Source organism: Dermacentor silvarum, unplaced genomic scaffold (genome assembly GCF_013339745.2).
Source record: "Dermacentor silvarum isolate Dsil-2018 unplaced genomic scaffold, BIME_Dsil_1.4 Seq312, whole genome shotgun sequence".
Taxonomy (NCBI): Eukaryota; Metazoa; Arthropoda; class Arachnida; order Ixodida; family Ixodidae; genus Dermacentor; species Dermacentor silvarum.
This window is the reverse complement of record NW_023606031.1, coordinates 1-72,089: the sequence shown is the minus strand read 5'-3', so window position 1 is coordinate 72,089 and position 72,089 is coordinate 1. Positions and strand designations below refer to the sequence as shown.

The following is a 72,089-nucleotide window of genomic DNA, read 5'->3' as shown; positions in this document are numbered from 1 at the left end:
CTGTGTCACCATGCCTCTTCCCTCTCCATCTCTCATAACACCCGCACGCTCCCGAGATCGGTGACGAAAAAACACATCACAATTGGCGAGCCTGCCAGGATCCATCCCGGATTCTATCTTAGCCCAGTCACCGATACTCGGGAGCAGCCAAGATGGAGGGGAACGTTTGGCGGCGATAGCAAAGGATTTAAACCTGTCAAAGGACGAGACCATGACATTTTTGAGTACACTCGACAAGAGAAAGAGAAGGAGCATTAACGAGCACGCGTAGAGCGTGAACAACAGCACAAAATCGAGAAAGAAATTCTAGAACTAAAGATAAGACTAGCGGAGATGGGCGCGGGTTCTCGCGAAGGAACGAGTTTACCCGGATCGGCGTCATCCGACTCAGCTTCTTCCAGACCAAAACGGATTTGCCCTAGAAAATTAATGGCTCCTTTTGACGAGCGAAGAGACGACTTGGATGCATATTTGCATCGGTTCGAGAGAATAGCGGTAGGGCAAGGCGGGGAGAAGAGCGAGTGGGCTAACGCCTTAAGCCTATGTTTGGTGGGTGAAGCTTTGAGTGTATATGGGCGCATGACAGCAGAAGAATCGTTAGACTACGACAAGGTGAAAAATACGTTATTACAGAGATTTAGGTTGACGGCAGAAGGGTTTCGGGAGAAGTTTCGGTCGTGTAAGCCCGAAGACTCTGAGACAGGCAAACAGTTCGCGTGCCGACTAACTAACTATTTTGAAAGGTGGATAGAGCTTTCGGAAACGGAAAGACATATGAAGCAATCCGCGATAGATTGTGGGTGAGCAGTTTCTTGCCATGTAGCAAAGAGTTAGCAATATTTCTGAAAGAAAGAAAATTGCAGACGGTGAAGAAATGGCAGAACAAACGGACCAGTTTGTAGAGGCGCAGGGATTGGTAAACCTAGGGAATAGTGTTAGAGATGCTCCCACTGCAGAGGACGATGAGCCGAGAGAGAGATCCCAAATGGGTGGGCGCAGGGCCCAGCAGAGATGTTTCCTAAGTGACCGTCTCGGTCATCAAGCAATACATTGTCGTGTAGGACGCGATGACCAACACCAGCGGAAATATTGCGAATGGTGCAACAGGAGTGGGCATAACACTGAAGAATGTAGACAAAGAACGGAAAAGTTCTAGCCATCACAGCACCTAATGATACTGACGAGGCGGACAGGTTCTTAGAAAAGGACAAATTAGAAGTGGTAAGCGTAGCCATTGTCGATAAGAAAGAGCAAGACACGCCAGTAGTAGAAGGAAAAGTAGAGGGGAAGAGGGCTACCATATTAAGGGACACGGGCGCTAACACCGTACTAGTAAGGAAAAGTTTAGTACATCCAAAGAATATGACTGGAAAGGTGAAGCCTGTTATGTTAGTCAACAGATCCGTGAGATGCCTCCCAGAAGCTCAGATTCATATATGCACGCCCTATTATACAGGAATGGTGACAGCCAGGTGCGTAGAAGATCCTCTATATGACCTAATTTTAGGTAATGTATCCGGAGTGAGGCGAGTAGAGGACCCAAAGAGGCAAAGTGAACCTCCTCAACCCAGCGGACCTAGGAACTGCGCTGGCAGTAAGGAGAGTAAAGCGCAAGAGGCCAACACGCCTACAGTAGTGAAGCAACTTGGCTTATCAATTGAAGAGCTGGGGAGACAGCAGAGAGAGGATCAAACACTTAGGTACGCGAGGCGAAGAATCGGGGGAAGACCTATGAGAGAAGGAAACAGGTCAGGAGTTTTATGAACTAAAAGATGGCCTGATATATAGGACGTTTTGGAGCGAGGGCGAATGCAGGAGGCAATTGATGCTGCCCATGCAACATAGACGAAGCCTTTTGGAAAAGGGACATGTGAATGGTCATAGAAATAAAAAACAGCTGGCAACAACACTAACGAAAATGGTATTTTGGCCAGGAATACACCGGGATATACAAAGTTTTGTGAGACGGTGCTATAAACCCAATGAAAGACCAGGTAGTGGTTTAGTACTGTGAACAATGTATAGTCTCTTTGGTGAGTGGCTTCACAACTTCATAACATTGCGAACAATTGAGGGCAGTGTATTCTGTGGTGCGAACAATGAACTCATGAGTGTTGTGAACAGTGCAATTAGTGAAACGTGCGCTGCAGTGCAGTGAAGTGTGGTGCTAAATGGTAAGCGGCGACGAAGCACAGAGAAGCAACAAGTCACAAGAGTCAAGTTCACCACCAAGAAAGAAGGCGGACAGTAGGCAGTTTTTTGAGAAAAAACTCTTAAAAGGGGACCCATGTCATATGTAAGAGGCCGCCTGCGGCGCGAAAAAGAAGAAGAGCACGTGAAGCACAGTGTTCGGAACGGCACGAGCTCTCAAGGCGCGTGAGCCGAGACGTGATCGGGGGATGAACGGCGCTGTCGGGGGATTATCGACGTGGCTCCGGGCCAGGAAGGTCGCATCGCCAGCTCCGCTCTGGCGACGGGAGACTTGGGGGTCTGGCCGAGTCCGTGACGTTGGCTGTCCATGGTGTGGCCGTCGACCTCGGCAAGTTCGAGTGAGGCTCCTGGACTGGCTGCAGCCTCTCACGGCAGGACCGGGCACCCCAGAGAGGACCCCTCTTCCACTGCAGACCGGCACGTTTGATGATCCCCGGAACGCCACGTCGGCACTCGGAAAGAAGCTTGACGGAAGCGGCGGCCGAGCACGTCGCTAGCCTAACCTTCACCTCTCCCGGCCCTTCACAACAGCGACCGGGTTAAACAGGCTTCGAAGATGAGCGGGTGACGGACCGACAATGCAGCAAGGTTTATGCGACTGTCGGGCGAAAAGACAACGACATTGAGAAAGGATCAACGAGATTGCCGCCGGGAAAATACTAGCTACAAGACGAACTGAGTGAGAGATATTTGTTCTTATAGGGAGATACCATAGGCCAGAGTTGCCAGACTCTCGTGCGAGAAACGCCCATAATTAGTGTAGCGTAGTTAAGGACATGTTTAGTGTGTATTAGTTCATTAGGTTGTATTTTTGTTAGCATTTATTTATTCATTGTCTTTTAGTTCAGTGTGTATTTCAGTTTTTGGTTTGAGGTTTTTGGTTAGAGTGTGATTAAATATCTGCTTGCTGTGTCGCCATGCCTCTTCCCTCTCCATCTCTCATAACACACCCACGCTCCCGAGATCGGTGACGAAAAAACATCACAGTCAACATCACACTCTAACCAAAAAAAAACCTTAAACCAAAAACTCAAATACACTGGCAGGCTCGCCAATTGTGATGTGTTTTGTCACCAATCTCGGGGGCGTGCGGGTGTTATGAGAGATGGAGAGGGAAGACGCATGGCAACACAGCAAGCAGATTTTAATCCCACACAAACTCAAAACTCTCAACTAAAGACTCATTCAAACTAGAATGCACTGAACTAAAACACAATGAACAAATAATGCTAACAAAATACAACCTAATGAGCTAATACACACTAAACATGTCCTTAACTACACCTACACTAATCCTGGGCGTTTCCCACGAGAACGTCTGGCAACTCTGGCCTACTACAAGAATGGATCGTTCTTGCGGAGTTCGTGCTCGTTGCCGTCTTCTCCCGGCGGGGATCTCGTTGGATCTTTCTTAATGTCGTAGCCTAACTTTTTTAACAAAAATGTACTTTCATGCATTGAAGCACAAAATTAACTGGTACGCAAATGTATTTCTCCGCAAACTGGTGACATTCTGAGAATTTCTTCCAGGTGGATCCGCCTTGCTAACTTCATAGCTAGAATGTGTAAATTGGAATATGGACCATATGGTAATTAGTTAAAAACTTAATTAGTAGTTTTTGTTAATTTGTCAATGACGCATTTCGATTTTTTGGGCCAAGTAATATCCGCCTCTTCGAGTGGGTCAGCTATGAAGTAGAATTGTGCTATCGGCACAGGCACTTCTAAAATTTTTTAATGTGTTCGCTCACCCGGTATACCATACGCTTTTACATGGCCATGACCTGCCCACCTCCATTTCTTTCTCTTAATCAACTAGAATACCCCTATGGCTTTTACTCTCCGATACACACCGCTCTCTTCCTGTCTCTTAACGTTATGCCTGACATTTCTCATTCCCTCGCTCTTTGTGCGGTCCTTCACCTGTTCTCGAGCTTCTTTGATAACCTCCAAGTTTCTGCCCCATATGTTAGCACCGGTTTAATGCAATGATGGCAATGCAATAACTGAAATACCGTATATAAAATCGAAGTATTAAACGTGATATCCTCGTGCACCTGCTCGAGGACGTCCATCACTTTGCTAGTGCAAACTTAATGCGACATTGGAAAGTTTGTTGGCGGAGAAGTTGATGACTACACTAAGCGGCATTTGTTGGAAACGCACGGGTGCCCTCCGGATAACTGCAGTTTTCCATACTCTGTTCACAGGAAAACGGAAACGATGAGAAGCGATACGTAAGTCAGCCGAACTTAATGAGTGGCTTGTCCTCTCCGATTCTCGCAGGGGCCTGTAGTGCAAGTACTGCGCTTTGTTCATAACAGTAGAATGGGAGGCAACCAGAAAAATGTCCCCCTTCCAAAACTGGTCACCAAGCCACTCATGTCCTTTGCAAAACTGGAGGGTGGTGTGCTTCCTGTACATGAAGCAAACAAGTACTACAAAGAAGCAATGCAGGCCGGGAAGAATTCCTCGCATGTGTCTGCACACCTGGAAAAGTTCTGGTCAACCAAATCTGCATTAAGCATCTACGTAAAGTGAACGACAGCCGAAACCACCTGTTCCAAATCATAAAGTCGATAATCTTTCTAGGGCACCAAAATATGCCATTCTGTGGACACCGAGACGATGAAACACTTCTTGAGCGGTCAAATGAGGCCTCATTAACTTTGAATGATGGCAATTTCCGCGAGATTCTGCGCTTTCGAGAATGAAGCGGGACATTGAACTTCAGAAGCACCTTGTCAGTACATCATCCCGAGCCACGTATATCAGCAAGACGAGCCAGAACGAATGATCAAGTGCTGTGGAGACGAGCTTCTTGCTACACTTATTCAGTAGGTGCACGAGTCAGGCGTCTACAGCATCATATTCGATGAAACAACCGATGTATCTCACACGTCGCTGCAAAGTCTTGTCCTCGTACACAAGATCATGGTACGAGAACACTTCATCCAAGTCGTCGACCCCGGTAAGGACAGCAATGCTGTCGATTCCAACGTAACTGGGCCAATCGTGACAGGGAAAGTACTCGGTCAACGGGTTCTAAAATGCTGTCATAAGGCTGGTTCTTTATTAAGGCGAAAGCCTTATATGTGTCATGGTGTGGTCTCCGTTTCAAGGCCGTTTCACAACCGCGTCGTCGACACGACATGGTCCTCTCAGGACAAGAGGCGATAATGTACACAAAACCACGATTAAGGGTGGAATAATGATTAAGAAAGTGAACTGAAGTGATAACGGTTTTACAGAGAGGTGAATGAGGTAAATTGAGTGAACTGATGGTGAATTAAGGTGTTTAGTTGGGTGATAGGAGTCAATGAAAGGTAATAATCAGATAAAGTTAGCTAAGACAATGAAGAGTAAATGAGAGTGAATTAAGAGTAAATGAAGATGAAGAAGTGGTGATAGAGTGAGTCAAGAGTGATGAAAATTGGAAATTCGGAGTAACGAAGCAAATCAACTGTGATGGAAGCAAAACCGAGATGACAGAGTTAATGAAGGTAAACCAAGCAGTGATAGGGTGCATCAAGTGTGAATTAAGAGTGAATCAAGGGGTTATGGAGTGTGGAGTGACTTGCAAAACATATAGAGATTTGAGGGTCCAAGAGAGAGTGACTCAGCAAAAAGCGCTGAGTCATGGTTCGAGTTTGGTGAACCATAAGAAGTGACTTGCAAACAACGTGACTTGCAAAGGTGACTAAATTGTGGTTTCAGAGTCGTGATGACTCAGCAAGAAAAGTGGTTGTCGTGTCATTGAGTTAGCGGAGTTCGGGCTTTCGCCTTCAAGTCGTCTTAGTGTAGCATAAGGGACCCATAGTAATTTTTCTATGACGTCATTTCACAAAGGCGATAAGAGACTTACACCGGATTCCGCATTTATGAGCTACATTTTGATCAGCGCTTCATCGTTAGGGACTATGTGCACCGCATCAATGACACAGAGGTACGGATTCCACGCGGGACGCCAGTGATCATTCTGGACGCTGTTCTTACCATCTTGCCCAACGTTGCCCCACATTTAAGCAGACGCTTGCCTCCAAAAAGAAACGTGAAAAAGAGGTCCGAAGAAGATGCCGTGCCGCGGAAAAGACGACGGCTGCCAACTACAGACGCGCCAGGTGTCCGAGCGAGTCTTCTACAGGCGGGTCTGGTTTCCTCAACGAGCCCGGGACGAACGACGCCCTTGCAGCGATTGCCACTTTGAGAGAGGTGACAGTGTCCAACAAGCACTGGACATTTCAAGAACCTCGCAAGGTGCGCATTTTAGTCTTGCTTACGGAATGCTGCCACGGGCGAGGTGAAAGTAGAAAACACTGATTTTTACTGCAAACTCCGACATCATTCTTGACTCAAGAACTTCTTTTTCAAGAGAAACGGTAGCACAGGCGGCTGTTTTTGCGAAGCGGGATGCAAACCTGCAGAAACAAGTATTGAATTTGTATTATTTTCATGAAATAAAGGATGTTATTATTATTATTATTATTATATTATTATTATTATTGAACCAAGTATGTGTACTGCATTTGTGCAAGGGTGCAGCAACTCGGGCTGGTTCTTTGACAGACAGCATTACTTTAAACTTGCAATGCTAGGTTGAGTTGAAGTTCGGGATAGTTTTAGCGGCAAGTGCCCGGGAAGCAAAAAAAAAGGCATCGCCTTGCTTCATCTGTAAGTATATAAGAAATGCCTTCATCAACGGCAGTCGCGCTAAAGAAATGACAGAAGGACCTGCAGCAGCGCTGGGCAACAGATGATGGTATGCACCGGAGGAGCAAGATGCTCATGGTGAGGCTAGGGAGCCTAGAAAAAGATGTTTGTACTTTGAAAGATGAACCTGCATGCTGCGAAGCTGAAGTATTGGCAGCAAAGATAAACTTGCTGCCACCAAAACGACAACTTGTTGTCAGGCAGTGCTTTCAAGCAGCAAAAAGGAAGAGCCACTGCGTGATGCAATTGATAAAGAATAGATGCTAGAGTGCATTCTACTCAAGAAGCCCGAAGCTGTATCAATATACGGGAAAGCAATACATCCGAGCACTTCTTAGTGGACAACTTTAAAATACACTGCCCAGCACAGAATCGGCTACGGTTTTAATGAAGTGATTGAGCGCACTAAAAAGCATGGTCGCTCAATTTGATAACTTGCATCGATGTGGAGGTATTGTCGTAGACGAAATCAAACTACCATAACAGCTGTCAGTAAGTACCGAGGGCACAATAGAAGGCTTTGCTGATTCAGCGCAGTACATGCCTAAGGAGCAACAATCCTTTCTCTGCAAAGGGTTTGTCGTCATGTTTGTGTCACTTGTAGGTTGCTGGACACAGCTACTTGGAACACTTGCAAGCCACGAGAACATCAAGGACGACTTATTAGCCAAGCTTGTGCTCGAGGCCACAAATCTGGTGGAGAACGCAGGTTTGTTTGTAGACTTCTTGACCTGTGATGCGGCATCATGGACCAGGACGATGTGGATAAAGTTCTGCATAAAATGCAACACAACAAAAGCAACACGCATTGTATTTTCTGATCAGAAGCAGAGACGACAGACTAAAAACGCAGTGCTTATGGGCAATATTCTGAATAAATTTCCTGCGCGCCAAGTATATTGGCAACTCCAGAATCAGTTACTTGTGCTGGCAACACTGTCCAAAAAACAAACATGGCTACATGGAGGAAGGAAACAAAACAGGAGAGGCCCTGACGTCACTTTTTTGAAGCCGGAAGTGCAGCCATGTTGGTGTGCCACCTCTCCTTGCGCCTCCAATCAGGGGTTCTGCAGCTCGCCGGAGCAGATGGGTGCGAACTTTGAACTTGCATTGTTACGAGCCGCGGAAGTGTGTGCTGCTAACTCGCGTCAAAACAAAGCCTACAAAACTTCTGTAGCAGTTTGAGTGAAGCAGACGCGCTCCTGTGTTTTCCGTGGCACGTTGAAGAAGACGACGAAGACCCGCGCCGTGATTGCTTGAGTGTATCTGTTGCTGGCCGACACTCCGACTCACAGACCCAAAACACAACTTTCAAGCTTACACACCACACTCCAAAGTGAGCTTTTCTCGCGAACAAAAGGTGCTGCGGAAAGTCACCGACGGAAAAATCTCTTCTCACTTTTCAGAGACCGAGAGCAGCAGCGAAAGCTTCAGGAGCGCGGTTGCCATGGCAACGTTGACATTTGGGGTACCCGTCCCAGTGCTCCTTTGCGAAAAACAGCACGTGACTTCCGCCACACCTTCTCCAATACGTTCGTGCTGGCCAGGGCCTCTCCTGTGGTTTTCCTCCATGCATGGCTACAACATCCAGGTGCACAGCGCTTCTGTCGCTTGATGCTGCGCTCCCGTTTCTCGTTTGTGGCATCGAATCGATGTTTTCGTTGAAGGCGAAAGGGTCCTTGCTGCCGATCACCTTGTTTAGATCGTTCTCAAGGATTTCAGCGACGAAATCGTGAAAATAGTTGCGAATGCGTACAAACATCCAACCTGCCCAGCGACCCGCCATCAGATTTTTTTTAAAGATAAAGAGCCTTCAAGCGAGCCGGAGGTTAAAAAAGGGAATGTTTGTGCGTAGCGAGCCTCTCCGAAAGGTGCAAACACTTGTTCGCGGCGTTCCTCCACTGCTACAGGTACGACATTCGACTGTTTTCGGTCTTCATAGGCAACTCCGTACTGCCGACTTGTGTTGTACGTAGTATATCACATACAGCATCTCACAATGTATAGGCAGTAACGTCTGTCGTGCTTTCAGTAGTGAAATACAGATATTCTGCACTGATAGAATGAGGCTAAAAACTGTAAAGTTACCTGGTCATTGTGTCTTGGGATAAAAACAAATGAGAGTTCCGTTTGTGAGTCGAGGTGCAGCTTTCTTTTTATAGTTAGCTGATACGTGTGATAAGAGCGTCTGCATCCGATGACTGGTGCTTGTTCGTGCTCGCAGGGCGCAGTGATCGAGATTGGGCCCGGGCTTAGGAAGACAGCAGACACCTGCCACCCGTAAAAATTCTAAAGCCTGGTAAAACGCGAGAAGTGAATAACAACCAGTCGGACCAAGTTGAGTTTCTTCCTATACGCCATGCGCAGCGCACCGATAACGCCGCCTGTCACCACGGCTGCACAGCGTAGGCGGGCTCGGGCGAGCACTGTTCCCGTCAGCGTCTATGCGCATGCTATCATGTTTCTGCTCTTGATCATGACTTAACGATTCTGTCAGCGATGTCTCGAAACAACTGCTGCGTAGTTAGCTGCTCTAACACGTACAAAAACTCGCCAGGAAAACACTTCTGTAAGTTTCCGGTGCTGCTTCGCGATCAAGAGCGACGGCGGCGGCGGTGGATCGCGGCTGTTCGACTCAGAAGTGCGCTTTGTTTACTGCAGTATTGGAGCTATTAGCGGTAGCCACCGTGAATAGGAGAGACAACTCCTTAATCCTCGCGGCCTCCATCAGGGCAGAGACCCCAGCTGCGGCTCAGACCATAGCCGCGGCGCTAGTAATAAAGCAACATGATAGGGTGGGCAGGGAAGTTCATGTCGTTTCCGACTCGCAACAGGCCTGCCGCAACTTTACCAACGGACGAACACCGGTTCTGGCGGCTCAAATTCTAGGCCCGAGGCTGCAAGAATCCCATCAAATCACGTGGACGCGGGTCACGAGGGACTGGAGGGGAACGAAAGGGCGAACGCCTTAGCTCGAGCGCTAATTAACCGAGCGGGGCAAAACCAATCGTGTCATCAATCCCCACCCTTTACCTTTGTGCCCCTGCCATCAAATTACTGCGACCGACTCGAGATCCAGCGACTTAACCGCAGGATTTATCCCCCTCACAAAAATCTCAGCACTGAAGAGGCAATAGCCCTCAGACTTATCCAAACAAACACATTTCCAAACCTACACAGATACAGCAAAATATACCCATAAACATATCGCGGCATCTGCCCCTGGTGCGGCGACACACGCCCTACACCCTTTCACATCTCGTGGGGGTGCGGAGGCAAACCTGAACACTTAAAGATGCCTAACACGTCCTTTGAGCAGTGGGATGTAAAGCTGACCGGCGATACCCTGCCGGGACAAGAAGCTCTCGTCGAGCAAGTACGTCGAGCAGCCATGGCCAGTGGAGTCCTGGAATGAGGACACCATCCACTCGTCCTCAAGATCAATGATCTCGATGGTCTAAATAAATGTTTCTCTCTCTCTCTCTCTCTGGAGCTATTACTGTGTTTTATTTTAGGCGAAGCTTTATAGGCTCACAAGTTTCGGCAGGGATAGTGGTGGTGGTGTGACGCTGAAAAGTGGGCCGATCCTGGCGATAGTGCAGAAAGGGTCCAAGCTCAATGGCACATAGCCTTGTCATGTAGGCCGTTCCTGGTAATAGTGCAGACAGGGGCCAAGCTCAATGGCACATAACCCTGTGGGCTCGAGGACCTGTATCGCGCCCTTGAACTACCCTTGACACCCGTGGGACCCAAAGAGACAAAATCACCAGCCCTTCTCCTGTCGAGAATATGGCGGTAAGCGAATCTTGTCAGATTCTAGCGTGAGGGCTTCCAAAGCCAAGGCAAAACGTCAGCGAAGAGCCGCAGACCCCGAGTTGCAGGAGCGCGATGTTGAGACCGCCGCCGACCCTGAGTTTAGGGAAAACGAAGCGGAACGCTTGCGACAGTGTCGTCTTGCCACAAGCTTCGCTCACCCCCATTTTCACGACAGGGGAAGGGCTCTGAATTTTTTGCTTTATGTCAGTGAATGCATCCATGCTTAAACTTGGTTGCCTCGTTTACAGTCCGGAAAGATACAATACACATTAGGTTGTTACTGATAAGACACGATGCCCCCCTTTGAAGAACAAATGATGCGAAACGCTAAGCCAGAGAATGCGGAGCAAAGCTGTGAGGAGCTCACTGCATTTAGACGCTTTGAACAAACGGCTCCGTGTTAAAAATCTGGTGACGGTGCCTTCAGTAAAGCGTCACGCAATCACGCATGCCTCGCACGGAATCGGCCGTTGCTCTACCTATCGATGGCACTAAAATGCGACCTGCGGCAAAGAAAGTTCGGTGTAAGCTCGCCTCCGCTATCTGCATGTTGACTATACAACCTGGCGTCTGTGAGCTTTAAAGGCTTTTGACAGGGCAGTCAACCTTCTTTTGAATGCCTTTTAACATGACTTAGCGCTAATGGGAACTGCCTGAACTTCGAAGCCTTGATGTCTGCAACTAACCCAGCTGTGTCATGCGTTGGAAGTCGATTCTGTACCTCTTTTTTATTCTTGCTAGTGGTGCTAACGAGTGCTTCTTTTCTTTTCCTTCTTTTGCATGCAATGGGTGAATATATGTTGATGTTGCTTCATTGTAGTTTTGTCTGCTTTGAAAAGGAATTCAATGTAGCACATGGTTTACAAGCAAAATTAATACCATGCTTTACATTTGATTTCAAGCTGTCAATATTGCGTCAATGTACTTGTTTAACTAATTGCTTGGTTCTTGCACCTTTCTGTAATATAATGGGTCTTTTAGAGAGGATGGTAGCCCTAGGGAGCCTACGAAAAACAGCAGGATCTGCAGCCAACATTTTCTAAATGGCGAGAGATCACATGATCCGAGAAGTGCTGCTTACATTCAAAGTAGTATATTTCCAAGTGTGTGCAGACGTATCAAGCCTAGTACTTGCAAAAGGTATTCAGACTCGGGGCACTGCAATAGGTGATACAACATGCGCTTATTTCTGCATTTGGCGGCGATACCACTGACCTGTACTATGTTTTGCTGCATGCCGCTTCGCCGCTCGCCGAGCCGGCTGCAGGTGAAGCCATCGTGCAGCGGCATTGTGCAGTGGCTTGTCCCGGAAGTATGGCGCATGCTTCACTAACTAGTGCGCTTGGTCAGATAATATGCGGCCGTAACAATTTTTCCTCGTGGTTTACCATGTTTTAGAGGGTGTTGTTGTCGCTTTATGTCTGGGAAGGGCTATAATGATAATCTGAACCCCTATGTGACATTTTTTTTTTCTTCATAATGCGTTTTCTCAATCGCCAGTGTTTCCAGTGCACGCCGCTCATGTCAGCTACGGTGTCGGCACGGTAATGACCAATTTTTGATGTCTACCCAAAAGACATCTCCCCTTCTTGGATAGTTTACGCCACAATGGGGGCAAGATGATAGGGCAAGAAAAAAATGCCGAGCTATCATGGAGGCGAAGGTCGCTAGAAAGTATCAAATTACCAACTTCCGAGACAAAGGCGATAACTTCCGGAGCTTCAGTGATGGTGCTCGATGCGTTATCCGACCACCTAATGTAGAGATCAGTGAGTGATACTAAAAATAACATAAAATAAAAAGCAATATGCTCTTGGCTAACCAGGGAGACAAATTTTCAGCCATGGCCTCTTCCGATTTATCTCACTTGCGTGCTCCTGCGAAATCATTGAAACGTTCTGCTTGTTTCGACGGAACACGTGAAATCCATGCTTTGCAGACAGTGGTAGCATAGAAACGATAAAACCTGAATTACTGCCAGAGCCATAATTTTTCTCAAGCTCATCATGCCGGTTTGGAAGCTTTACCATCGCTGGCTTTTCACGTGGCTTCACCTGTACGAACTATTCGCAGGCACAACGGCGCTGCCGCCTAAGCTACTATAAAACACACAGCATGTAAACGAAGCAACTGTCTGCATAAAAATGTTGGTTGACGGGTCAATAAATGAAGCCATTAGTGACCTGGGCGTTATAATGAAAGCGGCATACTTAGGATGAACTCCACTTCGTAGGCAAGATTGTTGAGGCTCGTCTGCATCAAACACTTGGCGCGTATGGAGACAATATAGAATTTTAGATTAGGGGGACGCAAGCGTAGGGGCCCCCTAATCTAAAACTCTCAAATGTCGTCCCAGACAGCCGTGGCGTCGAACACATGTCCACTATTGTACAGTGCGATTCCCTTGCGTACACTGTGAACGCAGAAGTAACTATTCGGGACGCACACAAGTGCGTCCGGATAGTTACGCACACAAGTGCAGCATCTTCACCGCCTACGGAGTGTGCTAGAAGCCATCCGATCGGCAGACCTCACACTTAAGCGCAAAAAGTGCCACTTTGGTTATGAAGAGCTCAAGTTCCTTGGGCATGTCGTAAGCGCCAAAGGGTCCGGCCCGATCCAGACAAGCTTGCTCCTGTGGCCGCGTTTCCAGCTCCTGCCGATAAGAAGGCCGTCCGGCGCTTCCTGGGTTTGCGCCTACTATCGCCAGTTTATTAAAGGCTTCTCGAAGATAGCGGAACCCCTGACTCGCCTTACAAGGGACGATACGCCATTTGTGTGGCATAATGAGCAACAGGTGGCTTTTGCTGAATTACGACAGTGCCTGCAGTCAGCACCGTTCTTGCACATTTTGACGATGATGCTGATACTGAGGTGCATACCGACGCCAGTAGCGTTGGCCTTGGTGCAGTGCTCGTCCAGCTCCAAGATGGAGTGGAAAGAGTTGTAGCGTATGCCAGCCGCTCCCTATCCTGTGCCGAGGCGAATTATTCGACTACAGAGAAAGAGTGCCTCGCGGTCGTGTGGACGATCATCAAGTTTCGCCCTATCTCTATGGTCATCCTTCAAAGTAGTGACGGACCACCATGCCCTCTGTTGGTTAGCAAGCATGCGCGACCCTTCAGGACGACTGGCACGGTGGAGCATGCGGCTACAGGAATTGACATCGCCGTTGTTTATAAGTCTGGCCGTAAGCATGAAGACGCTGACACGCTGTCCCGCACACCCATTCATCCTGCCAGTCAGGAAACAGAGGATGATGACGGCTTTCTGGGCGCCATTAGTTGAGATTCGACGATCATCGATCATTTAGAGGGCCGCGACACTACCATATCACGCCATCTGTCCTGCTCGCTGACGTCCTTCTGTCTGCGAGACAACGTGCTGTGTAAGAATAATGCTCGTTCGACCAGCTGTGCTTACCTCCTGGTGGTTCCAAGGGACATGTGTGACGACGTCCTCTTCGCTTGCCATGACAAACCGACATCTGGTCATTTAGGCTTTTCACGAACACTCGCTAGAGTAAGCGAAATGTACGATTGGCCCGGGCTTTCGGCAAGCGTCAAACAGTACGTTAAAGGCTGTCGTGAATGCCAGCGCCGCAAGACACCATCCGTTAAACGGCTGGCCTACTCCAGCCAATTGAAGCACCTCACGCACCTTTCGACCAAGTCAGCATGGACATTATCGGACCGCTTCCTCTGTCTGCCGACGGCAACAAATGGGTGATCGTCGCGACTGATTATTTAACACACTCTGCTGAAACGCAGGCAATCCACGAGCCACGGCCTCAGAGGTAGCGCAATTCTTCATGCGCCACATCGTCTTGCATCACGGTGCTCCCTCCACTGTAATAACAGACAGAGGGACAGCATTCACAGCGCAGCTTATGGACGAAGTTTTTAAATTAAGCAACACCAGACATCGCAAGACGACCGCGTACCATCCGCAGACCAACGGACTTACCAAGCGACTGAATAAGACGGTCACAGACATTCTCGCAATGTACATCGTCATTCAACACAAAACATGGTATTGGATCTTGCCTTACGTGACCTTCGCGTACAACACCACCGTGCAAGAGACGACGGGCTTCACGCCCTTTCGACTTCTGTCGCGAAGTCCAAACGATGCTGGACGCTATGCTGCCGTGTCAAGACGCTGATCTATTGACAACTGACACCGAGGAATTTGCAGAGCGTGCTGAGGAAGCTCGGCAGCGCGCGTGGCTGCATATCGGCCAGCAGCAGGAGGCAGATGCACGACGCTACAACATCTGCCACAGGGACGTGTCCTACAACCCCGGGGACCAAGTTTGGGTGTGGACCCACGTTCGCCGTCGTGGCCTCTGTGAAAAGCTGTGAGCCGGTATTCCGGTCCGTATAAAGTGCTCCGCCGCGTCAGTGACATAAACTACGAAGTTGTTCCGGAACAACATAGCAGACACGGAGTAGGACACAAAGACAACCGAGCTCAGACATAGTTCATGTTGTGCGCATGAAGCCGTACATTGCCGTGTCTGTAACTATTTTTTGTTTTCGTTTTTTCTCTCATTCCCTTCTTTGTCTTTCATTCACATTTCATTTATCTTCGGGAGCTTGTTTCTTCGTTCATTGACTGTGTCAACATGACGTTTACTTTTTTATGTACTTTTGCTTTGCCTGCCTTCTTCTTCTTTGTTTTCTACTGCTATTTTTTTTAGCATCGAGGCGATGCTTTTGTTGGAAGGGCGGATATTGTCACCTGTAGGTAGTGGGTCGAGGGCAAGAGTGGGTCGAGCTCAAGAGAACAAAGAAGACCGCGCGCTCCTTCCCTGTTCGAGCCAGCCCTGACGGTCGCGTCTTCCAAGAGCCAGCTGCTCAACGGGTTAATAAACTTTCAAGACTACTTCTCGAGGCTCGTGACAATATTGACATAGCAGGTTTGGTAACGCTGCTTTCTCAACAGCTGTCCAAAATAGAGATGAGTTTCTGACAGCTGAATTATCTTGATCCATGAATTTCTTATTCAATTGTAAATAATGCACTGAAGGATTAGTTGGTTCAGTTTTAATTATTCCCTGTCTTCCTCGTTCTACCGAATGCCTAAGACATGAAGACTAGCTTCTCAAATTTATAAGCCACTGGTCAACTGTCTCAGCATTTCCTACTCTAGAAAAATTTGTGTTGCAAAGGGGGAAGAAGACTTTGCGGGAACACCGGAGCACGTGGTTCAAGAAACGCCGACGTAAACACCTTCGTACGGTATGAGTGGCAGCGTGACTTGCCTTGAAGGTAAATTCGCTCGTTCTGAGCAAAATCTGCTCGGCTGCTCAGTTGTCAGTTAACAACCGTGAACATCGCACGTAGCAGATGAACATCTGATAAAGAAGAACAGACAAGCAGCCTGTGTCCTCTAACCTAACAACCTCGTTCGGGCTGCACGTATTCAAACATCTCCAGTAAAGTGAAATTATCACTATTTTATTTCTCCATAAAACGAACTGCAGTCGCCGAGATATACCGAAGCAAAATTTCCATCAGGGTTAGCACTCACTCGACTCAGGAGCTGCTGTCTATCATCATCATCATCAGTCTATATTTGTCCACTGCAGGACGAAGGCCTCTCCCTGTGATTTCCAATTACCCCTGTCTTGCGCTAGCTGATTCCAACTTGCGCCTGCAAATTTCCTAACTTCATCACCCCACCTAGTTTTCTGCCATCCTCGACTGCGCTTTTTCTCTTGGTATCCATTCTGTAACTCTAATGGTCCACCGGTTATCCATTCTACGCATTACATGGCCTGCCCAGCTTCATTTTTCTGCTTAATGTCAACTGTCGATAGGTAGCTTCAATGCATTTACACACGGTGACACCACAAATAAATGTACCGTGTATGGAAGACGCTTCTATTCGTCTTAGAGCTGTTTCAATAAGGTCAGCGGCTCATTGCATAAAAAGCGGGCTTACCTTTCATTTTCTTGGAAGCGGAAAAAAGTGGCCCTGCTATCCGTCACCGAGTTGGCTCAACATAGAGACGTGCAGAACGCCGCGTTGCCTTTCTTCTGTTTCCTTACTTTGTTGATGCACTGGACAATACAGAAACAAAATCTCGCTGCGCACAATAGACGACAAAAGCGTGCACGTGTGCAGAGAACGACACGAGCAGACGAACAGAATTGCAGCCAAAGCGATAACCGTGACAGCGTCGCCCGTAGGCATAACGAATAAAGCGACCAAATATAAAAAAGTACGCCAAGAAGAGGAAACACATAATGCAGTGATTTTCTTTAATTATTCATACGTTCTGAAGCTAGAGCCAAATACGCAAATATTTAATTTTCCGTTGGCGACCAGAATGGTGATGCTATTTGCCAGATACCAAAACTACCGAAACCCATATCTAGTACACTCTACCGAAACTACAGCCCAGCTGTCCACCAAGTGGTGGTACCTCCACTGGTCTGAGCAGAACCCATAGCAAACGTCAAGCTATAAAATCAAGGTACTTGAATACATTCTTCTTTTCTCATAAACAAAAAAATGTCGCCTAAGTTTCATTGGGGACGAGTCTTTTACATAATCAAGAAAGAAATCACACGGTGCCGCGGTATAGCTTACTTGTAAGCCATTTAATGGCTAATGTGTTCAGAAATTTTCTTCTGTTGCAAATGATTACGAGGTATCGTCCACTTTCCATGCGTATGAAATGATTCGTGGTGACAATTTAAATATGAAAACCAAGTGTCGAAGCTAAAGAAGACAAGTTCGACGTACGGTCGCATGCAATAGGAGCTGCAACACGGTGCATGTCTCGGTTGAAAGGACCCAAGACTGCACGCCGGTGCCGACATACCAAAAATGGGAGAACTAAACACCAATCCTATTGCTGGTATCTATAAAAGCAACTTTCGTAAGCCGGCACTGCGCCACCGCCGTCTGGTTCGGGGCGCCTTTGACCACGGGCACCGTGTTACAGCTCATATTGCACGTGACTGTAAATGGCGATTCAAATGAATCGATGATTAAATGTTGATTATATCTATCTAATCTGTCTCGTTTTCATGTTCATTATTCACTCATTTGTATCCTAGTCGTATCATATTTTTCGCGTAATTACGTCGACCTTGTCTTTTTTAGTGTCGACACTTGGTTGACCCTTTCTTTTTTGACCAAGAGGACAGATAGGCCGATCCCTGAGATAGCACTGTGTGGTGCTGTGTGGTGAATTTTCTAATAATTAGCGCTAATTACGCCCCTACCGTTAATTTTACCTACTCTGCGACTGATTCTCGCTTCTTATGGGCACCACTGAAGCCACTTCGAGAGACCGTAGCCTCGCACGAGCCCTGTTTAGCCCAAGCGAACTCGCTCAATTTCCCAAAAGTGTACTGCATGGCAGCTTTGCCTCAGCATGTCTGTATCTACGGCGGTGTACCCTTTACAGGGGTAAAGTGCAATGTGGCTATTGTTCGACTATATTGGTGCTAATTACACCCATACCATCAATTTAAATTCACTGCTGTGTGACAAATTATCATTTCTTGTCTCTTTAAGATCTAAATTTTTATACTTCTTGTAACTCGCTACGCCACTCTGGAGGCGCGAAAGAGCCATTTTTTTTTTTCTTTTAGAAGTGGTTGCAACTACCGAGATCCCAGATACGCCAAACCCATGTGAAGTGAGCTCAGTCCTAATCTTCAACATGCTGGTCGAGTGTGAAGTTACACGTGATTTTGATTGGAACTCTCCCAGAGTACGTCACACAGCGCCGGCAATGTCACTAGTGTGAAGTCTCCGGCGCACGCACAGTGGCCTGATGGGCACAAAAGCTGCCGCAGGCTCTCGGCGTGCTGCAGTCGCGCAGTGCTTGGTGCGGGTGTGTGCGCCACGTGGACGCATGTACTTTTTTTTTCATGAACCTCCACAATCATTTTGTCAGCCTGATTAGTAGTATTATGGGCCGGAGAGCATCAGCGTATTGTAATGGTAAACTTCGTAATGAAAAAGTGGCGACGTGGGCTTTCTTACTTGCGAAATTGAACCACGTAATGGCGCGTGGTGGCTCATGCACTGAAGGACAGTGACATTGACTTTTCTTCAAAAATGTGCCACGTTGTTGTGACATCGTGAAGTGTGCGGTGAAAAACAGCGATGATATCGGCTCACCTTGGCCAAGGGAAACGGTCCACATTGTGTGTTTTGTGTACTGCGTGATTAGCAATACATCTCGACTGCGAAAATGTGGATGCGCGAACCGTTTAATAGGGCCAGTCGCTGTGATTGGTCATCGACAGAACTTGAGGGCCTGTCTTTTTGTAAAAGTGAAAATGTATTTAGATCGATGATCAGTGAGCGCGTATATCTCGGTGTCATCTGCGCTGTGTGCAGAAAACAAATCGATCGTTTAAATCAAGAGCATCATCTATATGGTGTAAGATATGACGTACTTGAGCGCCTAGCATGTTTTATCATTGCCGAAGCTGCGGTTATGCTTGGCTATGGGTAATGACCGAAACGCGATCCACTGAATTTGTGACATCTTATCACAGGTCTCGGAGGTCCAGTAAAACTGTGAACTGTCTTGTTTTCTTTACATTTGTTGTACTCACCTTTACGGCACGAACTTCATGCTGTTAAATGAAATTCAGGGGCTTTACATACCACAACCACGATGTGATTATGAGGCACACCATAGCTAGTGATAGACTAATTTTCACCACCTGTGTTTATGTAACGCTCACCTAGATCTAGTGCACAAGCATTTTCGCATTTGCCCACATCAAAATGCGGCAGCCGGGATTGTAGCCCTGACAGGGAGCTCGGTAGCGCAACTTTATGCTGGCATACCCAAGATTAACATTCAAAATTTGGCATTATCAAGTTGAAAGCCGTAAAGGAAGACACGTCGGCCACATTAGGCACAGCGAAGTTGGCGCGCAACTAATTATGTATTAATGTATACATTTTGTGCATTCGAATGACGGATAATAACAATTAAATTATGCCGTTTAACAGCCCAAAACTGGACAATGGGTCATGAGCGGGGATTAATTTCGACAACCTGCAGAGTTCTTTACGTCTACCGAGAGCACGGTAAAATCCGCAGCTGGGAATCATACCAACGACCTCGTGCTCAGCAGCCGCTGTGGTGGATATGGCTGATATAGATGAAATTGATATTGCACACCTCTTAAGACTGCAGTGTAAATGGGACACAATTGGTTAAGCAGCTCCACGTACATATGCTACGCAATTTGTTTGTCCGAAGACCACCCATTTAAAGCGATCTGTCGTTTCGGCACCGCGAAAATGTGCATCTTCTGTCGTAGAACGTTAGCTTTTGAATAGTAATAAAACATTTATGGCTGTAATATACGAACACGAGATATTCTTACTAACTCACCATATGCCGACTTGTCGTGCAGTTCACTGTTGTAAATTTGGACATGTACCATATCCCCAATGTCTTGTTATAATCTTTATCGCTCAAATCCACCCGTAATTATATTTATTATTTGCCTTCTTATTTTTTTTCCGCTTGCAAATCGCATCTTCTCGTTGCTTCACATCCACCGTTTCCTGCGCACTTGATAGACTGTTTCATGCCTCGCTTTACATTTAGTGTATTGTATCATGCGATTTTTGTTTTTTCACTGTATTACCCGTTCCTGCGTATGGCCCCATCGGGGCTAGCAGCACTTATCAAATAAATAAAAGAGGAACCGTGCACTTGGTAACAACACGGCGATGTTGTGCCGGTAAAACGAGGAAAGTAACTTTAAGCAAACGTCGTGGATGCTGGCACTTCAGAAAAAACAGCGATATTCCGATCGTAACAATATACATACAAACAGTGCCGGGACGCAGAGAAATCTGTCCGGCTGAACATTTTTCACCAAGCAGCGACCACATGTCTTGACTTGTTTATGATTAACCACGGATCATCATCATCATCAGCCTATTTTTATGTCCACTGCCGAACGAAGGCCTCTCCCTGCGATCTCCAATTACACCCGTCTTGTGCAAGCCGATTCCAACTTGAGCCTGCAACTTTCCTAATTCATCACCCACCTATGTTTCTGCCATCCTCGACTGCGCTTCCTTTCTCTTGGTACCCATTCTGTAACTTTAATGATCCACCGGTTATCCATCTTACGCATTACGTGGCCTGCCCAGCTCCATTTTTGTCTTAATGACAACTAGAATACCTGCTATGCCCGTTTGCTACCTGATCCCACCCCTCTCTTCCTGTCTCTTAACGTTACGCCTAACATTTGTCATTCCATTGCTCTTTGTGCTGTCCTTAACTTACTCTCGAGCTTCTTCGTTAACTTCCAAGTTTCTGCCCCATATGTTAGCACCGGTAGGATGCAATGATTGTACACTTTGCTTTTCAACGACAGTCGTGAGCTCCCAGTCAGGATTTGGCAATGCCTATGGTAGCACTCCAACCCAATTTTATCCTGTACATTTCATTCTCAAGATTAGGGTCCCCTGTGATTATTTGCCCTAGTTAAACATACTCCTTTACAGACTCTAGAGGCTGTCTGGTAATCCTGAATTCTTGTTCCCTTGCCAGGTAATTGAGCATTACCTTTGTCTTCTGCATACTAATCGTACTAATCTTCAGTCCCAATCTTACACTTTTTCGGTTAAAGTCCTCATTCATTTGTTGTAATTCGTCCCAGTGTTGCTGAACAGGACAATGGCATCTGCAAACCGAAGGTTGCCGAGGTGTTCGCCATTGCTCCTCACTCCTAAGCCTTCCAAGTCTAATGGCTTGAATACTTCAAAGCATGCAGTGAGTATCATTGCAGAGATTGTGTTTTCTATGAGGACTCATCAGGAATCGCCACCTCATGAGCGCCGCTACAGCGCTGGCGCCTTTGCTGAGGACCACCACCTGTCGCACACAGTGGAATCTATTACCCTTCATCCTCCGTCTTTCTCTATCCACTTCACTTCCCATTCCCTCTCCCTGAAGACGCTTCGCCGTGCTCCCTCAGGGCCGGGTTGCAGAATTAAGTCATTCCCTTCTTTTGATCAACAAAAAAGAAGAAAAAAAAGCTCAGGTTCACACGTGCACCTCCAAAGCAGGCCACATACGGACCGCTTCTTCACGGTCACCACGACTTTCGCCGGCAAACGACAAAGGCCGTGGCGTTTTTGACGACGCGTTATATCGGGAGCGAAGCCGAGACAACGGGAAACCACTGCCCAAGCACATCAAGCCTACCTCTCCGGTGGTGTCGGTCAGCGATGCCAGCACCACGTTCCGCAAGCACAGCGACTGCATGGTTGGTCGACGACGGCCGCTATCACCTAGAGGGTCCCCGTCAGCGCCACGTGGGAACACTTCGTCACGCACGGCCACAACCTTCTGCACAACGGAAGCGTCGCCAATCGCCACGTGGACCACATGTAATCGGGCCCGTGGACGAGAGTCCGCCTCTGCCATACGATCGTTTCGTGCTGGCGTCCAAACCGCTCCACAGTGCCTTGAGACTTGCTCGTCGACCACATCTCGGCGTACGACCGCGCAAGCGTCAACGACTGGAACCTCGAGCATGGAAGGCTGCGGTCTGCCTCGTTCATCGCGCTCCAAGCACTGGTCGCCGGGCAGATGGTCGACGATGTCGGTTGCTGGCGGGCTGCTCCTCTCGCCCCGTTCGGCCTCCTCAGCTGCGGCCGGGACACCTGCAGTGATGCTACTGCGGACTGCTGATTTGGAGCACTTTTTGGAGCATCAGAAATTTCATTTTGGACCACTTTGGAGCAGGCAATTTTGCATTTGGGAGCAGCTGATTTTTCACATCCTGAAGTATTTCGAAAAAGCGAGTTGCAATTTACATTCAAAGACCTGAGTTATTCGTACGTTCCTACGAGTAGTTGGTAAACATTTCCATCCATTGCAGATCTCTAGGAGAAAATAAATGCTCTTCTGTGCATGCGACACAGACACAAAATTGATATCATTTCGTATATTGCTAGCTTTCCCAGATGTCATTCGGTATATCCAGAAACAGAAATGATGGATACATTGGTGGCATGCAGTTATTATAATCACATGTCATGCTACAGTAGAACCCCGCTGTTACGTTCCGGGTGCTGCATTTTCCCGGCTGTTACGTCGTTTTCGGCCAGTCCCGGCATAGCTCCCATAGGACCCAATGCATTGGTAACCCCGCTGTTGCGTCGCAAATGTGGGACCGTTCCCGCATTATGCGTTGGGAACTGCCACCCTGCGCCAGCCCGAGCGGCCATTTTGACTTATTATGTTGCTTGGCTTGGTGGCTTGACGATGGGATTGGCTGCCAAAGCGCCGGGGGCAACAACTATGACGTGTTTTCAGTTTATACCAGCAAAAGCATGGCCTTTCAGATCCGTATATGCTATCTAAAGATGGTGTCTATGACGCGTTGGGGCCCTAAATTTGGTTTTGGCGCATAGATGTTCCGTATAAAGTCCAAGGGCGATAACGCCGTCGCCCCGCACCGTATGCGCGAGTGAAAGCATGCAAGGGGAGCCGACGACCACGGCGAAATGTCGCGTGTGCAAGAAAGAAAAGCAGGGAGGAAGCGCACCTTCTTCCCTTCCGCTCAAGGCACCGGCGTGGGGTGGGGAGGGAGAGCGAGCGGCGTTGTACTCTGGCATCAACTGCGCACTGCGCGGCGGTGCGCGGGCTGTATCTTGAAGGCGATTTGCGTTGGGGGCAGAGTCAGGCAGTGTAGGTGCGTCGGCGGCTCATAGCTTTGCGCGTGCTGTGTGTTCTTGGCGCTCAGTTTGAGTGGTAGCGATAGACACCACTGGGCCGGTATTTTGTAGCGATGCCTTATTCTATACTAGTCTTATCATCCACCGCTCACAGCCGGCTGATCCCGTTGATGACGTGAGCGGACCGTCGCTCTGACCACTGACCAAGCGCGAAAAGGCATTAGCATCGGAAGGGCATCGCTACAAAATACCGGCCCAGTAGGAAGGTCCCTTCGTCCGCTGCTGCTGCGGCGCATCCTCGCGCCAGCGTTTGACAGCGTGTGTCCGCGCTCATTGAATGTGATGTCTTTATGTTTGCCTGTGCGCGCTGATACCAGACTTGTTAATATAGTTAATAAGCGAATGTTTACAAGTTTACACAGACGATAAAACTACTATACTACTTACTTTGTATAGCTGCCTACTAATTTGCAATCGCAATCGATGGTTTGGCTTTCGGGCAAAACTATGACTTTTTTTCACACATAAGAATTAAAATAATATTGTGTGCAGTTCAACACTACTCTCATTTCTAAATTGTTTCTTGGCTCTTGTGTTTCCCGGCTCTTACGGTTTTTTTAACGGTCCCATGAAAAACGTATCAGCGGGGTTTTAGTGTACTAGCTGCGTTTCCTGAGTAGATAATGTCCGCCGATGAATCGCCAATTGACCCTGAAGCCACGAGCCTCGGCAGAAACTGCACTTTCCGTCGAGCCACCTTGCAAGGCAGACGCCGCGTCGGAGCCGTGCGTGGAGCTGTTAAAGTAAGCTAGAAGAGGGTAGTGGGTTCACTCGCTGGCCGGCGCCATGCATTGCGGTGACGCCGGCTATGTCACAGCACGGCCGCCTGGATGGGCGCGCCGTGCGCGCCGATCCAGGAGGCAGTGGACGGCCATAGCAACGTGCCCACCCTTTTGCACATTCACTACAGTGGTGCCACGGGCGGGAGAGTAGGTAGTAGGATAGGGCACCAAGCTACGGCTTTTTTAGGGGGACCCAGAGCCCGGAGGCCACCAGTGTAGACAAAGACGGACCCAGAGAGGCCCCAAGATTCAAGAAACGTAGAGTCGGTAGGAGAAGAAATAGACGTAAGCACCAGGGGCAAGGTTATTCTGACATAGGGTATATAACATGCAAGGTGGCAGGAATAGGCTGAAGTGGGAGGAGATAGACGAGCAACTAAGGCAGGAAAAGCTGATGGTATACGGGTTTGTGGCGACACATCTTAGGGACATGGAGCAACCACCCTGTAATCCTGACTATGCATGGGAATATTGCAATAGAACAGAGGGCAGCAGAAAAGGGGGTGGAATTGGGGCATTCATTCATAAAAGTATGAACTGGCAAAGGGTCAAACAGGAATGCAAGGAGCATTTATGGCTAAAACTTCTTCCCAACTATAGATTGGAGTAATGTTGCGTCATGTCTAACACACAAAACATGGCTAGCGAATTTATAAACATGTGCTTGCTCTTTGGTCTCTCGCAGCTGGTTAATAAACCTACGCGAATAAAGCCCAGCCCACATGGAGCGAACTTTCACGGCGAACTTCGCGCGGCCCGCACCAGCGCGGCTGATCGCCAGCGTGCCGCCGCCGTGCTGCACCCACATGCGGCGAAAAACAGGCGGCCGTCGTCGCCACGATTTCAGTGTTGCTAGAACAGCGTGATTTCGTTCCCAGTAAAATGCAGTGAAAAAATAGTTTTGTATCTGCAATTAAACCATTTTTTATGTAATCGCGGTAAATAAAACGACTTATTATCTAGGTTTAATGTCCATTTGACAATTTCTGTCACTTTTTATCAAAACATGGACTGCAGGACGTGGAATAATCGCTGGGGCTGGCCACGCTGTGCAGTGGCAATCGTGTTCAGCCGCCGCGGTACCGTAGCCACAGATGCCGTAGCTACAGTGTACTGTACCGTAGCCGCGATATCCGTGGTTTTACGAGAGGTGCTGCGGTAATTGTGCGTTCTGCAAACATCCGTTCCCAGTTTGCACTCGAAGTAATTGCTCAAGAAGGTCGCGGACACATCCTTTCAGTAGTCGCAGAAAACGCCCAGCTGCGCTGTGAACCGGTCCGGACAACGCCACACGACGATCTTTTTCCGTGAGTTCTTGTACTCTGGGTGGCAGCAATCCCATAATATTGGTCGCGCCTGGACGGCTATGATCAGCCGATCGTTGTACGCGATTCGCGCAGCTTTCATCGCCATGTTCTTTGGCTGGCTAGCCAAGTCAAATGTGGCGGCCGGAAGTCGGACGCGACCGCGCCCTGATTGGTCCACGCCACTCGCCGCTTCCGGCGAGCGGCGGATCGCCGGCGAAAATATTTAGCCCACCTTGATCGTCGGCGAACAGCCGCCGGCCGCCGGGCGAACAGCCGCCGGCCGCCAGGTGGACGCCGCGCGCGGCCGTTCGCCAGATTTTCGCAAGAAAATCGCTCCATGTGGGCCGGGCTTAACTCAACACTCGTCAAATATTCTAGGCCTTGTCTTGACGTCACACCCCGACCAGATGCCTCCCCTTACGTACGTCAGTGGTCTTAGCGATGACACCGTCCATTGCCACGTTTCCCTGCAATATACTCAAAAGTAAAATATCAAGAAAAGTACTAACGCTATATGATAAAGGCGATTATTGCAGTATTAATTGTGAACTTTCTGTCTTTCACGAGGAACTTGCCCTTACGTATCAACAGCGGTCAACCGAGAGTAACTGGGCGCTTATCAAAACAGAAATGCTGCGTTTATTAGATCTTTACATTCCGACTATCACGATAAAAGAAAGAGCGCGTTCCCCTGGTTTAACACTACTTTAAAGCGCTTGAACAATAGAAAAAACGATTATTTTGCATAGCCAAATCTTCAGGTTCTCTTTCGGCCTGGGAAAAGTACAACAAAGCCTCTAAACAATACAACTCATTAAAAGAACATACAAAACGTGATTTCTTTTCTACTACCGTCCCAACATGCTGCACTCTAACCCGCGGCGTTTTTGGAAACGATAAAACTGATAATAATAGCTCTATTTCACTATGTGAAAACTCTGGCTGGCCCATTTCTGACTAGGCGGATATCCCTGATGCCTTGAACCTTGCATTTTGTTCACTGTTCACAAAAGAATCTACCAATAAAATTCCAAGTTTTCCATCTTTCGATTTTCCACCAATGGAAGGTATTGATTTTAGGCCAGAAGGCATCGTTAAGGTTATAGATTCTCTGAAGTGCTCATCATCCTGTGGTATAGAGGGAATCAATGCCAAAGTGTTAAAAAAATACGAAGTATGGGTGTAGTTCGATCCTGTGTATCATTTTTCAGCAATCCCTTGACACAGGCACAGTTCCAAGAGACTGGAAAATAGGGAAGGTCATCCGGTCTTCAAGAAAGGTGATCGGTCTTCCCCAGGTAACTACCGTCCCATCTCCCTCACCAGCATATGCTCCAAAATCGTGGAACACGTAATCTACTCTCACGTTGCTAACTTCCTAACTTCGTCGAAATTCTTTCGCCCAAATCAACACGGCTTCCGGAGAGATCACTCATGCGAAACTCAGTTAGTCTTAATTATTCATGATATTCATTTAAACCTCAACCATAACATTCCAACTGATGCCCTGTTCCTAGATTTCGAAAAGGCTTTCGATAAGGTTCCACATTCACGTCTTTTGCTAAAGTTATCACACCTAAACATTCATCCATTTGTTTTTAACTGGATCCAGTGTTTTTAACTAACCGAATGCTAACGACCTTACATCTGCTGTTTCCTCCGTTTTGTCTGGTGTACCTCAGGGCACTGTTCTTGGGCCGCTCCTATTTTAATCTACATCAATGACTTGCCATTTACTGTAACTTCTGCAATACGTCTTTTTGCTGATGATGTGTACTGTACCGCCCTATCAAACCTCGCGGACTTAACTTCCCTTCATGAGGATCTCTTGCATATTCAAGACTGGTGTGTCTTGGCTCATGTCCCTGAACACTATTAAGACCGTACACATTTCATTCCACCGCCGACCTAACTACATCACCCCTGCCTACAACATTAATAACAGTGCTATATTTACCACTGATCCTTCAAGTACTTAGGTTCACCTCTCCAAAGATTTGTCTTGGACAATCATGTAAACCCACATAATCACTCAGCTAACAAACTCTTGGTTATCTTCGCCGTTCTCTTCATGCACCGCCACCCATAAAATCAGTTGTCTATAAAACGCTCGTGCAACCAAAACTTGAATATGCATGTGATATCTTTGACCCTTACCAAACTAATCTCACGAAAGCTCTCGAATCGGTTCAGAACCGTGCTGTTAGATTTATTCTTTCAGATTACTCATATCACACTAGCGTTTCATCGCTAAAATCAAACTAGACTTGTCACCTCTTGTCTCTCATCGTCGTATCTCTCGCCTATGCCTCTATCACAGGTTTTTTTATTCCATACCTCAAGACAGCGAGCTGATCCAGCTGGCTCATCGTGTTCGTCGAACAGGCCATCCGAACTCGGTAATCCCGCCACGAGCCCGCACCCTACGTTCCTGCAGTCATTCTTCGTGTGAACTGCCCGAGACTGGAATGGCCTTCCTAGACAAACTGCACTCATCCACGATATAGCGTGCTTTAGATCTACCATCAGAATAGCATTGGAGAGATTGTCTCCTTGCCTGACCCCTTTCTTGATAGGTATCTTTCTACTTTTCTTGTGGAGAACCAAGGTAGCTGTGGAATCCTTGTAGATATTTGCCAAGATATTCACGTATGCCTCCTCCACTCCTTGATTACGCAATGACTCTATGACTGCTGATATCTCTACTGAATCGAATGCCTTTTCATATCTATGAAAGCCATATAGAGAGGTTGATTGTACTCCGCAGATTTCTCGATTACCTGATTGATGGCATGGATATGGTCCATCGTAGAATATCCTTCCTGAAGCCAGCCTGTTCTCTTGGTTGACTGAAGTCAAGTGTTGTCCTGATTCTATTGGAAATTATCTTGGTGAATATTTTATACAATACTGAAAGCAAGCTAATGGGTCTGTAATTCTTCAATTCTTTAACGCTCCCTTCTATGGATAAGTATAATGTTGGCGTTCTTCCAGCTCTCTGGTACACTTGAAGTTGTGAGGCATTTCGTATAAAGGGCCGCAAGCTTTTCAAGCATGATATCTCCTCCATCTTTATTAAATCTACTGTTATTCCATCTTCTCCAGGCGCTTTTCCCCTGGTCATGTCTTTCAAGGCCTTCTAACTTCATCGCTAGTTATAGAGGAGCTTCTGTATCCGGTTCATCACTATTTCGAATGGAAAAGCTTGGTTGTTTTGGCTACTGTACAGGTCAGTATAGAATTCTTCTGCTGCTTTTACTATGTCATCGAAATTGCTGATGATATTACTATGCTTATCTTTCAGTGCATACATCTTGCCTTGTCCTATGCCTAGTTTTCTTCTTACTGATTTCATGCTGCGTCCATATTTTACGGCTTCCTCAATTTTTCCCACGTTATAATTTCGAATATCCCTTACTTTCTTCTTGTTGATCAGTTTTGACAGTTCAGCGAATTCTATCTGATCTCTTGAGTTGGACACTTTCATGTTTTGTCGTTTCTTTTTAGGTCCTTTGTTTCTTGGGAGAGCTTCCCTACAGGTTGCTTTGGTGCTTTACCTCCCACTTCAATTGCTGCTTCTGAGATCAGCCTAGTTACGGTTCGTTCATTATCTCTGTGTTATCTTCATCTTCCTGTTCTAAAGCTGCATATTTGTTTGCGAGCACCAGCCTGAATTGGTCTGCTTTTACCCTTACTGCCTCTAGGTTGGCCTGTTTCCTCTTGACTAATTTCACTCTCTCTCTCTTCAAATTGAGAGAAATCCTAGACCTCACTAACCTATGGTCACTGCACTTAACCTTACCTAACACTTCTACATCCTGCACTATGCTTGGATCGGCAGAGAGTATGAAATCTATTTCATTCCTTGTTTCTCCATTAGGGCTTTTCCAGGTCCACTTCCTGTTGCTGCGCTTCCTGAAGAGGTATTCATTATTCGGAGCCTATTCCTTTCCGCGAATTCTACTAACATCTCCCTCTTGCATTCCTAGAATCGATGCCGTATTTGCCATGGCTTGCTCACCAATCTGCTTTTTCCCCCTTTTTGCATTGAAGTCGCCCATGACTAAAGTATACTGAGTTTGCACCTTTCTCATTGCTAGTTCAACATCTTCATAAAACTGTTCAATTTCTTCATCATCGTGACTAGAGGTTGGTGCATAGGCTTGTACTACCTTCATTTTGTACCTCCTATTCAGCTTTATTACGACGACTGCTACCCTTTCATTAATGCTGTAGAATTCGTCAATGTTGCCCACGTTGTTATGCACTAGAAATCCTACCCCGGATTCTTTCTTATCTGGAAGACCTCTGTAGCAGAGGACGTGGCCGTTAGTCAGTACTGTGTAAGACTCACCAGTTCTTCTAACCTCACTAAGGCCAATAATATCCCAGGAAATGCCTGATAATTCTTCAAATAGTCCTGCTAAGCTAGCCTCACTCGAGAGGGTGCGCGTTGAACGTTGCCAGGTTCAGTTTCCATAGGCGGCCTGCCTTGACCCAGAGATTCTTAGCACCCTCTGCCGCGTAGCAGGTCTGACCGCCGCCTTGGTCAGGTGCTCCGCAGCCACTGGGAACTGAGGGCCATGGGTTAATTGTCGGAGTCATGAGGGAGGTAGTGGCCGAATACTGCACCAGGGAGGCCAATTCCTGTTCTGGTGAGGGAGTGACTTTGATGAAGCTTAGTGGGCCTGCCTAGTTTGGTTGCACCTGAACTAGTATAGCCCCACTAGCTCTCGGCAATATGTATTTTTTTTCTTTGCCGTGTCAGGCCCCACTCCATGCCTGAAGATGTAGTGGAATGGACCAGGATTCGAACTTACGACCTTCAGATTTGAAGTCGGGTGTTCTACCTCTACTCCACGCCACCACGAAAATGGAGCTGGGCAGGCCATGTAATGCGTAGGATGGATAACCGGTGGACCATTAGGGTTACAGAATGGATACCAAGAGAAGGGACGCTCGAGGACGGCAGAAAGTCAGGTGGGATATGAGGTTAGGAAATTCGCAGGCGCCAGTTGGAATACGCTAGCACAAGACAGGGGTAATTGGAGATCGCAGGGAGAGGCCTTCGTCCTGCAGTGGACATAATATAGGCTGATGATGATGATGATGATGAGATCTACCATCGAATGTTGTGACATCTTTGTAATGTAATCATCATCATTTCCGCCTTCTCCGTGTCCACCCCTCATGTAATGTCCTGTTGGGACCTTTGAGGTATTAATAAATAAATAATAAATAAATAAAAGGGAAAGTGGCAGGAGCAGACACTCTTGGCTTTGTATACCTGCGGACAGGAGCAAATGCCAAAGAGGAAAACAAAAAATGATGGAATGCATATCAAGTGACAATAATGAGCTAGGAGGAGGGTGCGAGATTATTATACTAGGAGACATGAACGTACACATAGAAGACATGGACGGGTACACAGACTCAACAGGCAGCATGATGCTGGATATGTGTGACAGGCACGACTTAGTTGTATGTAACAGCACTGAGAAGTGCGAAGGGCACATTTCGTCAGGTAAGGACCCTGCAGTCGACAATACAGTATGCGTTAATGTCACATAGGATGCACGATAGGCTAAAAGTAATGAACAAAGATGAATATGGCTCCAGAAGTCTAGGTAGTGATCACAAACGTATTAAGGTGAGTTTTAGACGAGAAACGAAAGTAGGTAGGAGGCAAGATGAACAACCAGGTGGGATATTTTACTTGAAAAAGCAGCTAGAAATTGCAACCCAACAAATTCAGGAAGTAATTTCAGAGGATACTAAAACAGAATGAACATATGCAAATTAAACAGGGCTATTTGAGCTAGAGCTTGCTAAGGTACGAGTTAGACCCAAAGGGAACAGAAGACGTAAACCCAAGAGCTGGTGGGATGAGGAGGTTAAGAAGGCCATAGAGAAACGTCAGGAAGCATCCAGGGAATGCAGATATTCAAAGCAGAGGGTGAACCAGAAGCTGATGTACACAGAAAATGGAATAACTTCTTAAACTGTAGAAGAAAAGCATCCCATTTGATCAATGAGAAGATCAGAAGAAAGGAGACCCAATGGTTGTCAGAAGTAAACAAAAAGTATAGAAAAGCAGCGAAGAAATTTGGAAACATCTCAACTCCTTGAGTAAAAAGACTAGCCTAGAGCAGAGGTTTACAGTTACAGCTCAAGGTGTTCGGCTAGAAGATGAGGCAACAAAACATGTAAGGACAATGATGACAGAAAAATTTAAAGAACGAAATGTAGCATGTGCTCATCAGGTGAGGATAGACTGGTTAGTGCAGTGGCTTCACTTGAACAAAGCGAGTGGGAAAGGGCAGAGAAGAGGGTTCCTAGTAGCATATCGACAGGTCCTGATGGCATCCCAACTATGTTAATAAAGACATTAGGCCCAAAATCTAAGAAAGCATTAAGAGAGGCAGTGAGCAAAATGATAATGGACGGTAATGCCCCCCTGACGGGTGGAGACTGAGCAGGATGAGCATGATATATAAGGGAAAGGGGGACAAAGCCGACATAAACAACTACCATCCCATAACAGTGACGTCAGTGGTTTACAGGGTGGTGATGCAGATTATAAAGGACAGACTGCAGGCATGAGTGGAGGGTGAGGAGGTGCTGGGGGAGCTACAAAATGGGTTCCAGAAACAAAGAAGGTTAGATTATAATTTGTTCTCATTGACGCAGTGTATTGAAATACACTAGCAGAAAAGGAACATAGGCCCCTATGGCTCGCATTTCTGGATATCAAGGGAGCCAGCCTATGACAGTGTGATCCAAAAGGATTTGTGGGACATACTGGGCACTCTAGATGTGGAAGATGGAGTAAGTAATCTTTTAAAAGATCTATAAAAGTAACAAGGTGCTTATAAAATGGGAAAACAAGGTATCTGAGCCTATAGAGATACAGCAGGGGCTTAGGCAGGGGTGCCCTCTGTCACCTTTGTTATTCATGCTGTATTTACAAGGATTAGAGAAAAAAAATTAGAGAAGAGCGGACTTCGCTTCAACCCTTCCTTTTTCAAGCAAGGAGAATGGATTAAACAGTCATTAGCAGGACTGATGTACGCGGATGACATTGTACTGACAGCAAGGAAGACTTGCAGGGATTAATGGATATCTGTGGTAAAGAGGGAGATAGCTTAGGTTTGAAGTTTAGTAAAGGAAAATCGGTAGTCATGATTTTAATGATAATCAGGGCAGCGAGCATTGGATACAGGAGGTTACGCTGGAGGTATGGATAAATACAAATATCTTTGAGTGTTGATAAACAATGGGGCTGAGTACCTACTGGAAGATGATAAATACGCAACGGCTAACGGTAGCAGGAATGCAGGTGTGATGAGAAATAGGGCACTGTGGAATTACAATAGGTACGAAGTGGCGAGAGGGATTTGCAAAGAGGTGATGGTGCCTAGTTTGACTTTCGGCAATGCAGTCCTGTGCATGAGATCAGAGGTTCGAGCAAGGTTGGAAGTTACGCAGCGAGGCATAGGTAGGCTTGTTTTGGGAGCACACGGAAATACACCAAATCAGGGGGTACAGGGTGACATGGGATGGACGTCATTCGAGGGCTGGGAAGCCAGCAAGATAGAATTTGAGGAGCGATTGAGAGAAATGACGGAAAAGCGGTGGGCAAGGAGAGTTTTCAGTTATTTGTACATGAGGAAAGTTGACACAAGATGGAGGAAGCTGACCAGAAAATTGTCAATCAAATATTTGGACTGCAGGAGGGGTGCAAACCAGGAAATAGCAGTTAAGAAAAAGGTTAAAGAAACAGAGAGGGGTCTATGGCAAACAGGGATGCAGACGAAATCAGCACTGGGAACATAAAGAACTTTCAAGCAAGAAATTGCCAAAGAAAATATCTATGATAATTCTAGGGGAAGCTCTTTGTTGTTTGAAGCCAGGACGGGAGTATTGCGGACTAAGATATTACCGAGTCAAGTACCAAGGTATAGACGCGTTGTGCGGTGCGTGTGGAGAGGAAACGACTGAACACCTCATAATTTTCTGTAAAGGGCTTAACCCTACCGTGCAAAGCAACGGGGCTGATTTTTTCAAAGCGTTGGGGTTTAGGGACAGTGAAGGCAAAATAGACTTTAAGCGGGTATACAGAAATAACCAAACGGAGGTTATGTGATTGGTGGCTAAAATCAAGGCAGAGGTGAAATTTCACCCACCACAAAGTACAAGATATGTTAATAGTCATGGCTAGGTGGCGTATGCCACCGCCCGATTTAAGGGTTCAGCCTCATCCATCCATCCATCCATCCGTGGTCGCAGGATTGTGCTTTGGCGCACCTCCGTGATGCGGCACTACCGACGCCTTCAATGTAGCGAGTGTTGGGGCTTCCCCGCAGTTGCCTTTGGAGTGTGCGGAGTTTTGTTTCTATCGAGAACTTGTCACGCACTGCGTCCTCGATCTGCTGAAGGTTCTTCTGCGGATAGTGATGTGACTTGACAACCAGTGAATGTCTTGCGCGACCAAAATGCCACCCCGAAGGCAAAACAATTGTTTTGCGCCAGGCTGTCGCACAGGTTACGTCTACGTGAAGGGCGGCACGAAGCCGTCTTTGTTTGGCGTTCCAAAGGATGCAGCCCTCAGGAAGTAATGAGAAAAGAATCTGCATCGAGCGGACAAAACTCCGGGCCGGTATTTTGTAGCGATGCCGTTCCGGTGCTAATGCCTTTTCGCGCTTTGTCAGTGGTCAGAGCGACTGTCCACTCGCGTAATCAACGGGATCAGCCAGCCGTGAGCGGTGGATAATAAGACTAGTATAGAATAAGTCATAAGGCATTCCTACAAAATACTGGCCCTGAACGACACATGTGCGGTCTGTGAACTGCACGTTGAGCCGCAGTATGTGCTGCGGGACTACGTGCACATAATTGATGGGAAGGAAGTGCGTACTCCACGTGTAAAACCTTGCCTGAGAGAGGACGCTGTACCTGCAATCCTGCCTAATTTGGCATCGTACTTTACAAAGACGCCGTGAGAAAGACCGACTGGAAAGAGAAAACTGTCGGGAAGTTTTTCAGTCGAACATGTTAAGGAGGCCCACAAGATTGACTCCTGCAATGTCACATTAAAGGCTATGCCAGGAATCATGATGTGCCACATTCAGCCAAATGACTGAAAAAATGAGGGCATCTTATGCCTTTCAGCTCTTTGGGGAGAAAGTTATTTAAGTACTTTATTTATAAGGAACAGCTGGAGCGCATCTGGGGAAGCATAAGTCCGACCCAGCTCTCTTTCAGGTGAGGCCGCCTTTTAATCATAATTCAAAATGCAATTTTACCAGAAAGCCTTTTAGAAAAGCCATTAATATTATTCCTTCATTTTCCATTTAGATTTTTCACTACAAAAGCAATTTTGTTATACTTTCAGCAAGATCCACAACGTGATATGTGCAACGACTCCACGGTATCCTGCTGAGGCCCTTCGCCCAGATTCAAGAGGCCCATTTGCTGGAGGAGTTCCTGGTGTACCTGAGTAAATGGGAAGCTCATGCAAAGAACACAGAAGGCTTCCCGAGTGGCTCTACAGCGACTGCATTGCGTATCACTATAACCAGTGTGCTAGAACTGCTATCTGACAGAAAAAGTACGATTTAAATACTTAATGACTTCGAAAACCAGCCAAGACCCATTAGAAAATGTATTTAGTATGATACGGCAGTCATCCGGCAGCAGTGACTATCCCACACCAACCCAGTGTTTGTTAATCATCAGTTGTCTTTAGTTCTATGGTTTTGTGAAAACAGTTAGCCAGGGGAACTGCGACTAGGGCGAGCTAGCCTCATTGCTGGAGATTGAGGCCTGTGCTGACACTCTGCCACATGACGACAAGTCAGTTAGCAATGCAAGCACTGTGGATGAGCCAATTTCTGTGCCAGCACCTGTTGACCACAACCAGCATAATGCTAGAAGCGATTCCAGGCTCCTCTTTTATGTTGCTGGCTATATTGAGCGAAAGTGTGTGATAAAAATGAATTTCCAAGTTTGTACAAGCCTGCTAACGATGTCACCACAAGATTTTCAGCTTTCTCGCTTGACAACCTTTCGTGACAAAGGGGGACTGTTGTACGTACCTTCAAGTGATGTGTACAGTTTTGTGAACAAACTGAAAATATTTTCATGGAGTGCTTCTCCTGCAAGGAGCTGCATTAGGACAGCATTTTGGATGTACTGGCAGTTGTGAAAGGTTTTCACAAGAAGTTGGTGTGTGCACAACATGCCCCTGTTCTATCAGCAAACATAATCAGCCTTTATGTAGTGACACATTTGCATTTTTTTTGTCAAAGGCATTAATTCTGACAGATCAGAGAAGCAGGAAAAGCAAACATTTAAAGTTGAGCCGCTGCTCGCGAAGCATAAGTGTCAAGTGATGAAGAGAGAGAATGGCTGTGTCAAATAAATGTTCATTTACTTGTGCCACACTTGAGAGAGTCACCTCCTATGTTTTTTAGCTGTCGACTTTCATAGTGCATGTATTATAGCCTTGTGTAGAAAAAGCTAGTTCACAGTGGGAAGGTTTTGAAGCACTCCTGAAAGGATATCCAGCTGAAAGCTTTAAGCTGTGGCTCATGACATTAATGCTTGTGGTGAATTTTAGAAGTATGTTTGCATTAGTCAGCATCGGCAATAAATTCATGTATCCGTAAAACGCATGCATGACGAAACAATGCTCTTTTTTCCTAATAAATATTAAAAGGATCCAATTTACATGTGTTAACCACGCAACGCTATAGTCTTCGAACGCTTTGGAAAGTTTGCCATCGCTGCTTTCCCCACGTCACTGCAATCCAAATGCATGTCAAACGTGCAAAGCATTCCTATGCACAGAGTTCTGTGCGCAGTCTAATCACGCATTCACCGAGTAATAATGGTGACTGAGCTGCGGAAAAGGCGCTATTTTCTGCAGCCCAACTGACCGTCTGCAGTGCTTATTTATTAAACGAGATAACAGCAGAACCACATGCCATCCTTATCCGCGAATATAGGTCAACGCACGTTCCTCGCGCCAGTTTCTTTTTTCATCTTAACTACATTAGCGTCACGTGTTATAGTGCACAGATTCATGTGCAATTCCATGTAAATACGATGAGAGTGGACGAAAACAACAAGGTTTTAACCGCGCACAAGCACCTGCGTCAGGCAGCGTCTTACATTGAAACCGCTGGTGGTGCCATCGCACGTGTAACATACCAGGCGTCAAGCAGGGGACCCGAGTACCCACTACCCCTCTTCTAGCTCACTTTAGCGCTGTGGCTTAATCGGGACGTACGCGCTAGTGCTGTTTCGTCTCCTGTTCGCAACTACGGTTGCAACTAAGGCTCGCCCTATCATCACGTTGCACGTTTTAATTCCCTGGTGGTGCAATTGTTGGCGATAGACGCCGTCAAATCCGAGACTGTTTGGCACAGTTAGGTGCAATTTTCGTCGATTGTATCAGGATGGCGCAGTAAATCCCATTTGGCGCAGTTGGCGCAGTAGTGGAATCACTGCACCTGCTTCGCCTACGCGTTTCACACCTTCACCACCTACTGCCCCTGTAAGTCTGCGGCGTCCAGGTGACCACGTACTACGTGCTCTCCACCTCGAGATGACTGCGCACGCCAGGTGCAGCCGGTATCCCGTCGTGGCTGTCGGCGTCGCGCTGGCCTTCGGCACCGCCTGCCACATGTACGCCCTAGCCATGGAGGAAGATTATTTAGGAGTAGTAACTCCCGTCAGCGCGGGCGCTCACATGCGACCAGATAATGTCACATTAGTATGCGCCGACGGGGGCGCATGCAGTAGCGGCGCCTTGCGGCACACATGCAAGCAGCAGCGAAAAAAAAAAACAGCAGAAGCCCAGCGGGCTGCTCGGGCGTGTTCTCTTCGGCGGCGCCCATGTCTCCTGCTCAAAGCAGATGCCAAGCAGATGACACGGGCGTTTGGCGTTCGCTTCAGCGTGCACGCCGTAACACTGTTTTTTTTTTCAATTTTTTTTTTAGTTTTGGTCATTAACTTTTTATTTCACATTGACCGTATAAAGGACCATTTTAAATTATATTCAAAAGCACAAAAGAGTGAAAAAAATACTGGCATTTGTTATTGACAAAACATTGCCAAAACTTGGCTGTTACGCGAACATTCATAACTAGCGAATGGAGTGCAGGAATTGTGAACTTTTTGGCACAGAGGTAGCCAAATAACCAGACTGTGCAACTAACTAGGATCTTTGCCATCCGATGATTGGGAATTAAGATATAGTAAAAATAGCAAAGAAAACAAAAAATGTGTCATTTTTGTCCGCATTGCTTGTAATACAACATGATTACATCAAACTTATCATTCGTTTTCATTAATCCTAGTTGATTGCACAGGCTAGTAATAAGGAACGAGCATACAAAGTTTCGTTTCAAACTATTTATTGTTTTTGAAGTTACAACTGTTTGCGCAACAGGAAAGTGCAAGAAATCAAGTTTGAGAAAAACAAGATTAAAGTTTTCAAAGCCTTGCACAAACAAGATCATCACGCCCTAGAAAGTTAAAATCCACTAGGTTCATAGCTAGGGCCCCTTAGCTGCCACGAGCTCTGTTTTGGCTTTTATTGCAGCCCATATTTTCTTGCGTAGATATTTTGCCTCACCCGTTGATTGATGCTGGGCCTTCTTCACACAGTACTGGTCACTGGTTCAACATGCTACAAACGTGTGATGACCAGGTTCAATGCCTGCTTCCCTCAAAATATTTGTTGTACTTCTGTTGCCATCATTTAAGTGGCACACAGCATCATACAAACCAAAAAGGAGGATGGGCAGGCTCACGCGGACGTCTTTGGTACCCGTTGCCATATCATACCGTTGAAACTCTCGTTACATTTTGGGATTTTCCGTGCAGGCACTGCTTTAAATCCGTACCAAGATCAGCATAAACCGACTTCACTTTCGTTTGAATCTTTTTTCGAATGTTTTGATTGAAACTTTTGTTTCAATCGCCTTTTTACCTTGACCTTGGCCATGCCGTCCTATAAAAATGTTCAGCCTATGTTATTAGTGTTGCTACTAAAAATAATAGCTATAAAAACGACGATCCCGGTAGCATTCAGAGAAGCAGCAAAAGCGCGCGCAACGTGAACAACAGAGACGCACTTTTAACGCTTGTAGCGTCAGGCATCCCCCTTACGGAAATTTAAAGCAACGCTTTTAAAAAAAGGAAGCCTTAGAAATTGTCTTTGAATAATCTTTTACGTATCAAACTGAAACATAGCAGAAAATCTCAATATACGCCTCTGATTTCCGCTGAGTTATCAGTTTCTGTTGCCACACCACATTCGTTTCGGTTTCAGAACCGTTCACCAGCTGTTAGTAAGTTGGCTATAACTTTTGAACTAAATAAGATAAAAACATAATTCTTTCCGCAGAACATTTTTGAATGTTTGGGAATTCTCGAAATCTAAAAAAGGAAATGTATATTTTTCTTGAAAAACGCCTTTTCAAAGGTGGTGACATACCTTAAGTCAACAGCAACTGTTCTTGTCGGTGTTGCCCTGATACGTGCAGTGTACCCTTGTTCGGAATTTGCTAGCCTAATATGGGACGCAGGTGGCACGCATGAGTGCCCTCAGTAGAACTTGTGAGGTGCGCAGCCGCGAACGGGAGCAACACACCTGACTGGTTGCCTTGGCAACCAAGACGGCAATAATTTCTTTCTCGGCCATCAGGTGCCGCCAGCATGATAGTGGCTCCGCGGGCTTGTGACATTTCTCGCCGCAACTGGCGGAGTGGCAACTGGTGGAGTGGAAACTCCGCCAGTTGTGGCGACCAGAAATCCTATTTGGCGCAGGAGTGGAATCACTGCACCTGCTTCGCCGACGCGTTTCGCACCTTCGCCCACTACTGCCCCGGGCAGTCTGCGGCGTCCAGGTGACCACGTACTACGTGCTCCTCCACCTCTAAATGATGTGCGCGCCAGGTGCAGCCAGTATCCCGTCGTGGCCGTGGGCGTCGCGCTGGCCTTTGGTACTGCCTGCCACATGTACGCCCTAGCCACGGAAGATTATTTAGCAGTAGTAGCTCCCGCCAGTTGGCTAGGGCCACGGAGCAAGAAACCACAGTTGGCCAAGAAACCTTAGCCAACTGTGGCCGTGAAAACCGTGACCGTGAAAACTAGCCAACCGTGACCGTGAAACACCGTGGCCAAGAAAACGGAGCAAAGAATCCGTGGCCCTAGCCAAGCTGAGCTTGCTGCCGACGCAGATGATAATTGGCCTGTCGTGGTCCTCCACACCACCGAAGACTCCCTATGCTGGCAGCTCGCCCCTGTGAGACATGCAGCGAGCCAAGAGCGTCGTGCTTCAGGCAGCTGGGCCGAACCACGACGTCGATCTGCGGGACATGCTCTGCTTAAAGACGAGGCTTCTCCTGTTCCTGTGCCCAACCAGCAACTGGACGTTCTCCAGGCTGAAGCAGGTCCTTGCCAACGTAATTTATTGCGTTGACAATTGTTGATATTGATTGATAAGCCCAATCTATTGATAAGCCCAATCTATGATTGATAAGCCCAATCTCTATTGATAAGCCCAATCTACCGAACGTATAATGTCATGATTCAGATTCCCGGCTTGGATGGGGCCAGGGCATACACAGATCATGCCATCGCTATCTGGGCTACACTACGGCTCCATGGCCACAGCTTGAATTGCTGCAAACCTTAGTGCCACACTGTGTTTAATAAAATATGAGTTGTGTGGTTATACTGATGTTTGACTATACCACAAGTATGCATGCATTTCCTTGAAGGCAGTTAGGAAGCAGAACCTCGGTGTAACCACTAACAGCGAAAGTTGTTCCATCACCTGGCTTCAGTCTATACTTAAGGCTGTCCTTGCAACTAGTTAGTGATGGAGACAAATCCCAGCAACGAGCTATAAAATAAACCTTGCAAAAGCCACGTGGGGAAATGGCTGCTGTTGCAGGAACTCAACAGAAAGTCGTGTACGAAACTACCACAGATGAAGCCAGGTGAGCACAATGGATGCTGGAATGTACTTGTCCAGACTGCGCCTTCCTATGACCAATATGTCACCTTGTGCTTCTGAAATGTTGTAAGCTTGTGGGAGATGAAAAGTAGGTGCCAAACACGAAATGTTTAAATCAGACTTACTTGAAATATAAAACCTCAATAATTCGAACTCGGTTAATTCGAAATTTCGGTTAATTCGAAGAATTTGAGCGGTCCCGTCATTCTCAATGCAAATTCTACCGGATAATTTGAATGGCCCGCACGGCTCTATTCGGATAATTCGAAGTTTCCGGCTAGTAGCAACGTGCGGCGGTTAGGTTAGGGCGCTCTGTACAGTCGCCAACCGATTTTCCGAGCATCGTGGGGACTGAAAAATAGTCCGGAAAACTCGTTTGGCTGAAAAAAAAGTTATTAGTCGGCTTAAAAAAATCTCTAATAATGCCCTGCCTCATACTACGCTTGGAGGGGATCGACTTGCTTGGATTTGCGCAGCAATGACGTCGTCTCCCGTGTACAGTCCGACCCGAACTTCCACCGCGTTGGCGATCTCCGCCAACGGAGTTCGCCATGGAGATCCAAGAAACGAGCTTCGCACCGCTTAGCTCTCGCGAAGGTACAGGAGGTAGCGCCGATCACTGAGACATGGGTCTCCCAGACACCTGCTCAGTGTACACGCCACGTTCAAAATAGCAACCGAAACTTGAGGAAAAAAAACTCACTGAATTAACTAGCGTGGTGTCAGCGCGGCCGCCGCAAGCGAGCGAAGGTTCGTGCGGTCTATCGCTTCAACGGAAACTGAGCGGCGAGAGCACAGCGCATACAAAAGGTCAGAGCCGTCTGGAGATCGCTTTTAAGATACGGTGCGCGCGAGAAACCGCTCCGGCTCTAAGTATGGCACTTGTTAGAAGAGTAGAAGTCGCCCCCACCTCCCTCCCTCCCATACCCCCACAGCCTTTCGCACGAAGTAGAGTGAACTAGCACGAGGGGGGGAAGTCGCGTTTACCGCTCCGCCATGCGTTCCCTCTCCATGAAAGCGCGCTTCCCCCGCGCGCTGTCACTCGCACATACGGCGGGCGCGCGGCGATGATTTTATCGCCCTTGGACTTTGGATGGAACCTCAGGGCGGCGACGCCGACGGCGAAAATCCGCTTGAAGTGTCCATATAATTGGTCGCAATAAAAAACGTCCCACAATAAATGGTTACAACGATAGTGCTCAGCGCATATACTAAGACAAAAGAAAAAGAGCAGTACTCTGGAGTGTTTTGTCAGACAAGGAAGAGCGGGCATGCCTCCGAGACTAAAGGATTGCGCGAGCTCTCTATTGATAGCGCGCGTTCCAATCTTGGAGGCTATACAGCGAGCCACTGGAATCCAAGCCAGTGCAAAATCCAACATGGCGGCCTCCAAGATTGGGTAGCGCGGCTCGGAAAGAGCGATTAGTCCCTCAAAATCGAACTTTGGGGTCTGAATTCGTCCGAAAAATTGGGTGCGAAAATGCATGAACTCAATGGGAACCCTGACGGTGCATTTTTGAAGTGCGGAATATCCAGCAAGTCCAAATTTTTGGAGTCAAGCACCACCACGCCCGCTTTCGCGGCAGTTATCGATTCCGTGAACATCGTCCGCAACTTTGTTGAGTGCAGCGCGGGTGATATTTGCATGCTACGTTTTTTGAGCTAGCTGGAGAGCATGGCACTAGGGGCGGCGAACCAGCGCGCCAAGTAATCCCGCATCGGTGATTACTTTGAGTAATTTTTCCCGGTCATGGAAAATAAAGGTGATTTCTTTTTGCGGCAAGTTCTTGCTTGTTTTCTTTTTTATTATTCATTTCGGTTAATTCGAAAATCCGCATAATTCGAAGAATTTTCGCGGTCCGGCGACCTTCGAATTATCGAGGTTTTACTACTATCGACCAAAAAGTTTACGGACCAAGGGATCTGAGAAAAAGCTGAACATCTCTGCAGCCTCAAAACGCCGCCCCCCCCCCCCCCAGCCTGGGATTCCCATTTCCAGCCTCTACTGGTATATGTGAACAACATTGTGATGCACGGTTTTACTAGATACTTTTAAAGGCTGCTCGGATATTTAGCATTTTCTGAGATCCCGTGGTCCGTAAACTTTTTGATCAATAGTACAATTCCTTGAACCTCTCACTTAACACGGTGAGTGACTTGCCTTGATTTGCAAGTGGAGATGTTCTTGTACTAGCACCTTGGGTAAATTCCTCGCTGGTGTAACCTATTTCTCCTCGCCCGTTCTCCTGTACCCTCCACTGCCGAGGCGCGGGGTAAGGCCACGGTGTTAGAAGAGGAAAGGTGGCCAAACGAGCGCCGCAAGCACGTCGTGGCACCTCTCGCGTTACTACAGTGGTCGCCAGGGGTTTTCTGAGCTCAAAGACGCACATCGCAAGCTTTCGTTGTGCTGTAAAAGGTTGGTTATTATCGCAAATTTTGTGGCTTTAAAAGGTTATTTACGTTTTTAATAGCTTGTAGAGGCTGTCCGCTGGCCTTGCCCTTGAAAACAAGGGTGCCAGGCTCTATGGAGCTTAAAAATTTCTAATCGGTGCGGGTAATCTCGACAAGACTGACGCAGAGCACCGATCGTAAGGGACGCGCGTGTATTTTTTCTGGAAGTGTGAGAATTCTTACCGGCGAGTGTAGAGCGTCAAAAAATATTTGGTTTTCACCTCATTGTGGGTAGCATTGAGCTTATGGAAGTAGTTGATTTATGATCGCCTGGCTTTAACAAAATTTCACTGTTACGTGGTCACCAACTGTTTAATATTGTTCAGCTCCCTTCACGCTAGTAGCATCAGATGGCAATTGCAAACGTGCACGTGCCTACAAAATGTTGGAGACTGCAAACGACGGGAGTAGACGCTGTTCTGTGTAGACACAGTGGCGCCACCGTGCCTTCGTGCTCGCGGCCAACCACTGTGAGCAACAACAAACAGAAATGGCGTGAAACACGCAGTAAGTGAACCTGCGGTGAATGCTGCAGACACGGCGCAGTGGACTACACTTGGGATGCACACTGCAGACAGATCGCGCACGCTGAAGCTGCTACAATGAGTATCACGGTGTTGCCGAAAGCGTGAATGAACGTTGCTTTTTAAATCAGCTGGTCCTCCCAGTGATTTAATCTTTTAATAACGTGCTTCGGAACTGACGATTTGTTGACCCTAACATTTTTCATTAATACTAGTAACAATAATATATACACAAATTATACATATATATATATATATTGTTTTGGGAATACAATAAAAACTGTTTCTGAATAGTCGTACATGCTAATAAAGGATTATTATTGTAACGAGGAAGAAGAAACAGATGTACTTGATCGTGAACATAGCCGAAAAATATAGTTTAAAACGTGGTTCATTTCGCAATGATGCATTAGTCACCGTATAATTGTCAGAACCAATCTGTATCTAGTGTGGAGATGGGTTTGCACGAGGCTTAGGGCCCATACGCGCTCAATCCGCACGCCCGCTCCGCAAGCATGCGGACCGGGACGCGTATTTACAATTGCTAGTAGGTACAGCGTTTGACCGCTGGCGCCACGCTGCGCCGCTCGCGCGTACATATCATTGCGTTCGAGCGCCCTCGGTGAACGGAACCACCTAGAAACGCGGTACGTGCGAGCGGCGCAGCGTGGCGCCAGCGGTCAAACGCTGTATCTACTAGCAAATGTAGTGCTGCGTACCTACTAGCAAATGTAGTGTTGCGACCGGGACGGAAGGGCCCATACGGGCCCATACGCGCTCAGTCCGCCCCTCCGCTCTACTCCGCTCCGCACGCCTCCGCCCTCTTGCGGACCGGGGCGGAAGGCCAGAAGGCGGATCGTGTCGAAAAAGTCGTCGTTCGCTGCATCCGCACGAGCGGATTGCACGCGCACTCCGATTGGACGACGTGGTCTGTTGACAGCTGGCAACCATTCGGCGGAGCAAAGTGTTCAAGGTTGGCAACTACCTTTGACAGCAGACGACACTGGCATATTTTTGCAGATGCGACTTCAAGTTTCCGCGTCACGGTGAAAATGCGACTCTAGGCTTCTGTTCTGCAGCCGCATGTGTTGCATTGGCGCCGTCATCCAAACACCGCATAATCATCCTATCTGCGCCACCTTTAAAAAATGTATTGCAATCGCCTCATGTCGCAACGTGGGACGTATTCTAACACTGTCAGTGCGCGCTGCCTTGGCTGGTTGAGCAAAATCTCTCGAATCATTCAACGTGCCGCATTCTACGTACGTTACGCGAAAGCGATAGTATCGCCGAGCGATTCTACTGAAATCCTCGTGTTCGGTGCGATGCGCCGTTTCTGAAGTGCTAGTGACAGTTTGCAAGAACACGGAACACACGCACAACTGTCATAGAATACAGCTGCGTAGCTCGACAAGACAGCCCTCCTTACTATTCAGCACGCGTGTGAGGCTCCGAGTACACCTTGCTGATATGCTTGCATTTGCTTGTTCATGATTTTTAACACGAAAGTGTTTTATGCCGGGGTCCACCAAGACTTCACTGACGTATTTCCGTCACGGAAATACGTCACACGAACATACACGAACATAATACAAAGAAAGAAACCAGAAGAAAAAGTTCCACAAACATGCAAAATTTGGAAATCGAACCCACGACCTCTCGGTCCGCGACGATAGATCGCCGAGCGTTTAACCCATTGCGCCTCAAACGCATTTGCAGAGAGCTACACAGACGCGCCTTATATATCTAACACTCCTCCGTGTACCCGCGCTCTTGCTCGGGGCGGTGCCGCCGCCTACGAGCAGAAAAGAGAAGTACTGCATTATGACACTAACGCGCACCGACAGTGAACGCTTCGGTGGTCTCAGCACTACGACGCCTCGATGCCAGCATTAGAAGGAACGCTGGCATCAAGAAGCACTACCAACGCCACCTAGGTGGCGTTCACCGTACTCAGCACAGCAGAGCGTGGCCTCCGCAATTAGCTCTGAAAATGTTTCTGAAGTTGATCGCGGAGGCTGCAATTACGACGCGCTGTACGCGCTGATTTGACTCGGTGACGATTCAGTTACGTGCTTTGTCTTGCGCGTTGTATTAGTGTGTCAGTTACGTGCTTCGTCTTTCGCGTTGTGCTAGCGTGTGCAGCGTAGTGCAGCTTCCATATGCACGACGGTTGCTCATGGTCATCGACGTTGGTAGTCGTGATGGAGGAGACGTGCCACCAGGCGTCAGCGTGTGTGCATCAACGCCTAAGGGCGCTTTAGCCACAAAACACCAATAGACATTATATATCAATGTGCAATAAACATTACACTACTTCTGTGAAGACACGTTTCACTTTCGTGTTCTATACCGATTCCTATATAAGAGGGATCAACCACATTTTTTTTCACTCTGCCAATTTTAAGAGTGTGCTTAAAGCACTTGGATGCACGAAATGCCTTTTCTTTTTCTTTTTTTGCATATATAAAACCACCAAAGACGAAGTGCGGCATTAAACGTGCCTCTTAGAAATTGAATACTTGCTGCTTGTAAGCTTTCCAAACAAAATAAAACCTTAGAAGATGTGCTCAGTCATGAATGAAGTTCTTACCGTGTGTAAAAAGGTCGTGCATAAGCGCTTAACTTGACGCAGCAAGGAATTGAAGGTTAATCAGCAAGTGGGTACCATTCATTATGACTGGCATAAAAGCAATATGTACGTATAGTGGTCACCTTATGCAGACACATACTCATGAGATGTTTTCAAGCAGAATATTTATTTGAAAGCAAATAATAATTTATATTGCTGATAAGACAACTTATTTCGAGTGAAATCAAATAATTCCATTCTTTCTTGTCAGCCTGGGTGGCCAATCTGTTGCCCCTTTACTACTTATAGAGAGAGAAAGCTCTTTATTGAAAACTCAGAGTGTTCAGCAAGCATATTTTTGCCTACATGCTACTGTGCAGCGAATGGGACGAAGGAGAAGTAAGGCCCTAGAAAAGGGTAAGCAGAAGAAAAATTTAAAAAAAAATACAGCTCGTGTCATGTTATTAGCAGTAAAGTAAGTGTTTGAGGTGATGATGGTAGATGGCAAAGGCAAAAGAAAGTCTTGATGAGACGATGTGCGTGAGTTTAGACAGCAAACTTCAATATATTAAAGCAATAAGTCCAGGGCTTTGTGCTGTTTTGATGGGCAAGGCCAGGAACCCAACATCCATGTCAATGTCAAGGGGCCTTGGTCGAGCTTTTCCATGTTCATTTTATATCGATGTCGCTCGTCTCAATAAGCTGGGCACTCAAGCAGGATGTGCTCTAGAGATTGCACGGTGCGACAGTTGTCACAATATAGATTTGTGCTCTGGCCATTGCAAAAAAGAAGATTGTTCATGTATGCAACATTCAGTCTAAGCCGGTGAAAAAGATGCCGTGGTAGACATTATGGTAGCCTTGATTGGAGTTCTGTGTTGATGTTGAACAAAAACTTGCAATTGCCTGAAGTTGAAGACCATCTTCTACACTGTTCATTGAGTACATATCGCTTCGCCATAGCTGAAGCCTCACTTTTAGTGAAAAACACTTCTATAAATTTTATGTGATCATGTGCTTTGCGGGCTAGCTCATCCGCCTTTTCATTACCTATTATACTGCAATTATACCTATTTCAGCATTTACACAATGTGAAACAGATTACCAAAGTGAACAAAAATTAAACAGTACAATAATAGGCATGCTCCCTCTCTCAGCCATGGCAGCAAACAAAGACGATAGACTTGAGACCATTTGAAACTGTCAGCATCATACATGTGTGTTCTATTTCAATCACTCTATATATGAAAAATAAGTTCACAAAGGATGCAGATATTAAGTGAACTATTGTAAGCTCTACTCAGGTTATTTTAGTGAGTTGGGCATGGGCTACACATTATCTATGTATTTATGTAGCAACAACCTAGCTAGCTGATGCACAACCAGATTTTAGGTAAATGGAAAAATACATACCATAAACAGCTGGCCAGTACCTGTATTTTGTTCGACAGCAAACCAAGATTATTAAGTGACTTAGCTTCACAGTGAGCTCAGTGATCGCTCGTGGTGTGAAAAGGTTGATGTAGCAAGTGGTTTTGTTTTTGTCTTTCTTAATTAGTAGCTGCTTTAACATGCACATGACAATGAAATGAAGGCTCATATGGCGGAAGACAGGCCCGCACAAAAAGTGAGGAAACATTTATCGCCATTTTTTATTTTCACAACAAACCAACGAATAGTTCCTTTGGTTCGTCTTAGTGAATAATGCGCGAGCTGTTCTGCATAGAACTGCAAGATTGGTGTGCTCCATTATCTATCTATTCACTATTCAAGTAGCCAAATGAATGGTACCCCCATGAGCACCGTGAAAGAGATCACTGCAATTTGCAGTCAGGAGGCCACAGTGGCTCCTCTGCACCAAACATAAAATTGTTCCAGAAGAAAAGAATACTGGTGAATTGGGTATGCATTCACATGTACTATTCAAATCCGCACATCACAAGTAATCTTTCATTGCTTGCTGCATTGCTCACCATCGTACAGACTTTATTACAGCACTGTGTGTGTGTACAGTAAAATAACTTGACAAATCAAAGCTGTGGCTTTTTAGTACAATGAAAGCAACTTTGCATGTGGCTTAGGTAATATAATGCTCCTACATATGGGTCAGCTTGGTATCAGTCGATTTCTTTACTAGTTCACTGTTACGCCTAAACTATACGGTGCCACCAGGCACTGCTGTATTCCTGCAGGCACGCCAGAACAGCTTGGCTATGCACAAACAACCCTCTCCATCGTGCTTAAATTAAGGTGGTGCAGATTTGCTGGCAGAATGTGCTTATCAGCATAACTGCCTAGCATTCAAAAATCATTTAAAATGTAAGGGTGGATGCTCAGCTCTAACAAGTGACCCCTCTAACAAGTGATGGCAAAGAATAAATAAAAAGCTGCTACGTCAGGTACTGTCATTGGCCTAAAATATGCATTCTCACATGCAGCAGATACAGTTCATAAACTGGTTTACATACAGGTAAGAAATGTAACTGCATCACATGAAAAAATTTAAATAAGACCAGCTGAGTACCATATAGAGCATGTTTCATGGGGTAAAGTTGTAGTGACAGGTATTGATATTAGGAGTTGTGCTGTTTCATTCACACACATGAATGTAAACACAATGTAGGCATACAATTTGTGTTTACGTGTTACTGTGTGCATAAAATGAACAACCCAACTTACACAATCAATACGTAAATACAAGTAAGTTTTTTTACTGGACTAATGACTTGGTTTCACAATTACTTCTTTTCTCACATGCAGCAACTCAACTGCGTGCATACGTTAAGCTGATGTTGCTGATCTAAGCTGGGCTTGGGTACCATTTCCAGAATATGATAATATAAAGAAGTGTCCATAATAATAATAAAGAAGTGTCCCTAAAATTGATGGTTTGACAATATCTTATCTGGCTGGGTAGTAAATTTGTGTGGAAGAAAAATGCAGCGCATGGACCAAAACATTGCGGCTAATATAACATAGGGAGCAAATACTCGGCTGGCAGAGTCACTTGGAAAATTTTGCCACCCGTTCGTCCTCATTGGCTGTCTTCAATCACACAACTAATGCTGACATAATTGCGAAAATTTCTGTTCAGAATATTCTCATGACAGCCAATAGGCACCCTTTTTATTGTGATAGCAGTCTAATTCTCAGGCGCAAGGCACAGTGGCCATGAAAATGCTTAAGAATGATGAGGTGAGGCTCCTCTTTCCATAGTCTGGCAGCGCAGCTGAAAACTGTTTAGTTAAAGAGTGGAACCATGGCCTGTGCAAAATAAACATCACCAAGATGGCCACTTATAGCGTCCAACATCCTACATCCATGAATGATAGATAGCAGTACGCTTACAGCTAGATGAAAGTTCACCAGAAAACATCTAATGGACATACTTTGCAGGCTCAAGTCAGTTTAACGCGCATTATTTGGTCATGACTGTGGGCAGAATGAACATGAGGATAAAAAGTATAGCACTTCTTAGTTGGATAACGCTGGTACGTGTGATAAATATTGTTCGCATTAAACTGAAGGCTCATGCCAAAACAACCAGAGAATGAAATAGGGTGGATGCACACAGTAACGGCAAACTTTCGTTTAGCTTATTCTGCCTGCATTACTAACGTGACCATAGCTAGCCAGTGAGGAAGAACTCTGGACAGAATTTCTTTCATGAGATTCTGCTAGCTGCTAGCAGAATATATCACCATACCTGTGTTCAGTCTTGTTATTTTTTTTACATGCGTGTTGTTTTTTGTCAGGAAACGTAAATCTGTACTTAATCATAAGGAAGTATCCAGTTCTCATCCATACCATATTCATCTACAATACCACTGGTTTCTTCACAAACAGACTCTGTGCTTAGTCACCACGAAAAACCAAGCAGTTAACATTCTTGGGTATGCAAGCCGCTTGCACCACAAAATATAAAGCTATTTACTTCGTGCAATCTAGAAATTCCTGCTCTTCACAACACTGCCCACATGATAAAAATCAAGGCTGCTAGAAATTTACATTCATAGCATTAGTGCTCAGGCGCGTCCACATTTCAGCACAGCGCAGTATGTCTTGACGTATGTAACTATTATGATGTTCGCTCAATTACCCTCACCGATAGAAGCATCTTCAAAAGTGCAGTAACAACTTTTGAAACAAACGACACATGTACGAAGCTGAAAGGGCGGTGTGATAGGGCTTCTCTATCGGGGTACTACACAAGAAAATGCGATCGGCAACACATATGCACAGTCTACTTCCGAGTATACGCACATCGCATAAAACGGGCACTTTTACGCCTAGTACAGCTGCGACACATGAATATCCCAATTGGTATCTTGCGAACACTTCGTAACAGCAACAACACAGCTCGAACGTCGCGGTCACCACGGCGCATCGCAGGTGGCAAAACGGCTCACGCAGTATAGCACACGAGGAATGACAGCGATACCGAAGCAACAAATCTTATCGCTACTGATCTTGTCATCACTTCTAAAGGTTGGAAAGGACTGGCGTTCACCACTTCGCGGCAACGAACCGCATACAGAGAACACATACAAGTCGCGTACGCTGGGTGCGCCGATCGGACACCTTTCACTTCGCCACGCCCTGAACATGTGTCGTACTCGGAACGCACGTGGCGAAGTGAAAAGTGTCCGATCGACACACAGCGTACGCGACTTGTATGTGTTCTGTGTATGCAGTTTGTTGCCGCGAAGTGGTGGACGCCAGTCCTTTACAACCTTTAGAAGTGATGACAAGATCAGTAGCGATAAGATTTGTTTCCTCGTTATCGCTGTCATTCCTCGTGAGCCGTTTTGCCGCCTGCGATGCGCCGTGGTGACCGTGACGTTCGAGCCAGTTCGAGCTCTGTTGTTGCTGTTACGAAGTGTTCGCAAGCTACAAATCGGGATATATATGTGTCGCAGTGGTACTAGGCGTAAATGTGCTCGTTTTATGTGATGTGCGTATGCTAAAAAGTGAACTGTGCATAAGTGTTGTCGATCGCGTTTTCTTACGTAGTACCCCGAGAGAGAAGCCCTATCACACCGGCCTTTCTGCTTCGTACATGTGTCGTTTGTTGCAAAAGTTGTTACGGCAATTTTGAAGATGCTTCTATCGGTGAGGGTAATATAGGGAACATCATAATAGTTACATACGTCAAGACATACTGTGCTGTCCTGAAATGTGGATGCGCCTGAGCACTAATGCTGTGAATGCAAATTTCTAGCAGCCTTGATTTGTATCATGTAGGCAGTGTTGTCAATATCAGGAATTTCTAGATTGCACGAAGGAAATAGCTTTATATATTGTCACCTGTAGTAGTGGGAATAGGGCAAGCGCAGAGGCGCAAGAAGAACGAAGTGCGCGTGCTAACCGCCCCGCTCGATGGTTAGCTCTCGCCGCCATTTTCTCCAGAGCCCAGCTGCTCATAAATAAACGTCGTTAGCCCCCTTTGAAGGCGCGTGGCAATATTGTGATGCAAGTGGCTTGCATACCCAAGAATGCTAACTGCTTGGTTTTTGCTGGTGACTAAGCGGAGTCTGTGAAGAAACCAGTGGTATTGTAGATGAATATGGTATGAATGAGTACTGGATACTTCCTTATGATTAAGTACAAATTTACATTCCCTGACAAAAAACAATATGCATGTAAAAAAAAAAATAAGACAACACAGGTATGGCGATATATTCTGCTAGCAGCCAGCAGAATCGCATGCACGAAATTTTGCCCAGAGTTCTTCCTCACTGGCTAGCTATGGTCACGTTAGTAATGCAGGCAGAATAAGCTCAACGAAAGTTTGCCGTTACTGTGTGCATCCACCCTATCTCGTTCTCTGGTTCGTGTCACCTGTTTTGGCACACGCCTTCAGTTTAATGCAAACATTATTTATCACAGGGACCAGCATTATCTGACTAAGAAGTGCTATATTTTTATCCTGTTGTTCGTTCTGCCCACAGTCATTACCAAACAATGTGTGTTAAACTGATTGAGCCTGCAAAGTATGTCCATTAGGTGTTTTTCCGGTGCATTTTCATCTAGCTGTAAGTGTACTGCTACCTATTATTCGTGGATGTAGGATGTTGGACACTATGAGTGGCCATCTCGGTGGTCTTTATTTTGCACAGGCCATGCTTCCACTCATTAACTGAACATTCTTCAGCTGCGCTGCCAGACTATGGAAAGAGGCCTCACCTCATCATTCTTAAGCATTTTCATGGCCACAGTGCATTGCACCTGAGAATTAAGCTGCTATCACAATAAAAAGGGTGCCTATTGGCTGTCATGAGAATATTCTAAACAGAAATTTCACAATGATGTCAGCACTAGATATGTCATTGAAGAGAGCCAATGAGAATGAATTGGTGGCAAAATTTTCCAAGTGACTCTGCCGGCAGAATATTTGCTCCCTATGTTATATTAGCCGCAATGTTTTGGTCAGTGTGCTGCATTTTTTTTTTTTTTGCACAAGTTTACTACCCAGGCAGATAAGCTATTGTCAAACCATCAATTTTAGTCATACACATGGAAATTTCTTTATTTTGTCATATTTTGGAAATGGTAGCCAAGCCCAGCATATATTAGCAACATCAGCTTAACGTATGCATGCAGTTGAGTTGCTGCATGTGAGAAATCATTGCGAAACTAACAGTGATTATTCCAGTAAAAAAAGCTTATTTGTATTTACGTATTGATTGTGTAAATTGTGCTGTTCATTTTATGCGCACAGTAACACGTAAACACAAATTGTATGCGTACATTGCGTTTACATGCATGCGTGTGAATAAAACAGCACAACTTCTAATATCAAGACATGTCACTACAACTTGACCCCATGAAAGATGCTCTATATGGTACTCAGCTGGTCTTATTTAAATTTTATCACGTGATGCGGTTACATTTCTTACCTGTATGTAAACCAGTTTATGAACTGTATCTGCTGCATGTGAGAATGCATATTTTTGGCCAATGACAGTACCTGAGGCAGCAGCTTTTTATTTATCCTTTGCCATCACTTATTAGAGGGGTCTTGTTGATTATGCCGTCTAAACAACTCGTATAAAGTTCTGTGTTTAGTATACGAGCACTGAAATACTGAACACAGCTGCACTACTTTGCACACTAGTGAGATAATTCCACTGATCATCGTTCTGTCACATGTTGTTCTTCAATCATAAATGGTGACTGCATTTGGTGTCATGACTTCTAGGCTCATTTTCACTTGGGCCTTTCGATGAAGTGAAATCTATCCAACAGTGAATTTAGTGGAAAGCTACCACTGAACCAATAGCTCCAAGACGAATTCCTGCATGCTTTTATCCAATCAGATTGTGTGCGGAAACTATGTATGATACATCACTTCAGCTACACCAATAATCACACAGCTGAAGCTGCTACATATAGTTAAGTCATTGATATAGGCAGATGTAGATGTACTTATGCAACTGTCACTCATCACTTGAAATGGGAATGACCCGAACCTTTGTGAGCTTATCGGATTGCAACCGTATGACAGCACAAGGGGGAAATAAGCTGTACAATAGTGCCACCATCTGGCTTGTCATGATGCTCTTGCCTGTTGGTTTCTTGTTTATATTTAATAGCCTTTCTATGTTATGAATTCACAGCTTTCATAACGGTTACTGCACTAATGAAGGCACTGCACACGTACCCCTACTGAAGGAGGTATCTGTACATGTAGAGCAGAGAGAATTTATGGGTAAGTAAAAAAATATACAGGTGTAAATACGTCAAACAAAGAACACATTAGATGATATTCCACCGGCAATGTATGCACATTCAGAACATGCAATAAGTGCCATGTGAGAAAAATGGAGACGTATGGTGCCGAAAACCTGCTTGCCTTTTGAATATTGATGTGAAGAAAAATTCCAGTCTGTACTTTTGTCTTCTGTGTCGGAGGGTAGAATGTCAAAGTAGAAGTGAAAAACGGGTGTTGTATGTAGCAGTCCATTATATGTATGCTACTCAAGTTGCACCAAACACAGCTATCAATGTGCAAAGCAATGGACAAGTGACCGTGTCAACGTCTGACGCATTAAAAATCTCTTGCACTGATCATTTTGAGCTCTAAATGTGAAGTGCATGCTGTTTGTTTTCAGCTACAAATAGTGCATATATATATGCACCACAAAGAGCTGATGTGACAAAAAATTGTGTACATCTGAGTGTTATATTGCTTGTCGTGCAGTGCTATGGTGCATTTCATAGTGTCTCAGTTTACTTAATACACTTTCGAATTTACAGATTGCTTCACATGTTTACAGCTAAAAACCACAGAGGAAACCTCGGGAAACTACTTGCATTATGACTGAGAGGTCACAACACGAGTATTTGTGTGGTGTCCTTCCTGTTCAGTGATGTGGTTTTGCACTATAAATGTAAAATGTCACACCAGCAATCACCCTTACATTTCAAACGCATTTTTGAATGCTAGGCAGTTATGATGATAAGCACATTTTGCCAGCAAATCTGCACCACCTTAATTTAAGTGCGATGGAAAGGGATGTTTATGCATAGCCAAGCTGTTCTGGCGTGCCTGGTGGCACCGTATAGTTCCAAGCGTAATAGTGAACAACTAGTAAAGAAATCGACTGATACCAAGCTGACCCATATGTAGGAGCATTATATTACCTAAGCCACATGCAAAGTTGCTTTCATTGTACTAAAAAGCCACAGCTTTGATTTGTCAAGGTATTTTACTGCACAAACACACAGCGCTGCAATAAAGTCTGTACAATGGTGAGCAATGCAGCAAGCAATGAAAGATTACTTGTGATGTGCGGATTTGAATAGTACATGTGAATGCATACCCAATTCACCAGTATTGTTTTCTTCTGGAACGATTTTATGTTTTGTAGAGGCTGAGCCACTGTGGCCTCCTGACTACAAATTTCAGTGATCTCTTTCACGGTGTTCATGGGGGCACCATTCATTTGGCTACTTGAATAGTGAATAGATAGATAATGGAGCGCACCAATCTTGCACTTTTAGGCCGAACACGTTGCGCATTATTCACAAAGCTGAACCAAAATAACTATTCGTTGGTTTGTTATGAACCTAAAAATTGGCAATAAATGTTTCCTCACTTTTTGTGCGGGCCTGTCTTCCACCATATCATTGTCATGTGCATGTTAAATTGCTTCAATTCATTGTCATGTGCATGTTAAAGCAGCTACTAATTAAGAAAGACAAAAACAAAACCACTTACTACGTCAGATACCTTTTCACACCACGAGTGATTACTGAGCTCACTGCGAAGCTAAGTCATTTAATAATCTTGGTTTGCTGTCAAATAAAATACAGGTACTGGCCAACTGTTTGTTATGGTATGCATTTTTTCATTTTCCTAAAATCTGGCTGTGCATCAGCTAGCTAGGTTGTTAATGCATAAATACATAGACAACGTGTAGCTCATGCCCAACTCACTAATATAACCCGAGTAGAGCTTACAATAGTTCACTTATCATGTGCATCTTGTGTGAACTTATTTTTCATATATAGAGGGATTGAAATAGAACATGCATGTATGATGCTGACAGTATCAAACAGCCTCAAGTCGATCATCTTTGTCTGCTGCCATGGCTGAGGGAGGGAGCATGCCTATCATGGTACTGCTTAATTTTTGTGCACTTTGGTAATGTGTTTTACATTGTGTAAATGCTGAATTAGTATAAGTGCAGTATAATAGGTAATGAAAAGGCGGATGAGTTAGCCCGCAAAGGACATGATCACATAAAATTTATAAAAGTGTTTTTCACAAAAAGTGAGGCTTCAGCTTTGGCGAGCCGATATGTACTTAATGAACGGCATAGAAGATGGTCTTCAACTTCAGGTAATTGCAAGTTTTTGTTCTACATCAACACAGCACTCCAATCAAGGCTACCACAATGTCTACCACGGCATCTGGAGACCTTGTTTCACCGGCTTCAACTGAATGTTGCATACATGAACAATCTTTTTTGCAATGGCCAGTCCACAAACCCATGTTGTGACAACTACATGTGGCACCGTGCAATCTCTAGAGCACATCTTGCTGGAGTGCCCAGCTTAAAGAGACGAGCGACATCGATATAAAATGAACATGGAAAAGCTCGACCAAGGCCCATTGACATGGGTGTTGGGTTCCTGGCTTTGCCCATCAAAACAGCACTAAGCCCTGGACTTATTGCTTTAATGTATTGAGGTTTGCTGTCTATACTAGGACTCATGCATAGTCTCATCAGGACTGTGATCTTATTTTCTTTTGCATTGGCCGTCTACCTTCATCACCTCGAACACTTACTCTACTGCTAACATGACACGAGCTGCATGTTTTCTTGCTTTTTTTTCATTTTTCTTCTGCTTACCCTTTTCTAGGGCCTTACTTCTTCGTCCCATTCGCTGCAGAGTAGCATGTAGGCAAAAATATGCTTGCTGAACACTCTGAATTTTCAATAAGGAGCTTTCTCTCTCTCTCTCTAAGTAGTAAAGGGGCAACAGATTGGCCACCCAGGCTGACAAGAAAGAATGTAATTATTTGACTTCACTCGAAATAAGTTGTCTTATCAGCAATATAAATTACTATTAGCTTTCAAATAAATATTCTGCTTGAAAACATCTCATGAGTATGTGTCTGCATAAGGTGACCACTATACGTACAGTCTGTTTCACACTTAAGGGAAAACTTGGAGCGCCCGTTTTTCCCCTAAGTGTGAAACAGACTACATATTGCTTTTATGCCTGTCGTAATGAATTGTACACTTGCTGCTTAACCTTCAATTCCTTGCTGCGTCAAGTTAAGCACTTATGCACAACCTTTTTACACACTGTGAGAACTTCATCCATGACTGAGCCCATCTAAGGTTTTATTTTGTTTGGAAAGCTTACAAGCAGCAAGTATTCAATTTCTGAGAGGCACGTTTTATGCCGCGCTTCGTCTTCGGTGGTTTTATATATGCAAAAAAAAAGAAAGGAAGAAAAAGGCATTTCATGCATCCAAGTGCTTTTTAAGCACTCTTAAAATTGGCAGAGTGAAAAAAAAGAAAAAGCATGAACAAGAACGAAACTGATTCTTTATTGGGCGAACCTGTGCCCACAAACGCAAGTATTTACACTCGAAGCACAACGATAGCGGCGAACACACTCGGCGATCGTCGAAAATCTGATCAGCGGCGAAACGCGTCAGCTTTTACGCATGAGTCATCGAAGGTTCCAGATTATTCCCTGGTGCCCGATTGTCTTCCAGGAAGTTCTAGACAATTCGCGTCCATCATGCAATCACATTACGTAAGCGTCGGTGACAACAGACAACGGATAGAAGCATCGATAACGTTCGAGAAACTTCGGAAACATGCAGGCGCGTCCTGCGCCTAGCTATAACGTTTAACATTTGGTAGTCGGTGAAAAGCGGTCACCGGTGAAAGGTAAACACGTACACGTGTCAATATCAGCAAGGTGTACTCGGAGCCTCAGACGCGTGCTGAATAGTAAAGAGGGGTGTCGTGTCGACTACGCAGCTGTATTCCGCGACAGTTGTGCGTGTGTTCTGTTTTCTCGCAAACTGTCACTAGCACTACAGAAATAGCGCCATCGCACCGAACACGGGGATTTTGGTCGAATCGCTCGGCGATACTATCGCTTTAGCGTAACGTAGAACGCGGCACGTTGGATGATTCTAGAGGTTTTGCTCAACCAGCCAAGGCAGCGTGCACTGAAAGTGATAGTGCGAGAATACGTCCCCTGTTGCGACATGATGCGATTGCAAATACATATTTAAAAGGTGGCGCAGATATGATGATTGTGCAGTGTTTCGAACAACGATGACGGCGCCAATGCAACACATGCGGATGCAGAACAGAATGTACAGCCTAAAGTCGCATTTTCACTGTGACGCGGAAACTTGAAGTCACATCTGCAAAAAAAAGCCAGTGTCGTCTGCTGTCAAAGGTAGTTGCCAACCTTGAACACTTTGCTCCGCCGAATGGTTGCCAGCTGTCAACAGACCGCGTCGTCCAATCGGAGTGCGCGTGCAATCCGCTCGTGCGGATGCAGCGAACGACGACTTTTTCGACACGATCCGCCTTTTGGCCTTCGGGCCCATACCCTACGAGCGACGGTCAGGAAAGGGCACGACGCTCCTCCACTCCTTAACGCACAAAGGCACTACGGCAGGGTTCGTTGACTCTCCGACACGGCGCAGAGAAGGCTCCAGAGTCAGATCGCCAACAAATACGGGTTTAATCATCTAAGATACAGTACAGTGCGACAGTCACGGCATTTACGGGCCAAGGCTCACCGCAAGACCGATCGAGTACGCGTGACCGCTGCGCTAGGGTAAGCGAGTAGCAGTCCGCCAAGTGCGAGAACGAGGAGGCGCGAGAACAAAGGTCTCATGTAGCCACCTTGTTGTGGGCCTGTGAGCATCTGCCGCGGCGAGGAAGCGCTCAGCGGACGAGAGCTCAGGTGGAGAGGGTGCCCGGGGGCCGCCGCTCAGGAGGCCAATCAGGGCGCGCCCCGGTGATATGTTCTCGCGGGGCAAGTCCAATCCCGGGGGGAGAAGCACGGTTTGCACGGGAAAGTAGGTCCGGCGCGCTAGCCTTGTCCGCCATGTTGCCGTTATGGCGGCCGTTCCCAGAGATCGAGCTAAGCGCCACGCGCGAGCTGGGGGACGAGGCGCGGGAAAGCACCTCGATGCCCACACTAGCGAAATAAAGAAATAAAATAATCAAATAAACAAGTATTAAACGACGTGTCTGAAGTCACACTGCAAGCGTAAATCTGCGCAAAAAGCCCATTTACAGCTACGGTAACTATTGAGTGTTATTGAAGACCTCTCGGGTGTACGGCACTATGATGCCAAACTCTTTCTGAAAAGTTGGAGACTAAAAATACAGCTTGAAAGCTCGTGACGTCCGCTGGCTATACGTACTTTCAAGTACGGTGGAGCAGTGAAATGAGCCCAGATAAAGCCCCTTAATCTTGAAAGTAGCGACAATCTCCCCCACGCGCGCGCTTTCCTCCTCAATTCTCCTCGCCCGCCGGCTGAGTGCGCTGCGCACGGCACGCTATTGCGCCTGGGCTCCCGCGGACGGGCCGCAGAATTCGATGGAGGCGCATTATTTTGGGCCAGTTGCGCGCTCCAGTGGCGTAGAATATTTTGAAAAATGGTGATAACAGCATGGAGAATGCTGAAGGCAACGTTTATGATGAGGTTGGTTTCATCTTAAAGCCGTATGAATGACACACACTGATGTAAAAGGAGCTTTGAGGCGAGTTCTATACTCCAGTTATTTTTTCTGCCACATGATACGCTGCTTTACTTTTTGCATCTGATCTAGTATTGCTTGTGGCAGATCGCTCTATGTTTGGCAGTCTTTTCTTGTATGTGCACGCATGTGCACCGCAGGTATTATATTCAGTGTGCCTTCTTATAATGAATTACTGGCGAGAGCATCGTCCGTCCATGTGTTTGTCTCAATGTCAAAGTAGCCTTTGCGCTGTGGTTTCTGCATTGAGTAGGACGGTTGCACAATTTCAGTACGATGAAACGGTGCCGGCAGCCACTCATCACCCACAATAACAGAAGCTGAGGAAAGGTATTTACAGATTATTCTTTAGGCGTCGGTGTCAATGAAGCTTAAAAAATACTCAGTATACCTATGGGAGAAGGCATTCTATATTTTTAGGCAAACGATACGCCTCTGGAAAAGGTATTTTGATAGTTCACACCAACATACCGTTAAATTATGTAGTAGGATAGTTAAAATTGTGATTTTGATTAGACATCAGAAAAACATTTATCACACAAAAAACAAAAAGAATGGTCACTAAGACGCTTTATTTTCGTGCATGTGCAAAAAACGTTATTTGACAAGATACAGATAACGTAGAAGAGTATATATAATATTCAGAATGAGAAACAATGCTAGTGTACAAATATGCCATGCAGTACGGATGGCAGCTGAGAAAAAGACATGCCCAAGAAAACAACAGCAGTAACATTACGCCATGGCACAAACCTACACCGTTTAATACATGGTAAAGCAGTATCAGTGCGGCCCAAATTTGACGGGCAATTCGTTCTTGCGCAAAGAGCTTGTCCTTTCCAAAAAGCGGCTCTGTTGCGATCAAAACGACACTCCAGGTGTAAGAGCTTCCACATTTTCTTTTTAGCCGAGCCACTATTTGCAAAGAATATGCCATGCGCGAATGCTCAGGAGATTCGTTTCATACTGGGCGCGCATGCTCAATCGAGTCCTTAATTTTAAGAGCTCTATAGTTGGATACAGCCCAAGAACGAAGTGGCAAATACCCTTCAAAGCGTGTCTTCCAACCAAGGGTATCGACCGTTTGTCATGACGCCCTGCTTAATCCCCTAGCGTGACATCGCAGTTGGCTGGTACGAGCTTCTTCGAAATGCCATTAACCGCAACATCATTACTATTGGCCGCTGCCACTTACCGGATTGAAGGTAAATGAGTAAAAAGTTTTGAGTTCTGTCCGAGTGTAGTTGATGAAAAGTGCAAGTGACATTTACAAAATAGCTGTATATATGCAGTGAACATTGGTGAGCTTGGCTTCATATGCCACACAAAAAGCTGGCTTAACTGGTATAAGTGGCGTAGCGAGTCTGACGCTTGACTGCTAAGCAAATTCAAGAACTGAAAAAGATCACCAGGTGTCCTTAGCTATCGCCTAAGAGACTCGAATGCGAGTCTTGTAAAATCTACTGTAATTCACCTCAATCCACACTAATCCACCTTCACGCACCTTATTCGACCTTAACCCACTCTAACCCTCCTTAATACACCTTGATAGAACTTAATCCACCTCTATGCACCCTAATCGTCCTTAATCCTTCAACCTAACTATTCAACCTTAAACCACCCTAATCCTCCTTAATACACTTTAATCGACCTTAATCCATCTTAATCTTCCTTCATGCACGTTAATCGACGTTAATCCACCCTAATCCTCCTTATGATATCTTGATCCAACCTAAACCACCCTAATCCAGCTTAATCCTCCTTAATCGACCCTAGCCCTCCTTATTTTACCTTAATCCCCCTCAATCAACTTTAAACACCTTAATATAATCGTTAATCAGTCATGAATTTAGTTTGCTAATCATTAATAATTTATTATACACGGCTGGACATGATTTGACTCGCTTCTGGCCTTCATTAGGTCACGTTACTTTCTGTACCTCAAACGCTCACCTTGAAACATATCCAACTAAGGGTCTCGCCTTAAAATGTGGACTAGCAGGCGCTCATCACCTACAATACCACGGGTATACTTGCCACTATTTTTTTGGGGCCCTGCATTCATTGTATTTGTGACTGACACACACATTGAAGTAAGCTGTAAATAGCTCCTCTACAAGCTGCTATTTAGATTTTCAGTAAAACAAGCAACGGATCCTAACAATCACAAAAAGTGCGATCGAGAGGCTGTATCTTCGGGTATATCTGTTCAGTGGAAAGCAGAATCTATAGTGCTGCATTTCCGATTGAATAAGAGTTGACGACGTGCGAGGTGATGGAGTCCCAGCAGAATATTCAGCATTCTGAGGAGAACCCCATGTTTATGCAACATACAAATTGCCGCAGCAAAAAACGCGAATGAGCAGGCCAGAAGAATTGAAAAAATGCAGCATTAGGGGATGCTTTGATACGAGCAATAAGAAAGGCGCCTTACCTCACAAACAACACTGTTCCTTGTCGGGACAAAGTTCTTCCGGCCAATGTTGTGCAGCCACTGCTTCTTGCGCAAGCCATCACGCTTTCCTTGCAGTATCGTAAAAACTGCATAGCCATCACCACGCTTCTTGCTGCTGTTATATGCGCAGCAGCTCGGCATAGTGCCAGCAGACAGTGCTCGAAACAGCGTGCAATGTTAGCGCACGACGTTCTCTATACGCCGAGCCAGCCGAGCTCAGGCGCAAAATGGCGCAAACGAAAAAGCAAAACACAAGCAAAATGCAAGCTCCGCTCGTTTCCAAGCGCAACGGCAGGGAGACCAATCATCGTGCCAGAAAACGCGCCCAAGGCCGTCTGTCGTGGAGGGGACTCGCGAGGGGCGAGGAGGAGGCGAGGAGGTCGCGCGCCGGCGGCAAAGTACAAAGAGTGGCGGTACTTTCCTACATCAAGGGACTTTAAGCCCAGACTACCCCTGCTGCCCCCGTACGCAAAGCGGTGGCAACTCGAGAGCCGTCACGTCATGCGCAGCGCATTGGCGGAGCGGCACCATTTGTCCCTGCCTACCCCGCACATCAGCAGTGGAGTGTACAGGAGAAGGAAAAGGGAGGAGGAAGTGTACGGGTGGCGAGAAATAGGTTACGCCAGTGAGGAATTTACCGCACCTTGCAACAAACCTGATTTTTCTAAACCTGATCAAAGTAGCTTGATTCACGAGAGGCTCAGTGTAGACAGGTAAGTGCAGATGTGTGTGCTGCACCATTTCTGCTTCGACTGCAACAACCAATTAACAGGACAGCTGATATGAAAAGCAAGCGATAGTTCTAGGAAAATAAGTCTTTATTCAGCCTCTGAAAAAAATGCAGGCTCCAGGATGAGGGTAATGCAAGACTTGTACGGGTATGTATATACACAGTATGTACACGGTACCATCACACTCACCCACAGCAGCTGTGCAATAAATACACGAAGCTACATGCACAATGGCAACTACAAATCATGGCACCTTGGCAAAAGTAAAACATTAGGCACACTACCCAGATGTCCCCAGGCGTGAACGTGGCAGTGTTTGCTTCCATCCATTGGGTCAGTCGGCACAAAAATATACAGCTCATTGCGCAATTTTTTCTGCATTGAGCGTAGAAGGGGATGTGTCAAGCGGTTTCAATTAGTTCTAATTATAACAACCATTACACTAAAACAAAAGCAATCCTTTAAGTTAACTTCACATAACGTACATAGAATAAAACTTCAGAATTCATAGAATTGCAGCCAATGGATAGGCTGAGTGACTTATCAAACATCTGTGTTCACGCCAAAAGACAAAACAATCATAACACTCAGTTTAACAGACAAACATTAATTGTTCTAACAATGAAGACACTGTTAATGTCAATGCATATTCTATAACCTAGTACACATGTACGTGGTACAAAATACTTTGGTGAAGGCAAATAGCCGTGTTCCTGTGAACAGCATGGACAAGTCTGTACTCGGCAAATTCAAGCTTTTCCTATCCCACTTATGTCCCTAAGTGTTGCATCATCACAGAAATGCGGCCTATGGTGCATGTTAACGGCACATGCGCAGTGTTAAAGGTTGCATGATGTCACATCTCAAACAGTGTCTGCAATTCCTTAAAATATACAGCTGAGCTCAACACAAACAACACAAGGTCACGGGTTTTATTCCCAACTGCGGTGGCCGCATTCTGATGGAGGCAGTGTGCAATAACGTGTGTGCACGCACGTCACAAAAAACTAGGTGGCTGAAATTAATCTGCAGCCCCTCACCAGGGTCTCTCATATGCAACTCGTTGCTTTGGGCCACAAACCTTGTAATGCAACCTGACTCACTGTGACGGCACATTCAGCCACTTCGTCGCTGGCACTGATAGTGCTAAAGTTCACGTGAGTGTTTTTCATAGAACGATAGCTTAATTAGGACATTAATTTTCAGAGCAAAGCCAATAGTGAAAAACACAGCTCACCCTGCTCTTCATGAGCTTGCAGCTACGTGCACAACCGATGAGACAGTGAAATGACTTTTTTTTTAAGTGCGACAGACGGGAGCATGGAGAATCTGGCTCTCTCTGCTTTCTGAACATGGACAGTCACAAAAATTTAGCATCTTTTCCGAAATGTATGACAGGCCTATCTTCACCATTAATTACACTCAGTGGCAGACACATAAAACGAAAACCTAAATTTATTAAAATTATCTAGTAGAGTGAAACGCAACATTATTACCACTGTTCTGCATTCAGGTAAAATTTAAAAAAATTAAAGGTATTCACTGCTAGATAAATGGTGTGCATACATTGCACAGAGGTCTGATTTTTCATTCTGTTTTACATAACACATTTGGCACCAGTGCCTCCTTTAACCTGCCCTTGTGCACAAAAACTATGGCCTGCGAAAAAAAAAAAAAAAACTTTAAGGAAATTCAGTCACTCAAGTAGACCGGTGCACGTAGAAATGGCAAAGGGGACAGGGTAGACAACAGTGGCAGGGTGACTCCATAGACAAGCAAAAACACCTGTCTGCTGGCTTAACTGTTCCGTTCCATATTTGAACCCAATAAAAGGCAGGCAAACAGTAGAGGCGAATGTGCCATAGCACAAAAAGTAAAAAATGAAAGATGCAACAGGGCTGTGCCTAAGAGTTCCAGCGGTATGCATGAAAGAATTTTCAAAGCACTGCTGGTCCGAATATTAAAGCCACTGCATTTACGAAAAGCACCCTCGAGGCTGTGTGTTAAGTGAACATCTCACTCAATCTGATGCTGAATTCGGGTTAAGCCCTGTGTATTATGCCAGCTCAAGATCAGAAATAGTGACTTGTATACAGCTGCCTCAAAGCCATCATGCACACGAGGAATGGTTGCATGTATAGAGGACAGATGACACGCTTCACTACATGCTCATTTTTGCACACTAAATGGAAAAAAGGATTACATGGTAAAAAACTATGGCACTAATTGCAAGGGCTCTGCGTACTGCAACAATGTGTTTCAAAATGCACCGAGAAGGCAAATCCACTGCAGGCAATGGTAACTGCCTGGGGTCGCAAGAGAATGTAATTTCACTCAGTTTAGCACACCACTACATGTTGCAACTATGCCTCACCAGAAATGCAGCCACCGTGAAGGAATCCAGGAAACAATTATTGTGCAGGTGGTGACAAGCACACTGATGGGAAACCAATACTAGTATATTCATGACGCTGCAAGTATACCACAGGCAGGAACAACCGCCGACTCATTATGCAACTACTGCTATGCTGAGGTGCTGAAAGGCACTTGTGCTCGGCATGATTCTATAGGTTAGTAGGTTAGGTTAATCGGGACTCGAAATACAGCTTTCTCTTTTGAGACAACCCACAGCATATCTGCAATGCCAACATCTCATAAAACATGTACGGAAAGAAATAAAAACAAATAACAACGCACACCCACCACTGCACACAAAAAGTATAAATGACATGGAAAAATGCTTGTGTCTTTCACTTGTGTTTGCCTCAAGACCATGGCAGCTCTATCAAGCGTATACTTTCGAGTAGAAAGACACAAACGTTCTGTACTCAGCTCGTCCTTTCGTAGCAGAAAGTGTAGTTGTGCTAGGCTTGCAATTCTGCACACCAAATTCACCGTTCCAGTTCGGGAAATCAAATTATATGGTATATGAGGACATACAGGTCGCACAGCTGTTTGTAACACAACACTTCAGCATGCCACTTGGACTTTATTGGCAATACAGTCACCATTAGAAACATAACGCTGCTTACAAATGATCTGCCAGAGCCAGCTAATGCAGTTTAAAGTGAGTTATTTGTCAATCATGGTAGAGTTACCATGAGATGTTGCTCTAAACAAAAGGCCACACAATCAACTGAGTGCTATTCATTAACAGTTGTGAGGGCTGTAGATACTATGCATGCAACTGCAGTTGGCTTTAAAGGGGCCCTGTGGCAATTTTCTGAAAAGGCATGGAATGCGTCTGATACTCAAGGACATCCCCTCACTAACATTTTCCAAGAAAAGGTTGCTTTCACTATGCCTTGTAGTAACAGAGCTACTGGCAATCAAATGTTGCTGATGTGAAACAATTGCACCAAAGCTTTTGTACTGACATGACTTACAGATCGTATGGCTAGGACCCTTCCTTGAGCTCCCCATCTAGGAGACCATTATATTGGCAGAGTGGTGTCAATATCTGCCACAAGATGGAACCACCACCCCATCAACGATAACATTTCTCAACTATTGCCGATGTCACTGCTTAGTCGTAATGTTTAGCTAACAAAATCTGTGCAGTAGGCACCATGTTTACCATTACGTAAGCGTAAAGGAAAAACAAGAAGAGAGGGTTTTAAAAATGATGAAAGAAAACAGCAGGCACCTTTTCAAGCAAAGTCGCTGTTTTAGTTGGACGTTTAATGATAACATTTTGCTTAGATGTGAAGGGCAGCATTGCCTTGCAAATATGGAAGATTATTTACCATGTTATAATGTGTTCTGGGGGGGCCCTTTAAAGTGGTGAACAAGCTGTGCAAACTGACTCTCATTACTGCAGTTACGATACTGCAGAAACAATTCACAGGGGCTCAGCTTACTAGGTAATACGCACTGATGCTATTAGAAATCAACAAAACATTTCTTGCAGATAAGCAAAGTGCAGCCACAGCCTCAACACATACTTAAGTCAGTAGAACACCTGAATCGTCACCACACAAGCAGGTCAGACACAATTATTGTGCTCTTTGCAAGTTTACTAACAAGAAGTGATCATTACTGCATCTTATGTCCGGCATTTTGTCCAGCCATATTCTAAAAGTTAAAAAGTTATTTCCAAGTACCTTCTTGGTATGGCAAGTATGCAGAAACTTCACCTTAATTTTTCCAGTACAGCTTGTTTTTGACAGTCATGCAACTTGGCAACAAGTGGAGACACATTCTGGCACATGTGCTCAGCAGCACATGTGCCAGCTGACAAATGTACTTGTCTGGCTCCGATTCTCAAAACAAATTTTTTATTTTCCAAACTAGGCTGAACCAGCCATCAATCACCTACAGGCAAACTTTACTTTTACAAAAGTCCCAAACGCTCAAACTTAAGTGGCCTGAAGAGTGACGGCAACATGCTTAGTTATGCCTGTATGCTCAGTGATGCTGAGAGATTGACCTGCAAGGTTGCCTCTCTTTGATTGCACCTTAAGATCGATCAATAAAGCTTTGTTACCACTATGCCTTGCCTCTCTATATTTTCTCCAAGCAAATGTGCCCAATGAGAATCTCTTGCTCACAAAACAAAAAAGGTACTGTCCCTCTCAATGGGAGCAGTGCACATTGTCAGCAGACAGAGTTCCCGAGCAAAAGAAAACGATGGCGATAAGCAGTAATTTAATACGGAATTAGGCTACTCCGCAAAGTTCTCTGCTACCAATCAAATAATTAAATCCAAGGCCCCACCAAAATGTGGAATGCCATCTAGCCATCATGCTTCTAAATGATTTTAAGGACCCTGTCTGTTGTAAGGTCTGTACAAAGTATCTTTGCGTGGAATAACACACAAGCCACCTCATTCTGAAGGTCAAGTGTAGTGCAGAGCTAGAACCCAATTTTCAGATTATTTATTTTTAAAAAAAGAAAAAAATCAGGCAGGGGGGGGGGGCGAATGCAAGAAAACATAGTTCTGTATTCTGATACTTAGCTGGCACTGCTGCAGGAGCTTAGCAACCAGTACATACTTAAATGCATCGATCTGCCCATTTCATGGTAAACTGATTTGCACCAATTGTCTTGTATAGTCAAACCTCAATATAACGAAGTTGTGCTAGCAGCAAAAAACTTTGTTAAATTGCAAATTTTGTTAATGCAAGGTTTTAAAGTTGCAGCCATAAAAATAATATCCCAATTTCCTAGAACATTCCTAGTGGATAGTATCTTGTCAGTAATCAAATCGCACGGTCGTGCCAAAATAGCATGGTTATGAGCGCCAGCGCATGCGGGGCAGATTGCGCTGTACGTAATGCATCGGCGTGGTGCACGGTGTCCGAGATTTGCGTGTGTTGCATCGCGCGGCGCCATAGATCTTGGACGCCATGGCTGACCGCACTTAGTTACCACAGCCGTCATCAGATGGCACCCCGAAATTAAAAACAAAAGGATAAAAATATACAAACATTCGGCCTCAGAAAAAGAAATGTTGTTTTTTCGCCAGAAAGGCGGAGCATTCATGCAGCGACAGCAAAGAGACAACTACGCTAAGTATGCTTCATAGTTTTATCCGTGTCACGTGCGCTCAGGTAAACATGACGAGATCTCACTTGATGACCACGAACACTCGCTGTCGCAATGCAAGCGAACCCTTCACACCGTGTCTTATCTCAGAAACTTGAGATTAGTACACATCCGCCAACACTAGATACGCAAGAGCATAGTGCACATCGAGGCACCAGCCACTTCCAATTGCCCTGTGCACTTGCTGCAGATTACCTCCAAGATACAGCGCATGGCCCACATATGGATTGCCAAGCACGGCAGGGTAGAGGAGATATGCGCATCAGTGGGAAAAGTCAGATAGGCTCGCGTACCCTCCCTAGCGAGTGCTTGATCACGTTACTGCAAGCGTGCTCACCGCTCCTGCACTGAAGGAATCGTCAGCTCTTGCGTTTCTCGGAGCTGCCGTGCGCCCCGCAGCCTCTGCAAGTTCTTCATCAACGCAACAAATGGTGCAGTGGTGTTTCCTGCATACCGCCTCCTGGATCCTCGATAGTGTTCTTGCAGCTCAAACTTTTCATGCGGAAGGACGCTTGCAAATACCTTTATGCCTAGGCCGACATATTTTGTTTTTTGCTAGATTTACGAGCCATGCAGGCTCCAAGTACATGCTTTAAATGGCCAACAATTTTGTTAATTGAAACCATGTCACGAAAGAACAAGTTAAATTGCAAAAAAATTATTCAAAAATATACACGGTTTTCAAAGGAACTAAGATCGGTAAATGAAAACAGTGTGTTACATCCCGAATTTCATTAAATTGAGGTTCATTATGTCGAGGTTTGACTGTATTAGAGCTCATAACATATGGAGTTCTTATTATGTTTATTAAAGCAATGTTTTCATATATCCCACTGCTTCCAATCTGTGAAACACAATGCTTAGGTTGTGAATGTACAAAGCGCTGTGCAAGCCTTGCAGCAAGTGCTGTTGCAGAAACTTATCACTGCATGCATTTCGTAGTGAACAAGTTTGGTTACACCTACAGCATGGTATGCCCAACGCTTACCGTAAAAACCTGCGTATAATACGGACCCGCATATAATACGAGGTGTTATTTGGGGATAGCAATAACGAAGAAAAAAGTTTTCACCCGCATATAATGCGAGCGAGGAAAACCCACAGAAAGCATTGAGAATCTAATCTCGTTAACTCGAACATGCTTAATTCGAACTGACGCTGTGGTCCCGTCAAAGTCATGTGTATTGCTATGGGCGAAAACACCCGGTAATTCGAACGCGAAAGCATTTGCGACGGTTAATTCAAACATACGGCGCACTGACAATGCCCTCAGCAGCGCTCCAAATCACGCGGCGGCGCCTCCGACCGGCATTGCTCCGAAACCGCCACAGAGCAAAAGCTTAGGACAGACCCCTCAACGCCACGCGGAGAAAAAGAAAACGGAAAAAAAAAAAAGCGCAGCGGCAATTTCACTCTCAAATAGCAAGGTCACCGTTTCACCGTCGTGCCGGAACACGCTTGTACGAGCCGACGTCTCGGCCAACTTCCCGACAACGGCAGAAAACGAAACTTCAGGGAAAGGGCTAAGTTGGCGCCGCGCCGACGGGAGCGGCGGCAGGCGCGCGCGGAGCCAGTCGAAGGAGGGGGAGCTACGAGGGAGTTGAGAGGGATGGCGAGGGGAGCCACCGAAGCGAGGGCGTTGCCAAGGCCAAATGCGCTTATCTGCCGCCCTTGCAACTTTGCAACTGGGATGTCATGATGATGATGATGATTTATTGGCATCCCCTTTGAAACGGGGCGGCGACAAATAGTCACCTAGCCTGCTTGATTTAATCAGGTATACTATACATGTTCTTTATCATTTTTGTATACCTCTCATTATTTTTCTTTTTCAAAAATTTACCTTGTACCGCTGCCTATGATTTTAAGAGATCAGGTCGTATCCATCTTTTCCCTGCTTTTTTTTCCACCAGTACTCTAATCGCCTCTTGCTGATCTCTACGGCTGATCTGTTTATGTTTCCTTCCACTTTAAACCCAAGCGCTTCTGGCAGTTGCACGTTACCTACGGTTCTCGCTGGGTGGATCCCGTCGCATTCCATTAGGATGTGCTGAGTGGTCTATGGATCTTTACTGCAGCCGTGAACGCTGCCGTGAACGCTGCCCCCGGTGACGCCGAAGTGCCGCCCTGCGGCGCAATTTCCAATGGCCTCGGCAGCTGAAATAACTTTCCTTTTAAAGGCAGCTGGGTACTACTTTCGCGGTCCCGACATCGTGCGAGATAGACTAGCGAACGTGCCGATTCTTAGCGTGGTCAAAATGGCGTCCGTTGAAAGCAGCAGCAGCCTACCGACGCCACCGCAAGATGACGCATACTCCGCTACGAGTCTTGATGGTGATAGCAGTGAGCAAAAACGAACCCGAAACTGTAAATTTTACGCTGAAAACTTTGGGATCCGCATATAATATGAGGCAGAAATTTTACATGGTAAAATTTAGAAAAAAACCTCGTATTATACGCGGGTTTTTACGGTAAATCATATATTATGGGTGCAACATATGAAGTTAATGGTACATAGAGTCATGTATTGTTTTACAAGTTCTGCTTACCACACATGATGCACTACGTATACACAGGCAATCCTGGATGTATCAAACACGAAGGGGATTGTGAAGTAAGTTTCATATATCAATAATTCAAAACCCAAAATATGCCTGACCGAAGCTAATCTGAAATCTCCACACGTTTTAGACAGTTTCTTGAGATCGTGGTAAGAGGGAATTTACCCATTTGCGTCACCAAGGCCGTGTTGAATGCACAAGTTTAATTACATTTTTGCACATGAATGTCAGAAGACGTTCGTGCTGAGAAATATTCCTTGATATGCCGGGACATGCATATTTCCCCTAAAATTTTCTAAAAAAGCTTTTGCGCTTACCGCTGCACTGTGCTTGCTCAAATTTCACAGAAAGATAGCCTTTTGGAGTCTACGTCATTCAATGTAACACTTGGTCCCGTTTGCATTTTTTTCTTAAAAGACCAGGCAAACTTTCTTTCGTTTATGGGGATGCAAGCTGCTGCCAAGATGGAGCAAGCACAAACTTGTTTCTCCACCTGCCGGCGGCAGCAGAAAGTAGCTGTTTAAGGAGTGTTTCCACACGCTTCCCGCTACTCTGGAACAGGCAGAAACTCTACTTGAATGGCTGCTTTCCGCAGCTGCCAGCAGGCAGCGACGCAACTTTATGCTAGCTCCGTCCCGACAACGGCTTGCATTCCCACAAACGAAGGCTACTTTGCATTTTTTTCTTAAGACCACGCAATTAACTGTGCCAAGTGCTACAATGAATGACGTAAACTCCAAAATGCAATCTTTCTGGGAAATTTGAGCAAGAACAGTGCAGCGGTAAGTGTGAAATCTTTTTTTCAATAATTTTAAGTGAAATATGCCTGTCCCTGTAATGACTGCAACGCTAACCGTAAAAGCCCGCCTCACTCAGGCGCTAGACCGTAGCGCGCTTCGCCATGTGCGAGTGCTTCTAGCACATTTATTCAGAATGAGGTTGAAATGGACACAGCTTGGAAGCAAAACCAGCCTGTATGAATTGGATATGCGCCGCACTGCCATCAGCGTACTACTACTGCAAATCGTGCGTGAATGTGCCCAACCGCGTGGCCAGTTACAATGTGCCATTTAAACGGCCCATCATCTTATGTTGGCAACTAGTCGACCAAGCAGGCTATTGTTTCGAGTTTCGGTTCCGAAACAGACTGTGCTCTTGTTTCATCACCAGTCACCAACGTTTCAAATCCGCCTGTTTCTTCTTGCACGCCACTTGGCGCTCCGGCACCTCGTGGTTTTCGGCCCTTCCCCTCCGGCCTCTGCGTTGGGACTGTCATTAATACACAGACGCTATTACATTCAAAAATGGCTTGCAGCTTGCAGAACATCCGAGCCTACCGTAAAAGTCCGAGCAAGCGTCTCCCCTATGATGAA

The 72,089-nt window shown here is 45.9% G+C and overlaps 1 long non-coding RNA gene across 1 annotated transcript; it reads right to left on the bottom strand.

Moving 5' to 3' along the window:
- Positions 1-62,677: 62,677 nt before the first annotated feature.
- Positions 62,678-72,073, bottom strand: LOC125941787 (uncharacterized). Its single transcript, XR_007464606.1, has 2 exons — positions 70,626-72,073; positions 62,678-69,138 (listed from the first exon to the last, which is right to left on the bottom strand). It is a non-coding gene; the product is annotated as an uncharacterized LOC125941787 (long non-coding RNA).
- Positions 72,074-72,089: the final 16 nt, after the last annotated feature.